We start from the raw sequence: 72,089 nt of genomic DNA on the forward strand, positions 1-72,089 counted from the left end.
TTTACTTATTTACCTTGTTATATCTATGCAATCTAATCTAATGCAGGCTCTAGGGAGGAAAGGTTGTTAGACAGTTTTGCTTACCGCTGAATTTCTGGTTCCTAGAACATGGCCTGGTACAGAAATGTTTATTGTGTGAATGAATAAAAGGATCTCATCTGGTATGCGTGGGGTCAGAGACTTTCAGACAATAAACAAGTAACAAATAAAAATGTAATTTCCAGGGACTTCCCTGGCGGTCCAGTGGCTAAGTCTCCGTGCTCCCAATGCTGGGGGCCTGGGTTCGATCCCTGGTCAGGGAACTAGATCACACATGCATGCCACAACTAAAGATCCAGCCAAATAAATAAATATTTAAAAAAAGTGTAATTTCCAGACCATGTGGAAGACAGTGACTGGGGCTACTTCAGGTTGGGGTCCAGGAAAGCCTCCTGGAGGAGGTGGCGTTTGAGCTGAGACCTGGATGAGACAGACCAGGCAACAGGCCCTGGGGGGGATGACGTGTCCAAGGCCTTGCAGGTGGTGATCCATGTGAAGCAGGTTTGGAGGCCACAGGGAAGGTGTGTGCAGGCCCCTGGGGAGCTCTCCTGACACCCAAAGTGGACAGAGCCCTGGGTCCTGCGGTGCGCTGTGCTGACCTCACGCTGGCCTTCTGCCCACGGAGTTGTGTCATTACTCCATCTGGTTCCCTTCCCCATGGGGCTGAGAGTGTCACTCAGTGGGATCAACAGGGCCTCGTGCATCCTCTATCTCCAGGGCTAACCGCAGGGCCTGGGGTACAGGGGGGGGCCTCTGCAGGTGGATTTTGAATGACTCTCAGGTGAGGGTGTTGCAGAGTGTAAGCTTCACGAACTATCAAACTGTGAGAGTTCTGGAGAAAACTGAGTTCATTTTATCAAAACGGAGGACTTGAGACACAGGGTAGGGTGTGTGCCTGAGGTCACTCTAGTGGGCGCCCTCATCCAGACTTGAACACTGGTCTCCCTCTCCCGGTCCTTCCCATGCCCCTGCCCTGAGAAACGTGGGCTCAGGAAGCCTGGCCTCAGAGACAGGAATCCAGGTGACTCAGAGAGTTAGGGCTCCTGCTTCTCTCGGGAGCATGTGAGGACGCACTGGCTGCAAATGAAATAAAAATGAGGCTTTGCAGATGAAGTCCCAAGAGACCTACAAATAGAAAAGACCCATGCCCTGGAGTCAGAGCCAACTATGGTTTCCTGGAGGTCAGAGCTGGAGGAGCCTTAGACTCTGGCCCAGGGAATTTATTAAAGAGCGGGGAGCCGAGGTCAGAAAGGGTAAGTGATTGACCTGAGGCTACACGACAGTTGGGGGCAGAGCTGGGGCACAGACTGGGCTTGTAGCCTGACCCAGATTGTCGAGGTGAGAGGCTTTCAAGGACCAAAACAGCCACACAGCCTTCTGCTGCCCTTCTGAGCTCCTGACGTCCATTTTCTCCAGTCACTTTGCAGATGCTCTTTCAAAACTACTTGCTTTTTGGGGGATTTTTTTTTTTATTTCTGGAAATATTCTTAACAAGACATAATGTGAGGAGAGAGTGGAAGTGTCCTAACTCAGCATGGGGCGCTGGTCCCCCAGCATGATAAATCCAGAGGCTGCACGGGGCAGGTGCTTAGGTCTGGATTTCGGTCACCATCACAGTGAGCGTTGGGGACAGGCTGGGAAGGGCTGGAGCAGGCTTAGGTAAGTTTAAAGTAAAGGTTAGACTCCCATCAAGAATTCTTTGACTCCTTGCCCTGTGCCAGCCCCTGTCCTGAGCATTCTGTGTGAATAATCCCATCTGACATAGGTCATTATACACATTGAAGGATGTGGAAATGGAGACTGAGCAAGGTGACATCACTAGTCAGTAGAAAAGCTGGTCCTCAAATCCAACTATATCTAACACCAGACATAACACTGTGTCTATTTCTTAGGCTTAGGAGTCCAGGAATGGCTTTTGGTTGAGACAGATTAGGATCAGCTCAAAGACCAAAAGTCAAGATCAGTTTCATGGATCAAATGGGGTTACATTTAGGTTCAATATTCTAAACTGGGGTTAATGCAAGACAGTGGTAAGGGCTCGGTCAATGCAAAGACCAAGTTTAAGGTTAGGATCAAGGTGACCTCTTGTGTGAGTATACTTCTAAAAGGCAGGGTGAATGCTCCTCCAGGGCTCTAGAGGCATAAATGGAAATGCTTCCCCCATGAATAAAACATCCTAAAGACTGATGGCTTATCTCTAAAAGCTCTGTGAATTTTGCAGTCGACTCCATAACATAGTTGTATTTATGTTAGTAAGAATGTTGCCATCCAAATCTTTGAGTAATACTTACACCCTGGGGTGATGTCCTATGCCTGGCATTCCACCAGCTGGAAAAGCAGAGATGTGGGAATGGGTGACAGTTTGGGTGCAGTTTAGAGTTATATAGTAGAGTCATCAACTGTCCTGGTTTGCCCGGGACTGAGGGATTTCTTGGGATGTGGGACCTGCTGTGCGAAAACCGAACAAGTTTCAGATAAAGTAGGCTGAGTTAGTGATGGCAGTTAGAGTAAGGGTGAAACTAGAGTTAGCAAAACAAGCCCCTTGAGAGTGGATAGAACAGAGTGGTTAAAAATGTGAGGTTTGCTGTAAGTAAGACCCAGGTGTCTTGTTCATTTTTCTTTCCAATTATCCACAAATCTCTTTGAGCGTTAGGTTCTTCATCTTTATGACGGAGCCAACAATGGTGTCCCCTTTCTGTGATTATCATGAGAATTGCATGGCAAATGGTCAGTAAATGGCAGCATCATTGCTTTGTACACTTTCAAGATTCTCAGCTCAGTGACATGACCAAAATGTTTTCAGTCAATTTCCTCACCACCCACAGAGGGAAGTGGTCATGGGGATTGGCCGGAAGCCAAGAGTCAATCTCACTTCTGGTCCCAGCTCTTCCACTAACTCATTTTGCCTCTCTGAGCCTCCGTTTCCTCAACTAGAAAATGAAGGGGGTGGATAGAACAATTACCAATGCCGTTCTAGCTGGAATATTCTCTGAATCTGGGAGCTGGGAGGTCTTATGGATGTTTCATGAAGTTCTTTACAAACAAGCTTTACAGGAAATCTCTAATTAGTTTGATGTTGGGAACATGGCTATGTTGATTAACCATCCATCAAACTACTACTGTGTAGAAGAGAAAGAATAAAATGCTTGCAAGGCAAAAACACAGTAGGTCATCAGTAGGTCTACCAGGCTATTGGGACACTTTTTCTCATACAGGGACAGAATAAGAACTGTGAACTATTACCCACCTCTTGTGTCTCCAAGCAGACATCTTAGAATGATGGATTTGGGGGTGCTGGGGTTCATGGAGGGGAAATATTTTGCTCAAAGTCACACAGCAGACCCAAGGCTTTAGCGCTCTAGTCCAGTGACGTTTTCATTAAACCACGTCACTTCTAAACAATTCTCCTAGGACTTGTTCACAAAATGTACTGTTGACCTGAGATGGTCTCTGAGGTTCTTTTCCACCGTGTTAATCTCTGGTGTTGGGTAAGAGCTTAGGGCTTTGTGGCTGCTGTCCGTGGTCCTGAAGGAGACAACAGGGCCTGCAACAGGACATCTAAGGCCAAGAAGGAGAGGAGGCACTTCCTTTACCCTAAAATCACTCTCTCTCCTGAGCCACCCTACCAGACTACTGTATCCCCCTTTCCCATAGCCTTAAGAACCGCAGATGGCAGGTGCCTTTGGAAACAGGACAGAAGCACCACAATACATTGGAGTTCCCAAATGGTGGATGAGGAGGGCTCCTGGACTGTGTTTACCTGGCTGTGTCTGTCCTCGGTTGGGGATAGTCTAGCATCGGGGACACCAAAGCCAAGGTCTCTCCCATCGGCCTCAACATCTCCATGTGAACTCTGTTTGGGGAGGGGAGTTGGCTTCCCAAAAGAGTGGAGGCAACTGGCGGTGAATGGGTGTTAGGTATATTAGGAAGAAGTAACATTCAGGGGTCATGGTCAGGCTGTCATCTAAGATCCTAGATGCACTCTCAGGACTGTGGTGGGCAGCCTGGAAGATGGGGGACCCGGGTCAGGAAGGTCAGGGAGAACCCAATGGATCAGACTCACAGTTTGGAATCAGCCCAAGTCAGAGAACAGACCAGCAGCAGGGAAGACAGATTTGAAGACGATGAAGGTAGAATGCCAGTCGTGCTTGATGATATCAAATCCTCCTCTTTTCAATCCCATTCTCCACAGTCCCTGAGCACTCACTGTGCCAGCCAGTTTATACATGTGGTTTCATTTAAACATTTTAGCAACCCAAGAAAGAAAATGCCATCACCATTTAAAATTTAGGGTATGGAACCTCAGAGGTGAAGGGACTTGCCAAGGCCTCTCAGCTGGCACATGGGGGACTTGAGATTGGAAATCAGTTGTCTCTGCCTGTAAAGCCCACACTCATTAACCACACCCCTCCCCCACCTACCAGAACAATAAAAACAGGGCTGGTCTTGTAACCAGAGTGAATTCTGGTCATTGAGAAAGCAGGGGATGGGGCGAAGAAGTGTGTGGAGCCCTTCTGTGCTGTCAGACTTTGTCCAGGTGCAGGCAAATTGTTATGACCTGGTAGCCCATTCCTGGGAGGAAGGGTGGTATGTTCTGGCTGGCAACTCGTGGCTAGCAGTAGCTCTCAGAAGCTGCAGGGAGAGAGACGTGGTGTTACCACTGGTCCAGTCAGCAAAGAAAATTGACCTTTAGGTCATCCTTGGCTTTGGGCCAAGAGTCATGAACACCGGCTCACCCGCTCTATGTATCTGAGACAGTGGGCACCTTCTCCTTCTGGAGATCATGTGATTCCTTGAATAACAGTAAGAGCCATTTGTTGAGTATCTATTTCATCCATTCAACAAATGTCTACTGAGTGTCGATTAGATGCTGGGCACAACAGTGAACCCCACAAAGCCCGCAATGACAGAGATGGGCCAGCCAGACTCCCTGCTCTGTCTGCTGTGGTTGCTGTCTCGGTTCCCATGCAAGAGCTTCCCTTTCACACTCTAGCCCCCTCTTCCTGTTCAATTTCAGGCATGCTTTCCCCATCTCCTCATACACTGGTACTATTTCTTTTTATTTCCTGAGAGCTGATAGAAAGGGAAAAAACCAGATGAATGGGGGACAGATCACAGAACCAATCAGGGAACATCTTCCTGTTTATTTGCATAAGAAATAACCAGGTGAACTCAAATGAATTCAAGGCAGTCATTGCTAAAGAATAAAAACAAGTTAGATTAGAATAAAAACAAGCCAGTTAGATTCATCTTCTTAGTCTAGGATTAATCTATTCATCAGCTTAGCTCACGGGGAGAAAAACATGCTTCTTCAATAGTTTTCAAACTGAAAATAGATGCCTCATTAAGCCAAACATTAACCTGAGAACAGTATTGATGTCGGATAGACTAATGAACGTCATTATAGGGAATATGCATTAGTCCTCAGAGGGACCTGACCAGCCATTAGAAACTCTCTGCAAATGTGCTCAGCTATCGTACAAGAGATGTGGAATCCTCACTGGAGAGAGGGACATGTGGGGAGAGGGAGGACAAAGAAGAGAGGGGGAACAAAAGATGCTTCTGGAAACTTGGCCATCCCTGTGAATGATGGTGCCTAATTCAGGCAGTTTTGGTCACTTGAGAAAGGGCATATGGGTCATGGAGGATCCTTGTGTGATGTTATTCTCTGTTATTTCCAAGAGGACAGAAGCAGACCAGACAAGAGGGAAGGCTGCGGGGGTTGTGGCCTGGGCATCCAATCCCAGTTCAGCCAGATTTTATTGAGACAAACAACATGCTTTTACAAATGTCATGGAACATGCATACATATGGAATATACAAATGGAACAACATACATTTGGAAGCTCCATGGACATCCAGTCACCTATTTTTGCCCAGTATCGAATACAAGGAAACTGAGAGGCATTAAGTGATGCACCAAAGTCACCCAGTTATAAGTGAGACAACTAGATTTTCCCCCAGGTTTATTGTGATATAATTGACATACATCACTGTATAAGTTTAAGGTGTACAGCAGAATGGCTGGACTTACATGTACTGTGAAATGATTGCCACAATAAGTTTAGTTAGCATGCACCATCTCACATAGATACGATAAAAAGAGAATGCAAAAGAAGAAAATCCTTTTTTTCTTGTGATGAGACCTCTTAGCATCTATTCTCTTAACTTTCGTGTATACCGTACAGCAGTGTTAACTATAGTCATGCTGTACGTTACATCCCTAGTGCTTATTTATCTTGTAACTGGAAGTTTATACCTTTTGACCACCTTTCTCCAATTCCCCTTCCCCACCCCCTTCCTCTTGGAACCACGAGTCTGATCTGAGCTATTTTTCTGTTTGATTTTTTTCTCTGTTTCTTTTAGATTCCACATGTAAGTGAGATCATACAGTATTTGTCTTTCTCTGTCTGACTTATTTCACTTAGCATAATGCCTTCAAGTTTCATCCATGTTGTTTCAAATGGTAAGATTTCCTCATTTTTATGGCTGAATAATATTCCATTGTATATATACACCACATTTTCTTTATCCGTTCATTCATTGATGGACACTTACATTGTTTCCGTGTCTTGGCTATTGTAAACAACGCTGCTATAAACATGGAGGTGCAGATATCTTTTCGAGTCAGTGCTTTTGTTCCCTTTGGATATACTTCCAGATATGGAATTGCTGGATCATATGGTAATTCTATTTTTAATATTTTGAGGATCCTCCACACTGACAACTGAGATTTGAACCCAGGTTGGCATCATTTGGGGTGGAGAGAACCTCTCACGTTCCCACACCGACCCATTCTCCTGGGTGGATTGTCTTTAATAAAAGCCCCCCCGTACTTCCATCTTCTGAGAATCTGCAGAACCACACTTATAACTGGGCAGTCTCTGTGTGATTACACAAGAGGCAACATTGTGACTTGGATACAGACCCAGCCCAGAGATTTACCAGCCACGAGCCTTTGGCCAAGTTACTCTCTGAATCAGTTTCTTTTTCAACAAAACAGGGTAATTCTTGCCCTCCGGCTTTTGTGGCACCTAGATGAGTTGATAAAGAAAGGCTCCTGACACACAGGGACCCCCTGCTCTACGCAGGGCCCCTGCTCCATCCAGCTGGGATCTGGTCCTTGGTGAGGAGCCCCCATTGGTGACCGGTAGAAAAGCAGAGCTGCCCTTCCTGGTCCACACCATCCCCTGAGAGCCTGCCATGAGCCAGGTACCACGTGAAACACAGAGGTGACATGCTCTCTGATCCCTGGATGTTCACAGCCTAGTGGGGAAGATGGGAAAATGGCATCAGAGGGAATCCAGGCCCAAGGGAGGAGCAGGGAAGAGAGGGAAGCCTCTGGATACAAAGGGAAAACCACTGGAAATGGCCCAGGAGACAATTTTGGAGGCAGCACGGGGAGGTGGCTTCTCTTTGTAAGCTGGGCAAGGGAGCCTGGGCCTGGGGGCAGGAGAGCGCTCAGTGTAAAGGGGACTGGACAGCGAGAAGCCTGGTCCAAGGTTGAGGTGAGAGGAAAAAAAAGGACATTTAGATTTACAGTCTCCAACTTTCCCACACCTCTTGGAGTTTCCATGCTCTGTCTTCTACAAATTTATTAGTGAGGGAGTGGACATTTGTTAAACATGTATCAGGACCTGAGTCTGCTCCTTTACATTTACGATCTTACTTGATTCTCATACAAAAAAAATTAAGCCACTGAGAATGGGTGATTACTATCTGCATGTGTCTCTCGGTGGTGGAGTAACTGGACAAGGGTCACACTACTCACTCCCTGTGTGTCTGGCTCTCACGGCCGTGATTTCCTCGCTTGCCACGGTGCCTCTCACATCGGCAGGTCCTGCTGGACAGTGTTTGTTCTCCTTGTTGACCTCTGGCTGCCGCCTCCTCTTCCTCTCCGGGTTGGCTCCCAGTTAGGATGTGTCCTGTGGGGGAGGCATGTGGACTCATGGAGCTCTTGCCTGTCTTGCTGGAGGAAGCCCCAGCGTGTGTCAGCCCGGTTCCGAGAACCTTGGCAAGGCCCACTAGCTCTTCCTGTGATTCGGAGCGGATGTTCCCACCATGCAGGGCAAGCCAGTTGTTCACTTACCGGTGTGAGGTGCCTTCCGTGAGCACCTACTCTTTCATAGAGCGTTGAGCTTGCAACTTAATGTCAGGCTGGGGCAATTCATGCAAACTCAATGAAATGCTATTTCTTTCCAATGTCATTATTTTTGCAGTGATTTCTTTAGTGCTGGTGTCCCCTGCATGTGCTGTGATGGCAGGGATCATGAACATTGCATACAATAAATGTTTGTTGAATGACTGAATGAAGGAATGCCTGAAGGGAGACATGGGTTCTAGCAACTACCTGTTTATTGTCTTTCTACACATAGGAGAAATTCCTCTGGTTTTTCAGGAGGAAAGATGGTGGTGGAGAGAGAATCTGGAAGAGGAAATGTACTAGATGCAGTGTTGAAAGATGGCTGGGCACAACTACCTCAGGATCAGAAGGGTATGGTGTATCAGTTAGCTACTGCTGCATAACAAGTGACCTCAAAACTTAGAGGCTTAAAACAACAAACATTTATTTAGTTTAGGAGTCTGTAGGTCTGCTGGGTGGTTCTGCTGCTGTGGGCTGGGCTTGGCTGGTCCTGGATGGGATCATTAGTATCTCAGGACAGCCGGGTGTGTTGGCTGGAGGCTGGGTGGTCTAGTATGACCTCCATTGGGATGGCTTATCTCTGCTCCTCATGTTCTCTCATCCTCCAGTGGCTAGTCCAGAGCTGTTCTCATAATGAAGACAGGTTACAAAAAAGAAAGCAGAAGTACATAGGGCCTCTTGAAGTTTAGGTTCAGAAATGGCACAATGTCACTTCTGCAGCATTGTATTGGCCTAAGTAAGTTATAAGGCCAGCTCAGACTAAGAAGTGGGGATATAGATTTTACCTCTTGCTGGGAAGAACTGCAAAGTCATATTGCAAAGGGCATGGACACAGGAAAGAGTTGGGAACTGTGGCCAATTTTGTAATCGCTTTACCATGAGTGTTTTCAAATCTCATCATTCAGACCTCTAATAAAAATCAGGGCAGGGAATCTAGGAGAGTTCATCCAGCTATCCATGGCCAACCCCATGTCCCCTCGTTCAGGAAGAATCACCAGGAGTGCTGAGGAGTGGGGTTGTAGAACCCAGGGGTAAAACATCTCTAGAGAATGAGAGCATTATCTTCAAATATGGAAGAAGAAGTAGATGCCCTCAGTGTGGCCTAAAAGAAAGACTTTCCAACATTTCAAGCTGTCCAGAGAGGGAATGGGCTATCTTGGGAGGTGGTGAGCTCCCCATCTTGGGAGTATGCAAACAGAGGGAGGCATAATAGTAAAGTGAAGTGTTTCTGCTTTGACATCAGACAGACCTGACTTTGATTTGCAGCTTGAGAGTTTTATGACTTTAACTCTGTGAGCCACAGTTTTCTCACATGCAAAATGGGGATAATAATATTACTTACTGCATTAGGTAATTGCAAGGTGCGAATAAGATAATACAGGGCCTGGCACATAGAAGTTCCCAGTGGCTGAGAGCTGATGGCAATACTGCAGTCCATGTTGTGTATGTATATATATATATATTTTAAGGGCATTCTGGCATCAGATGAGGCCCTGGTCCCTTGTCCACTCCCAGAAATCAGAGTCTTTGGAAACAATATCCCTATTAATGTATTAGAATTAGGACACTGTCCCCTCCCCCACCCCCAGCCCTCTCTTGGCTTCTAGAAATGGTCTCTGCTGATTCAGATCCACGCCTGGCCCCCTTTCCTGATGGACTGTGGTATTGAGGTGGCATTTCCGGTCCTCTCACTCCTCACTGCCCCTGCACTTGTGAGCACGCCCGATGCTCAAACTGTGTCTGTGTGTGTGTGTGTGTGTGTGTGTGTGTGTGTGAGAGAGAGACTGTGGGAACCAGAGGCTGTTCTGAGAGGGGCCCCTCCGTTCACCACACGGGACTGATTTGCTCTCTGATGGGTCTCTTTAATCATCCTTTCTGAACTCAGATGAAGTTTAATTTTCCCTGGAGGAGAAATAATTAAGACTTGTAAAACCCTGTTGTGAATGGCCCTCCAGGGCTCCCAGCAGAGCTGCCCAGTCTGAGTTTTTGTCACTTCCTGGTCTTAGTCAAAGGCCCCTCCATGGGTGATTGGTCACTTAGCGCTTGTTAATGCGTCTAACTTCCATAGGCTTGGGGTGTTTTCTTGGAATTGATCTTCCAGTAAAAAGTAGGCTTTGGAGACATGAAGTAACCATCAGAGAACCTTAAATAAATCACACTTTATCAAGAGGAGAAAACAATGTGCTTGAAACACGTACTCCAAGGGAAATGGGGGGCTATGGAGATTCCGGGCAGGGAGGGTGAGGAGGGGGCCGTGTGCAGCTGTTCTCCAGGGGAACATCAAGTCCTGGGTCACTTTCTTGGCCATGTGATGTGGTGTTTCCTGAGTCCCCACCCCAGCTCTGCCCCCACTGGGAGGGGGGTTTCTGAGCCACTCTCCTCCCCTCTGGGGGGTGATGGCTTTGCCTGGGAAAGGAAGGTGGGGAGGGGTCCTGCTCTCTCCTCCCCCTCCCCCCATCTGCCTCCTCCCTCCTGGGCCCCATCTGCTGAAATGAGCCCGGAGATCCTGGGAAAACGGGGTGCAGGGGCCCCAGTTCTCCAGGAACGCGGTCGTGTGGAGACATCTCATTGGGGCGGAGGACAAAGATGAGCCCCACCCGCCCCTCTTGTCCGCCCCTTCCCCACACAAGGGCCCGGGGAGGGGGCTCCGTCCCTCTGGATGATCAGTCAGCAGGCATTGGCCGAGCGCAGCCCGTGCCCGGCTCTGTGCGGGGCCGGGGATTCAGGCAGGACGAGCCCTGGTCCCCACCCGCTCTGTGCACAGTGAGGCCACATCGGCCTCTGACCCGCACGCTGTCACCTCTGTCCCCTCACCCTGCTTTGTGTTCCCTTAGTGAGTGTCACCACCTGCCTCTGGACATGGCTGTGTCTGTTCCCGTCCGTCTCTCCACCGAATGTCAGCTCCACGAGGACAGGCCTTTTCCTGGCCCGCTCAGAGCTGTGTCCCCAAGCCTGGGACAGCTCCCGGTGTGTAGTGGACACTCTGTTTTGTGAGTGAATGTTACTGGACCTGCTCTAGTGGAGGAAACAGGAGGACAGAGTTGCGGGTGTCCTCAGGGGGCCGCCTTCCTTGGTGTGTGAGGGCGAGTGCCCAGGGGACACGGGCGGGTCAGCCACAGCGTCTGCTGTGATCATAAGAGCATCCCGTGCACGGAGCGCCGGGGCTCCGAACCAGCAAACTCCACTCTCTCTTGACCAAGGCCAACCCAGCCCCTGCTGGTGACAACGGTCCTCCTGCTGCCACCAGGCCACTTGGATCTGCGCACCTCCCGCCTCAGCCCGGCCCTCCCCACGGGTGGAGGGAGGGCTCAGCTGGGGCGTCTGCGCCGTTGGTCATTGACCTCCTGCTCTGCTCAGGGTAGGTTCAGCCTGCCGGGCGGCTGCCCTGTTGGTAGAGTCTGCCATTTTGCGCCCTTTGATGAGGTGGTGGCAGAGGTGATGGGAGACTTGGCCTGGACGTCCCCAAGCCTCTCGGAGAGGCCGCTCCTTCCTGAAACCCAGCAGTGTTCCGCGGAAAGGCTGCCCCTCCCCACGGGGGAGCTTTGATGAACTAGCTGTGTGCTTTGAACCTCATGGCTGACAACCGCTGGAGCACGCGAGACACCTACTAATAAGACTTAGCAAGAGCAGCTGGTGTCCCAGGGCCGGATCCAGGAGGCACCTAGTGGAGCACAGACGTGCCTGGGCCCAGGGCCCAGGTCAGGGGCAGTCTTGGGGTTTGTCAGGAATGGAGGAGATAGGCTGGTGCAGGAGCCAAGTCCTGTGGGTTGGGGCGGAGCTCAAGGCCACAGTGACAGGGGACTCCAGAGACCCAGGGGGAGCGGCTCCCTTGCCTGGGTCCAGCCAGGGTGGGTGAAGGCAGCAGGGTCCCAGCCAGGTTCCAGGCTCAGCCGTCCAGGCTTGGGCACCGAACCACACAGACTGGGGTTCAAATCCCAGCTCTGCCACCTTTGAACCTCCAATCACTTCTGAGCCTCATTTTCTTCATCTGCAAAATAGGGATAATCAACCTTTTAAATGGAGGCAGCAACAAAGAGCTAGACTAGATTTCCTGGGATCCAGTCCTAGTTCTGCCACTTACTAACCATGTGACCTTGAAGCGGTTTATGTAACTTTTCTGAGCCTGGACTTCTCATCTGTAACTCGTGGAGATAATAGTGCCTGCCCATTCGGTTGTTGTGAGGACTCCATGAATGCATATTTGACCAGCTCAGAAGAGGGGCCTGGCCTACAGTAACCATGTATATAGGTGATGACCATTATTATTGTGATTATAATTCATAACTGTTTATGTCCATCCTCTGCTCAGGGTTCCCATCTTGCTTAGTGTAAAGCTCACAGTCTGTAAGTGGCCCCAGATGGCCTCCTGCCACCCACTGCTCCGAGCTCTCCTCCTACTCCCCTCCTCCTCTACAGTCAATGGTATATTTCTGCCTCAGGGCCTTTGTACTCACTCTTCGCCCTGCCTGGAATGCTCTCCCACCATGGCTCATTCCCTTACTTTCTTCAGGTCCCTATCAAGTGCTTTCTCATCCTCAGCCCTGGCTCAGGTCCCTTTCTCATTGCTCTCTACCCCTACCTTGCTTTGTTTCTCTTCATAGCATTAATCTGACACTAAGCTACATAGTCATTTGTTTATTCATTGCTGATTCTCACCAGAATAGGTGCCCTACAGGGCTAGGGGAATGCAGAATTTTGATTGGCCAGGACAGGGTCACACAGTCCAGCCCTGGAAACGAGGGTGGAGGCCACCCCAGCCCCACGGAAGGAGAATGCAGAGGGGCAGATACTCCCCCCGACCAAAAAAATTGAAAACTCCCTCAAATCAGGAGTCCATAAATGGCAGGAGGAGACAGATGGGGGCAGGGATGAGGAGGAAACCCCAGGTGCCTACTTTAGAGGAGATCAAGAACAAGAATCAGGAAATGAGGGGGCAGTTCCAGAGTGTCTGAGTGAGGACATGGGCTTTAGAGCAGGGTTGGTTCCCAGCTCTGTGAAAACCTCTCTGAGGCTCGGCTTCTGTGGGATTGGACTCACTGTGTTCATGACACCTTGCCCGTGGGGGCTGAGATCACCCGGAGGACGGGGCAGGGAGCACTGTGGAGGGGAGTCAGGCGGCCTTGGTTCAGGCGTTGGCCCCTCCACGTGTAGCCCTGGGGCCTCGGGGGGCGTGCCCCTCCCCCTGCTGCCCCAAGGGCTCTGTGAGGGGAAAGGGACCCTGGGAGGAGTGAGGAGAATCGTGGCATCCTGGGGGAGGCGGAGACCTGGAGGTGGTCCAGGCCCACCCTGATTTCAGAGGAGAGGAAACACACACGTTCCCCTCATCTTCGGGTCGTCCCCAGCCCCAGGGATGACTGAGGGGCTGAGTCCTGCTTGGTTCCCACTGGCCATTCAGACCCTTAACTCCTCCGTGTAACTGCCCTCGGCTCAGCCCTTTGCCTGCGGAGGCATCTGGCGCTGGGCGAGGAGGACATTCTCAAGCTCCAGAAAACTGACGAACAAGGAGGGTCTCCCAGGGACGTGCCCCACATCCAAGTGCACAAGAACTGACCCACTTGGAGGTTTGCTGAGCCCACCCCAGCTCTCACCAGCCTCCACCCCCATTAGGTGAATTTCCCTGGCTTCTGTGCCCCCTCTTGGGGTTGCCAGAATCAGACTGGCCGTGCAGATGTGGAAGGGGCCCTGCTGGGCTGCTCTGGCTGAACCCAACAGCCCTGCTCCTGGGGCTCAGAGACAGATGGGCCTTTGTCACACAGCTCCAAGGGCAGCTGGACAGGCAGGGCCCACAGAGGAGTGGCCTGAGCCCTGCTGGACACCCAACGAGCCAGGGGCTGCTGGGAGGCAAGGGAGGGCTGGATAGCAAGAGTGCAGGGGACAGGAGTGACATAGAGTCAGGTGGGCCAGGCTGGCAGTGAGGAGAGAGGAAACTTTCCCCATGGAAGGGGTTGGACAGAGGGAGGCACACAAGGGGTTCTAGAGCAGCAGGTGGGCTGCATGGTGAATTCCAGAGTCTGCCAGTGGCCGGACTCGAGCTGCTTATGTACTTCCTCATTCGTGCATAGATGTGACAAGTGTTTACTGAGGGCCTACTGTGTGCAGGACACCGGGACACGGTGGTGAGCAAGACAGGCTTGGCCCTGCGCTGTGGAGCTCACACGCTGCCGAGAACACAGACGGGGACGAGCCAGTGACATGTACCCTTTTTTTGCAGTTGATGGAGGGGAAACTGAGGTCTATAGAGGGAAAAGGATTTTACGATGAGGGAGCTGGGATTCAGAGAGGTTGGTAACTTGCCTGAATGACACAGACAGTAAGTGGCGGAGCAGGTGCACACCTAGAAGCACCCCAAGCCCATGCGTTAACCCCAGTGTTCACCCCGGGGAACCGCCTAGAGGGAGCCTGCAGGGGAGCCCAGGCTCTCCCGTCCTTGCTGTCGGGCTCTTACGGGGGGAGGGGGGTGCAGAGTTCGCATTGGGCCCAGCTCTGCGGCCAGCCATAGAGGTGGACCGCATAGGACCATGGCCAGAGGACAGTTCCCACTGGGGCAGGGCATGGGGCTGAGGCTGGCAAGACCAGGGGGACACTGAGGCCCAGGCCTGGGACACCACATCCCATGGCCAAGGCAGAGGGACTAAAGCTGGACCGTGTGGAGAACAGAGACAGGTCAGCAGCCAGCAGCTCAGGCGGCGCCAGGGGAGGAGGTCTGGAGAGATGGCCAGCACTTGGCCAGGCCCCTGCTGCTCACCTTGTGGGCCAGGTAGAGCTGAGGCCGGCCTCAGCCTGGCTGGATCTCAAGGGCTACAGGTGGCCACCCTGCCTACCCCCCACATGTCCTACATCCAGGAGCTTCCATCAGCCACCCAGTGACTCTGGAAGCTCTAGCTGTTTACCCTCAGCCTGTTTCCTCTGGATGATGCCGGCACCCCTGTGTGGGTACCAGCACCTGTGACCCAGGCGTAGGTGTGATGTTTGGGGTTTTTTTGTCCCCACCAGAGGATAATGACATACTATTACGGGGTCCATTTACATCCAAGGGAGACATGAGATCATCAATTATCAGAAGCAAGTCTTTTGTGTTTACCTCCTGGATTGAGTCCCTCCTTGAAGGTAATAAGTAGGGCAGGCACATTAGGGAAGTACCAGCTGTATGCTGTTGCGGGGAGAAGGAAGGTGTGATGTCAGGAAGGGCCTGGCGGTCAGGGCAGGACGAGCTGAGGAATAAATGGACAGGCTTCTCAGTTGCCCAGGCTGCTGCTTGCAGTGAGAAGTCCCCCACCCCAGCCGTCTCATCTCTGCACTTTCCTCTGTGAGGGCTGGGAGTGGGGGGAGCCGGGGAGGGAGCCCTAGAGGAGGAGTCAGGCACACAGAGATCCCCACTTCCCTGCTGTGCAACTTTGGGCAAGTTTTCTCCCCTCTCTGGGCCTCAGTTTCCTCATCTGTAGATGGGATCAGCCCTTCCCTCCCAGGGTGGTTGTAGAATGAGCCCTAAAAGCTGCACAAATGGACACTCAGGAGTGGAGGGGCAGTGAGGGCAGTGGTCAGGGGCTGGGGCTGGAGTCAGTCACTCCAACCTGTGAGATCGAACAAATTTATTACCGTCGCAGGGTCTCAGTTCCCTCAGCTGTAAAATGGGGATAGTATTAGTCCTTACCGTAAAAGGTGGTTGTGAGAATTAATGAGATGATGCACACAGAGCCTGGTACACAGTAAGCCCCAACCAGTGGTATTATTGGTATTATTATTACTGTTATAATGGCCATGAATAAAAGAATCTGAAACATTCATGCTTTCCATCAGCCCTGACTCCCTATGTCTGTGGAGCTTGGTCCCACTGTGCTTTGCCCTCTCTGCTGTGAGTACTGCCCCAAATACATTTTCTTCCTTGGGAATGGCTTAGGGAAGGGACGATGTGTTGCTTGTGTCTGGTGTTTGGACTACATTTTCCCAAAGAAACATTGTTATTCATAGTTATAAGTAGTAGAAGCTATTAGAGCTTTTGTTTTGACTAACCATAGTCTATAGCAGAGTTTAATGAAACAGTATGTTCTGAGTTCCAAAAAACTTTTGGAACACGGCATTTTTAAATTGTTGGAGGAAAAACTAATATCCATCAGGTACCTACTGTGTGCTAGGCATTGTGCTAAATACATTGCATATGTTAATGTACTTAATTTTTGCAGCAACCCAATGATATTGGTGGTGTTAACTCTGGTTTAGAGAAGTCATGCTCAGAGAGGCTAAGTCATTTGCCAAAATTTCCAGACTATTAAATGTTGGAGCCAGAATCAGAACCCAGATGTTTCTGATACACTGTGCCTGTACATAATATCCTTACCTTCTGGTATAGTGCCACTGACAATACAGCTTGAAAAGAAAAGAAAGGAAAAGAAAAGAACTAGTTTCACCAGTAACTGAGACTGCTGACATATACCACCTCCTGGTAGCAGTTAACATGACCTAGGTTTAAACCAATCCATTCAGACCATTCCTCTGGCTACAGTAATTGGCTCAGGGATGGGCCTGTGACCAAACAAGAGCCATTGTTTTACAATGAGACTTTTACTGGGGCTACTCTTGCTCTTCCCACTGAACTTGAACTAGATTCTTCCCACTGAACTTGAACCTGGAAGTCCATAGTCTAGAGCTATTCTTACCATCTTGAGTGTAGCCTGAGAATGAAGACAACGTGTAGAGGAGAAATAGAAAGAATTCTGATCTTATGACATCATTGGAGGCCCCATCAAGTTATTCCCGACTCAACTCTAACCCTGCAAGCTTTACATTACACCAGACATTGAGTTAATTCTCTTTTTGCATGAGCCATAAATGAGTCCTAGCTGGTTCACAAACCCATGCAAAAAAGCTCAAGTAGAAACAGGGTTTAGGGTGAGACTATGGAGGATGCCTCAGATCCCAACTGTAGAAACCCACCAGGCATCTGGGAGCTGAAAGTCACATGGCAGAGACCCTCTCTGACTCTCCATGCCTCTCTCTGCCTTTCTCCCTGACTGGGTCTGCAGGATGACTCATCTGTATTTCCCTTTGCCCATCTTCTTCATTTCCTTTGCAGACCGGCCTCTCTGCTCTCTCATGACCAAGCATGACCACACCTAAATAATGAGCAGACACTTGGGCTGATGTGATTGGCTCTCCAAAGCTGTTTGACTTTATCCCCACGTTTCAAACAGAGGAGAAGGGATCTGATTTTTCCAACCTGGACGAGTGTACCCTCCAGGCCTGTTAAACAGTAGGGGTTGGAGGAGAACCTTACCGGACTTGTGGGCTGACAAGGAGAGACGTGCAAGTAAAAAATAATTGGCCTTTCTACCCAGATGGGAGTTAACAGTGGCTGTTTTACAGTTGGGGAAACTGAGACTCTAAGAAGCAAAGTCACCTGCTAAGATCTCCTGGCTTGTGAGTTGTAGACTCAGGATTCATACCTTGTTCTGCTGAGCCCTGACCTCCATGGTCTTTCCCCAGTTCCCCCAACTCTCCTGGCCTCCCCCAAGCGCTCTTCTGTGGCTGCTTGCCCCCATCTCCTCCTCCAGCCTGCTCACTTCTGCCAGGATGACCAGAGCAGAAGACAGGAAAGCTGACTTCCCCAAGAAGAGAGGTAACTCAGGGGCCGCGGGTGAGAGGGCAGGCTCGTATTTACCCCTTGTGCACCTGTGAAGTTTTCAGTGTTCCACCAGAGCAAGCAGGCCCTGCCTTCCCTTCCAGAGTCAGGCCTGGGCAGTCAGTGCTCAGTTATTAAACACAAATAAGAATTTAATTAAAATTTCATGACGGTTGTGTTTCATCCAAACAGCTGATGGCCTTGCATTTTCACCTGAGTCCAGAGGTCCCACCACGGAGATCTTCACCCAAAGCCTTTTGACCCACACAGATCAGTTTGGATAACAAGGTCCCTTGTGATTGTGGTGAAGTCCAAAGTGAGGCTGGCTTTCTGCAGACGCAGCACCCTGGTGACTGTGGTTAAACAAGGCCCTCTTGGGAGCAAAGCTGGGCTTTCACACAGCTTCTGCTGGCCACGTAGGTCCCAGATTCTGGTTTCTGGAGATGATCTCTGACATTTACTCGGTGGGAATCAACAGGATGATTCCAGGCAAACAACAGCCGGAAGGATTTAGGAAGAGGGACTGCAGTGCGGGTTGTACCTGGGGGTTACTGAAAACCACATCCCCACAGACAGGGACAGTGGGAGGGTGGGGATGTGTGGAGGTCCCCTTGCTACTCCTGCAGGAGTCTTTTCAGGGTGTCTTAAGGACAGAAGGTGACCTTGGAACGGTGACACAACCTCTCAGGTCCTCAGTTTCCCCAGTCAGAAGGTAGAGCTGATGAACCCTCCTTCACAGGCGGTTGTGAGGGTCACAGGGAAGGGGCTGCAGGAGGCTCTCAGCATGACTCCTGGTACACAGTATGTGCTCAGATAAGTGAGCAGCCTTTATTTGGGTTGGGTGCCCAGATGACTTGCTGAGTCAGGTGGGGTTGGTGATGGGGAGCCCTGGCTTCCAGCCCTGTCCGTCCCATCGCTGATCATCTGAGGATGCTCTGGGCAGGAAGGTAGGTGGACCATGAGGTGAACCGGATGTGGAAGAACAAGGGTCTGGATGACATGCTTTCGCACAAGTTAGGCAGGAAAGGGTTTGGGGGGAAGCCCCAGGCATAGGGAATGAGAAGCTGAACTTGACATTTGCAGAATCTGGTGACAAGTAAGAGATCATTGGATTGGCCAGGCCAGGTGTCCCATCAGTGGGTAGTATGCAGGTGCGCCTTGCAGACAGGAGCTGCTCCATCCATCGTATGGGCCTGGAAACATTGAGGAGTTGATGTCCAGGACCAGCCCTCAGCCAGTGAAGGTTGGAGCTGGAGGTAAACCCTCCTGTTTCCTCACCCCTCCCCTCTGGTGGGGCAGCTCTGAGGTGTGTTCTGTATCACCTCCCAGATTGCCCCGCCCCCGGGACTGAGGCCCTGCCACCTGCAGCAGTCACCTGCTAAATACGCACCTCTTATCGGCTTCCTTCCCTTCCCTGTCTCCCTTCCCCAGTCGTCCTGATGCTTACCTGGACCCCTTCCCCAATAAACTACTCACCCTCCAATCCTTGTGGCAAGATCTGCTTTCTAGGAGAGCTGAGAAAGGGGGTGCGAGGGGAAGAGTGGGCCCCAGAGGAGCAAGGCTGTGACACAAGTTGTGGGGACCCTGGTACCAGGCAAGGGTCCAAGGTGGGGATTTGGTTTCTGGAGCAAGGCAGGAGCCCATCACCCTTCCCCAAGGATGGTGATGAAGATGGGGATAAAGGTGGGAAAAGCGGAAGGTGTCATAGGCACCTCCTTCATCAGGCACGGCTCACACGTAGATGAACTCATACCATCCTCACAACAACCCTGTGCTGTGGATTCTATGAGTGTCCCACTTTACAGAGGAGGAAACTGAGGCACCTGGAGGTGGAGTAGCCTGTGGAGCGGTGGAGGGGCGGCAGCCAGGCAGACTCAGGGCTTCACGTCCTTGGTTACCAGCTGCATTAAAAACTCTGAGAGGCCCTGTGGCAGAGAACCAGGTAGTTTGCAGCTTTCCCCAAACATGTATGACAAGGAACCCTCTGCCAGGAGCACCTCTTTGGACTCTGGAACCAGCTTCAGGACATGCTGTATAGAGCCACAAAGCCCCAACTTGTACGGGAATTTCCCGTTTGTCCCAGGCTCTCCCTGCTGATGCAGAGATAAGCCACATTCCCCAAGCCTGGGGAGGTGGCGGTGGGGCTAGGAGGCCAGAAGGATGCAAGGTGGTGGTCCCGCGAGGGCGGTCACTGGGACAGGGACACAGGGCTGGGGTGAGGGAGTGGGCGATAGGAGACGCATTGGAGAAAGAACGGGAGGACGTGATGGATCCCTGGAGGTGGTCCACGTGGTGTGGATGCAGAGTTTTCAAGGCTTCCTGGGGTGGGGTTGCTGCTTAGGACCTACTCTAGAGACAATCAAAGAATCTAAGGGGAAGGAGAAAGGCTGGGGGAGCTGGGCAGGAAGCAGATCTAATCTTTGAGGAAGGAGAACTGGATTCAGAGTTGGGAGATTGGGTTCTGGGCCAGACTCTGCCTCTAAGTCACTGGGTGGCCTTGGACTTCACATCCAAGGGGTTTTAACTAGATGATCTTCAAATCCCCTCTCAGCTCAGATCTCAGCTCCACATGGCTCCACATGGCTCTGCATTATTGATGTTCTCCTGGGTTTCCCAGTTAAAATCAGCATCCTGTCAAAGAAAAGATGTGCTCCTATGTTGGGAGACCCTGGGGGAAATCCATCATAGGTCTGGCACTCTCTGAAAGGAGCTCTCTGTGCTCCATCAAGGTCACTTGTGCACAAGGGTCCACCCCTTTCACCTGCTCAAGGACATCACTCCAGCAACACTTCCCTTCCTGGGTCATCAAAGTTCCTTTCTGCCTGGCGTCATTCCTATCAGTTTGTAGGCATGTCATTATCTCTCCATCACAACCCCATACCAACCTTCATGTTACTGTAACATTCCTCAAAAGAGGTTTTACACTTGTTCTCTTCCACTTGTCCTCCCCAAGGGAACCTGTACTTCCTGGGTGGTACCCGAGTGGCTGCACCCAGGGCCTTTTCTGCACCTGGGACCAGGTTTGGATGATCCTGGGCCTCGAGCCCGATGACATCCTTGATGAGCCTTTTCAGGGGTCTAGAGAGGCAATGAGGATGGTTGGCCTGTGTCTACTGGTTGAACAGTCACCAAAGCTCTGCCTAGATCCAGGGGGAGGGACATAGGACTCACCTCTTAATGGGAGGAGTGTCAGAGAATTTGCAGACATGTTTTAAAACTGCCAGAGACCATACAGATCATTCTCATGCCAAGTTCTGTAGAGTTCTGAGAGTCTTCCTGCTTCTTAACATTTCTATCAAGGATAGAAAAATTCAGTGTCCTGAATGAGATGAGAGATCTGAGCTACCCTGAGGCTAGAACCCCACTTTGGGGAGTGGTCCAAACTTGCTGGTAGAGGCTCAGTTGAAGATCACTGCCCACCCACCCATCCAGTTACCCATTTCTCCCACCCCAAAATCTAGTAATGTGAGCAATTCTGGGCTTCAGACCAATTAGATAGATGGTAAATCCCCACTGCGGACTGAGGGTGGGGACAGTGGAGCATAGCTACATTTTTTGGACACTATTTTTCCTATGGAATAGAGGGACAGAAAAGCTCTTTGGGCCAGATTTCCTGAATTTTCTGTCTCATGATGAACAAATTAACAAATTAACAAATTTTATCTGCTCCTGAGAGGAGGAATTATTTCTAATCTGAGCAATTCCTAAATAAAACCCCTGGAGGAGTGGGGCTGGAGAAATGATCAGAGAGAAGCTTCATTTGTCTCTGTAGACTTTAATATTTAACTATTTAATATTAATAGCTATATATCGTTATTCTATATTTAACATTAAAATTAATATCACACACATATATACATATGCATACATATATAAATTCACAGTGTCACAAGTGAGGGGTATTTACCATACAAAGGAATTCTACACTTTGCACTTTACAAAAGGATTTGCCAAAGGCTTCCTTGAAGTGCTGTGCTCTCCAGGGAGGGACAGAGAAGGATTTTGATTTTCAAACATTTTCTTGTCGTGCTCCGATGCAACCTTAAAAGTGTGTTCGATTTCTGTTTCAAGTTCTGTTTGATTCAACCAGCATTTTCTCAAGCTCTGATTAAGTCCTGGGCACTGTGCTTGGCACTGTGGAGGAGCAAAGATGAATAAGATCCGTGTTCAAAGGGAGACAGACTCTGTAAACCTGCTCACAGAGGCAGCTCTTACAGAATGTGCCTGGCCAGCTGTCATCAGAGATAACTCTGCAAATTCGTCAGCATTGTCCGAATATCCCACCAGCAGCTGAGCCTGGAGAGGTGCCTCTGGTGTCCCAGGCTGGTGGGGAGGCCAGGAAGGTCTGTGATTGGGTGAAGGGAGAAACAATACCTCCTCTGTTCTCTTCCTCCATCACTGGGCTTGTTCCACAAAAGTGCCATTTTTTAATAAAACGGGGCAATTATGTGGACATGATGGCTTTTGAAGCTACCATAAAAGAGAGAGCCTGTGATAGCAAGTCCAGGGTCATCCACCAGTTTTGCGAACCTGCTTACGCCTCTGATGCTGGGGGCTCTTGAATCCCTAGGGCAGGTTGCAGTTATTTCTTTCCTTTAATCTATTTTTTTTCCTTTTGGAGAGTGGGTTTGGGTCAATGAGCCTTGAGTGCAGCTGAGACAGGTGGAGGTGAGGATGTTGGGAACAGCCTGAAATGGAGTGGGACGTACGTTTTTCCTGATCTTAGGGGAAAACAGTCCTTTGTCCTTGAGTATAATGTTAATTGTAAGTTTTTTGTAGATGCCATTTATGTTTCAGGAAGTTCCCTTCTATTCTCTAGTTTGCATAGAATTTGTCAAATCTTTTTTTTTCCCCCTGCATCTATTGAGATGATCATATGATATTTTTTCTAATTTATCAATACAGTGTAGTACATTGATTGAGGGTGGGTTTTAAAAAAATTTTTAAAGCATTTTGGTAAAATATACTGAACATAAAATGCCAGTGGCATTGTCTCGGTTTTTGTTTGTCTGAGAGAGTCTTTATTTCTCCTTCATTTTATTTACTTAATTTTAAAATTATGGTCAAAAATGTAACATAAAATTTACTGAATTTTCAAAATTCAGTTTCAGTTTCAAAACTGAAACTCTATACATTAAACCCCATTCCTACCTCCTCCAAACTATTTTAGATTCCACATATAACTGATATCATATGGTATTTGTCTTTCTCTGACTTACTTTGCTTAGTATGATAATCTCTAGGTCCATCCATGTTGCTGTAAATGGCAAAATTTCATTCTTTTTTATGGCTCTGTAGTATTCCATTGTATATATGTACCAAGTCTTCTGTATCCATTCATCTGTTGTTGGACACTTAAGTTGCTTCCATGTCTTGGCTATTGTAAATAGTGCCACTACGAACATTGGGATGCATGTGTCTTTTCAAATTAGAGCTCTTGTCTTTTCCAGATATATGCTCAGTAGTGGGATTGCTGGATCGTATGGTAACTCAATTTTAATTTTTTGAGAAACTTCCATACTGTTTTCCATAGTGGTTGCACCAATTTACATTCCCACCAACAGTGCAGGAGGGTTCTCTTTTTTCCACACCCTCTCCAGCATTTATTATTTCTAGACTTTTTAATGATGGCCTTTCTGACCAGTGTGAGGTGATACCTCATTGTTGTTTTGATTTGCATTTCTCTAATAATTAGCAATGTGGAGCATCTTTTCATGTGCCTGTTGGCCATCTGTATGTCTTCTTTGGAGAAATGTCTATTTTGGTCTTCTGCCCATTTTTTGATTGGTTTTTTTGGTTTGTTTTTTTGTTAGTGAGTTGTGTGAGCTGTTTGTATATTTTGGAAATTAAGCCCTTGTCGGTCACATTATTTGCAAATATTTTCTCCCAGTCTGTAAGTTCTCTTTTCGTTTTATTTATGGTTTCCTTTGCTGTGCAAAAGCTTATAAGCTTTTGCTTATAACTTCTTTTCATGTGCCTATTGGTCATCTGCATTTCCTCTTTGGAAAAATGTCTATTCATAATTCAGTCTTGATAGGTTGTATGTTTCTAGAAATTTATCCATTTATTTTGGATTATCAAATTTGTTGGTGTATAATTGTTCAACTTGAAGGACTCCCTTTAGCATTTCCTATCGGGAATTTCTAGTGCTGATGCACTCGCTTAACTTTTGTTTATCTGAGAAAGTCTTAATTTCACCTTTCTTTTTGATGGATGGTTTTGCCAAATATAGTATTCCTGTTTGGTAGTTTTTTCTTCAATTCTTTGAATATATCGTCTCAGTCCCTCTGGCCTGCCAGGTTTCTGCAAAGAAATCTGATGATAATCTTATAAAATCTTCCATGTACATGACAATTCATTTTTCCCTTTCTGCTTTCAAGATTTTCTCATTATGAAGTTTAACAGTTTAATTATAATGTGTCTCTGTTTGTGTTCCTTTGGGTTTATCCTAATTGGAGTCTGTTGAGATTCTTGCATTTCTTTCTCAAGTTTGAAATGTTTTTGACCATGATTTCTTCAAATAAACTCTCTGCCCTCGTTCTCTCTCTTCTTTTGGGACTCCCATACGTATATTGATCTGCTGAACAATGTTCCATAAATCCCTTAGGCTCTCTTCACTTTTCTTCATTCTTTTGTCTTTTTGATCCTTTGACCTGAAAATGATCTGTCTTTAAGTTTGCTGATTCTTTATTCTGCTTCATCAAGTTTGCTGTTGTACCCCTTTAGTGAAATTTTCAGTTCAGTTATGGTATTCTTCAGCTCCAGAATCTATCTCTTTGTTGATAGTCTCATTTTGTTCATGCATTATTTTTCTGATTTTGTTTAGTTGTCTGTTTTTGTTCTCTTTTAGCTCACTGAACATCCCTAAAATGGTTATTTTAATTCTTTTCCGGTAATTCATAGATCTCCATTTCTTCAGAACCACTTTCAGGAGATTTATTTTGTTCCCTTGAATGGGTCATATTTCTCTGTTTCTTTGTATACTTTGTGATCCTTTGCTGGGATTTGGACATTTGAAGAAACAGCCACCTCTTAAGTCTTTATGGACTGGCTTCACACAGAGGAAGGCCTTCACCCATCAACTTGACTAGGGATTGTGAATACTTCTCAAACTTTTTCTGGGGATGTATTTTTGGGCTTGTGTCTGTAATATTCTAGTTAAATAGGCTTGCCCCGTTTCTTATTAGGAACTCGTAATATCTTGTTCCCCTCTGGTGTCTATCTATGGTACTGGAGTCTGCCTGGTGCTGTAAGTGCAGTGGCACTCACCTTTGCTCTCAGTGACCCCCAACCTGACATCTAAACTATGCCACTATTCCTGTCAGTGCTCCAAGTAGGGCAAGACATAAACCAGTCCCCTGTGCAGAGCCCTGAAAAGCCAGAATGTTGGATGCATGTTCCACTCTTTTTTTTCCTTCTTGAGGGAGCAGATGGGAGTTGAGACGTTTTATCCTGATTGTACTGTGCTGCATTGAGCATGGGGAGGGCCTAGGGCAGGCAGATGCAACAAACTTTCCTACCCACTTTGATGAAGCTTTTATTAGCTCTGGAATTCCAATTATGCATATGCCAGGTTGTTTGATATTGTCCTACAGATCTTGGTTGTTCTGTTCTACTTTTTTTTTTCTCACTATTTTTTCTTTTTGAGTTTCCATTGGGCAATTTCTACTGACCTACCTTTAAATTTACTGATTCTTTCTTTGGCCGTATTGAGTCTACTAATGATTCCTTTAAAGTCATTCTTTATCTCTGTTCTTGTGTTTTTTATTTCTAGCATTTCCATTCTTTTTCTTAGAGTTTCTATATCTCTGCTGAAATTATCCATCTGATCTTACATATTGTCAACTTTTTCTATTAGAGCCTTTAATATATTAGTAAATAATTAATAAATAATAGTAGTTATTTTGAATTTCATGTCATAAACTTCCAACATCTGTATCTTATTACTTTGTTTCTTCAGACTGTGTTTGTTTTTTCTTGATTTTTGTATGCTTCATAATTTTTGGTTGAAAGCCAGACATCTTGGTAAGACATTAGGGTCTGAGGTAAATATCTTTAATGCCTGGAAATGGGCACATCTTACCTTCTGTTAGGCCTTTGGTGAGAAGACTTGAGTTAATCTAGTTAAGAGCAAGGCTGAATTTTTGCTGTGTTTACCCTCAGTGCATAACTTTAAAATCTTGTAGCAATATCTTGTGTGGGGTTGTTTTGCCAGTACAAAGTCTGTTCAACCCTCAGCTTCAGGTTTTTCCTCTGCCCTGTGATTCAGAGTTGGCCTTTTTGCCTGCTCTTGTTCCTCTGCTGTCCCTCTCTCAATAGTACTATGCCATTATCTGTTACTGAAAGCTTATTTGCTTGGTGGTGGGGGGCAGGGGCAGGGGGAAATTTGCCTCAGTCTTAGGCACATGCCATGTCCCTGGTCTTGGGATGTGGTCTCATTTCTTCTGCTCCTTCCCTATCTGTAGCTTGTATTCCTACCCCTCCCCTCAGGAGATGTCTATGGCAGAGGGAGCAGCACATGTAAAGGCCCTGAGGTAGGAGGGAGCCTGGCCAGTAAGAGATGCCAAAAGAAGGTCAGTGTGCCTGCGGTGGAAAAGTGTCTCAGTGATGGGAGTGAAGCCCAGGCTGAGCTGGAAGTTACCCTTCATCCAGTGAAGGGGGAGAAGATACCGAAGCTCCCTGCCTCCTGTTCTTTTTCTTAGAATGAAACAAAAGCTGCTGGAGCTGATAAGAAGGAGGCAAGACATGCTGCTCATGAGTTATTGCCCTCTCCTCTACTTAGCCAACCATGGCAGGGCACACTGATATGGTTAGTTTTATAAGAGTCACCCCTTATCTGTGGTTTCGCTTTCCATAATTTCAGTTACCCCAGGACAACTGCAGTCCAGAAATATTAAATGGAAAATCTTAGAAGTAAACAATTCATAAGTTTTAAATTGTATGCTGTTCTGAGTAGCATGATGAAATCTTGAGCCACCCTGCTCTGGCCCACCCAGGATGTGAATCATCTCTTTGTCCAGCATATCCTGCAGGTTAGTCAATTAGTAGTCATCTCAGTTATCAGATAAACTGTGGCAATATTGCAGTGCTGGTGTTCAAGTAGCCCCTATTTTACTTAATAATGGCCCCAAAGCACAAGGGTAGTGATGCTGATAATTTGGATGTGCCAAAGAGAAGCCGTAAATTGCTTTCTTTAAGTGAAAAGGTAAAAGTTCTTGACTTAATAAAAAAAAAAAATTGTATGCTGAGGTTGCTAAATCCATGGCAAGAATGAATTTTCTATCCATGAAATTGTGAAGAAGAAAAAAGAAATGCTTGCTAGCTTTGCTGTTGCACCTCAAACTGCAAAAATTATGGCCACAGTGCATGATAACTGCTTAGTTAAGATGGAAAAGGCATTAAACTTGTACAATAAGATATTTTGAGAGAAAAAGAGAGAGACCACATTCACATAACTTTTATTACAGTATATTGTTATAATTGTTCTACTTTAATGTTAGTTATTGTTGTTAATCTCTTACTGTGCCTAATTTATAAATTAAACTTTATCATAGGTATGTGTGTCTAGGAAAAACATAGTATATATAGGGTTTGGTTTTATCCACAGTTTCAGGTATCCACTGGGGGTCTTGGAATGTATCCCCTGTGGTTAAGGGGGGACTACTGTATTCAATATTTTCAAAGTTTGGGTTCTTCACTCATGGCTGTTACCTCCTTTGCTCCGTTTCTTTTTTTCTCCTGGAAACAGCTTTGTTCTAAGACAGAAGGGCCTTCATGTTGACACACTTTGTCCCTTATACCTGCCTCTTCCGTACATCATCCATCCTTTTTTTTTTTTTTTTTTCCAGCAGGATGGGACAGGCCTGAACTCTGGCCCTCAAGGACACTGAGGCAGGAGATGCCCTGTCCCAGGGAAAGGCCCAGACACCAGCCATTTGCAGCTCAGAGTGTCTTCAGCTCTGGAGGCTCCAGAGAAAACAGCAGGGCTGTCTCATCAGACTGAGCACAGGAAAGTGGGGTCCACGGACAGCCTGCATCACAGTGGGTTCAGGATGCAGCAGGCCCTGGATGCAGGGCCCAGATTTAGGGATGGAATCACAAGCAGAGCCACAGACTGGGCAGGGAGGGGCTGGCCATAGAGCAGGGCAGCCGCTGAGGCACAGGCAGCTCTGGGCAGTGGTCCTTTATTTTCTTTTCTTAGTACAAAAACAAGTACAACAACATATGCTCATTTTAAAAGATTTCGAGGAATAAAGTGAGAGAGTCCTTCAGCTCATGTCTTTATTTCCATTTTACAGATGAGTAAACTGAGGCGTTTATTCCCTATGAGCACAAAACTGGGCTCTCATTTGCCTGATGTGACACTAGCAGCTCAGAGACTCATGGGGGAAACCAAGGTCCTGGGGGAGGCTCAGGCAGTTGTAAACAATTGGTTCACTTGAATGCAATGTTTTCCTCTGGGTCACTGTTGGCAAATCAATATTCAATTGTGCCACCCAGTGTGGTACCTGCTCAGGGATGACAGAGAAAAACAGACCTGATGATATCTAAATAGAGGTGTCCTGAGAAACCCAATAGAGACATGTGCAGATGGCTCCCAAGGAGTCTGTTAATCTGAGGCTGTCGAATTACCTGAGCAGCTGCCTCTGCTACCGGCATCCTCGCTCAGGACAGAGAAATTACTTCTCTTGCGGTGGTTATCTGGAGCAAGCCGATCCATTTTTCTCCTTTATTACCACTGAATTTCAGGAAAGTGTCTGCCCCCCTTTTCTTAATGTTGGACTTATTTGATGACTCCACTAGGCCTGGTGGGGGGGGCCAGAGCGAACCCTGCAGCGAGGAGGACTCGGCCCCTGAGCCCGCCTGCCCAAGGCTTCAATCGGCGGGTGTGATGGGTGTGTGGCCGGACATCCCCCCATTCAGAACTGTCATCCCCATCAGTACAGTGGGACCGTGAGTTTCCCTTCCTTCCCTTTGCCCTGCTCTGTGGATGGCTGTGCCCCAACCTGAGGCAGCCGTGAATGGGTCGAGGTGGGGAATTCTCTGGAGTGTTGTCTGGGAGGAGGCATTTCCAAAGGAGACCCCCAGTTCCCAGAGGGGTGAAGATTTCACATCTGCTCAGTGAGACTCCTGACTGGAGGAGGACATGCTGGGGCTCTGAGTCCTTCTTAACACTGATGATAACTAACAGGGATGGTGCTCCCTCCTCCTAGGCCTGGTGCCACGAGCTTCATGAAAGTTACCTCCCTCATGTCTCATTTTGCAAGTGAGGGACTGAGGCACGAAGAGGTGGAGCACTTTGCCCAAAGGCACAGCGATGGGAAGTGGCCTCCTTGGAGTTCCAGCTCAGGCAGGGGCCTCCACACACCTTAGCTGGAGAGTGGAGAACAAATGTGTGAAAGGAACTTCCTGAGCACTGGTCCACGCAGCCCATCCTCTGTATCCACAGTGGCGGAGGCGTGGCCAAGCAGCTGCAGCTCCCATTTGGTAGGTTGCTTTTCTAGATAATTCTTTCTTGGGGGGGGGGGCGGTGCCCTATGTATTATAGGCTGTTTTGTAGCATCCCTGGCCTCTGTCCCCTAGATGCCAGTAGTACCCCCTGAGTCATGACAATTGAAAATATCTCCATAAATTGCTAAATGTTCCCTGGGGGCCAAAGTACCCCCCAATTGATAACCACAGGTGCGTGGGCAAAAACAGACTTTGGATCAGAGATGTGAGTTTTTGTCTCTGCTGCACCCTTTACTTGCTGTGTGACCACAAACTTGTTTCTGAACTGCTCCAAGCCTCTGATGTTCATCAGGAACACACAGATGAACCAACCTAACAGAACTCTTTAATGGATTAAATTGATTCTCATGAGAAAAGGCCTGGTACACAGTAGGTGCTCAATAAATATTGGTGGTTGTAAGTGGCTCAAAAAAGCACTTCGCTTCCAGAAGGGCAGGCATGACCTCCAGAAAAATCTCACTTGGCAGCCTCGCTCTGGGGAAGAGAAATAGAAAATATTCTCATTCCAAAGTGTAAATATCAGAGGCTTGGTAAGGTTTCTGAAAATAAACATTTTGTATGGAAGGGAAGAAAGGAAGGTGGGAGAGAGGGGAGGGGGTGGAGGTGGAGGCCCAATGTTTAAGAATTGGGGTAGCATACATAAAAATCTGATTTCCTTTTCTCCTGAAAAATCAGGAGGTCTGACCACCCCGGGTATGGCCTGGACAGTCGCTGGAGCTGGGTGGCTTCTGCCCCCACGATGGGCCTCACTTAGTCTCTCTGCCAGGACTCCATCCCCACCACTCCTGACGGTCCCTCAGCTCTGGGCCTGAGCACCAGCATCGTGTTCCCCCTGCTGTGTTCCTGTCACCTGAACATGTTACCCCCCCGACCTCAGGAGGATGCCAGCGGGTGACCCTGAGCTGGAGGGTCAGCCCTGAGATTCTTTGTTTTTTTTAATAGGAATAGAAAAGAGTTTTATTTGAGCCAACGTGAGGACTCTAGACCAGAAGACAGTCTCTCAGATAATGCTGAGGAACTGCTCTGGAGAAGCATGGTTTCCTCTCAGAACAAAGAACATCAAACGAGTCCGGGATACATTCCTTGAAGGTTTCAAAAAAAAGCAGATCAGCACATACACAGCGAGTCAGTATGGCCTTGGCACCTGGGAAGGGAATCTTACCATGGAAGGAGTACCAGCTTCGGCTTTCCAGGAAAGAAGGCATTTAATCTTTATTTTTAATGTGGATATTCTTTACTTCTGGTCAGTGTGCTCTTTTCTTTAATAATTAAAGCAGATATACGATATATGTTTTAGGCCACAAATAGGCTATTCTAGTTAGCATAAACTTCAAGTTAACTCACGTATAAGCCAGAATGATTCCCCATACATCAATATGTGAAAATTTCTTTCATCATTTCCCCCCTTTGGTCATAAATCTTTTGATAGAAAGCATTGATAATTAAAATATTTGTCCCTTGATGCCAGGGTAGTTGTGGGCTGCCCTGCTCCATCTGTCCCTTGGTGCTATGTATTATGACTACTTCTTTCTATCTTTCTTCCTTCCTCTCTCTCTCTTCCTTCCTTTCTTCCTTTTTTTTTTTTTTAAATAGTAATAGATTTGCCTAGTTATCCTTGTTTAGGAGAAATTAATTCAAGTAGTGGACAAACACAGTGGTATACACTGTCAGGGAAGCATTCTATAGGCTATACACATTATCAATCATATCCAGTTAACACACAAACATTGTACGCGTGCTTTTAGCAGTAGACTGAAAGCAAGCTGGGCTACGTGTCATGAATAGCTTGATGGTAAGGAAAAGAATGATCATACATATTATGAAAATAATAATCATCTGTAACACAGAGCAAAGACAGTGCTTACTCATGAAGGGTGCCAACTAAATCAGTCATTTAAAGGGTCAGTTTTTCTTACGTCTTGTAACCAACTTGACTTTTGGGAAATTCTTTCTGAGTGCATCTCAGCATCTCCAGAGGTATTGATATAAGTGCAACAAGTAGTATGAGCAATAGCACAGATACCTTCTTATTTGGCCAGGAGAAAATCTAAGGCAATCCTGTTACCTAATACTACTTGGGCTAAGGAACTTAGGGATGTCTGTTAAGCTGCAACGCTCTTTGCAATCTTTTTAGCTATTTGACCAAAGATGGCTGATCGATTTCTGACATCTCGTTGTTTACATACACTCTCACATTAGGAACCAAGATTCTCAAAAGATTTTCCCACCAGGTATCTTGGTATCTTGCTAACATGACTCTCTTGACTCTGTCACAAAGAGAGAAAGGAGGTTCCTCTCCTTCCTGATGTATAGACAATGGGGCAACAGAATGTTCCAATAAACATAAACCTTCTATTTGTCAGCTATTAAGACTTTATGAGCCCATCCTTGGGAAGGTGACTCAATTCCAGTACCACCTATGAAGACAAAACCTGGGGAGCAAAGGTGATCCCTCCCAGAGTGCTCTCACTGACAGCCTCACTAATTGGAAATTTTGTCACACAGTAGTAAACTAAGTATATGGCATTCGATATAAGGGAGTTGCTGGCATAGTTTACTCACATTTTTTCTCTTTAATACATTTTTCGATTAAGTAAGGTACAGAGTGAGGGAGTCCTGGGATAAATCCTGTGCTCGGTCACTAAGAATTGAGGATAGTATCAGACAAGGGATGGACATATTAATACGTGGAAGAAAGCCCTGAGATTTTATGACCATCTCAGCTCAATGTCACCTCCTTGGAGAGGACTTCCTTGACCACCCGAGACAAAACAGTCCCCGCCCACCCCCCTCACTCTTCATCCCATTGCTCCATCAGGAAATGCCAACAGTGGATGGGCTGCTGTCCCTGGGCCAGGCTTCACAGTGGCTGGTGGAGGACTGTCCTCACGCTTGTGCCACAGAGGGAATTGTTCCCAGTCAAAGGCAGGCCAGGCTGCGCAGAAGGCAGGATGCTGCTTCCCCCCTCTCCACAGCGGTCTTGCAAAAACTCGGACACCGATATGCGATCACTAGAGCAACCTGTGCTCTCTTTTGGCCAAAAGACCCCCCAGTCACCTTCACTTGTCCTTTAAACACAACCTAGGATCCAGCACACAGTGGGTCCCTTATCATCACTCCATCATCATGGCAGCCGAGGAAGAGGGCTCAGGAGGCCCGGTTCTGGCTCTGTTCCGATGGTTCGTCCGTCTGTCTCTTCCCTTCCCCCATCTCTCTCCACAAGGTAGAGCAGCCACAGTGCTAAGCCCTTTCTACACGTTACCTCATTTGATTCTCCCCAGAATCCTATCAGGCAGTCTCTTGGATTAGCCCTGTTTCCCAGGGAGGGTATAAGCCTCCAAGACACTCAGAGACCCCTGTCAGATGACAGGGTCGGAGGTGGGGGGCTGGGAATTGAACTCAGGTGGGCTGACCCTCAAGGTCTGTGATCACACATAACACAGTCCCCTGTGTGACCTGGGGCAAGACACAGATTTAAGACAGCAAGAAAAAAGACATGGGCAGAAGGAAAAGGGTAGAGAGGAAGTGAGAGGAAGAGACATCTTGTCTCCAAATTGCGGCGGGACCTTGAGAAAACACTTCTCCATTTTGGGCCTCAGTTTCCCCTCTGAAAAATGCGGGGAGGAGGGCTGGTCTGGGTGGTCGTAAGCGGTGCGCTCTAGACCCCTCCCCAATCCCGGAAAGCCATGCCCTGCCTGAGGCCGGCCAGAGGATGTCACCTGTCTCCCAGCCCATCTCCAGCAGCAGCAGTGTTTCCACAAGCTCCTTCCTCAAGGCACTGAGGGATAAGGGAGATGGGTGTCCTCTGAGCATTCTCGGGGAGCAGAGGACCTGCTGAGCAGAGCATGGGTAGGGACATGCCTTCAAAACTCCAAAGAACCTCGGTGCCAGTGAACTTCTCCGAGTCCTCCCTGCATCCCGGCCGGTTCCAGGGGGCCACCTGGGGCAGCTCCTTGAAGTCCTTCCTCAGCACTCCTGCTTCCCACTGTTCCTCCAACTTGGCCCTTGTGACCTGGCTCCCAGGCCCCTTGACCCCCCTGTTCCCTTCTCCGGATTCCCAGTGACAGTGGGATCCCAGTTCCCTGTGCAGCCTGGGAGCAGAAGCCCTCCTTGCTCCTGGCCTGGCCCCCCTCCCTGAGGCCTACTCTTGCCTCTCCCTGGGATCTGGGTTCCGGGTGGAACAGGGGGTCCAGCCCCAACTTCTGCCCCCAGAGGCCTCGAGCGACACCTGAGTGATTGGGAGCCAGCGGAGGATCACCCGGCTGTACATCAGCCAGAGGCTCGGATCACAGCCTGGGTGGACGGGGGCTCAGGATGCTGGGGTCACTGACTGCCCACATCATCCATCCACATTTCAGTGACGTCCTGATGGTGCCCAAAGGATGCTCACCAGCTGGAACCAGTGACAGTGACCTTGGAGAGGCCAGGGAATCAGAGGGAAAACCCATTTATGGACCCTCAGGTATGTGCCGGCACCACATCAGGGCTTTGCCTGAGATAATACATTTAATTGTTTCATTAGGACAGCTCTCTCCCAGCAAGCCATTGCCCTTCTCTGGGCCTCAGTTTCTCCCTCTGTGAAATGGGTTTTGGCCAGAGCCAGGTCTCTTTGGACCCTCCCACTCTAGGATTCTGAAGTATATAACAGGTAGATCAATAACCTACCTGAGCCTTAGTTTCCCCCTCTGTGAAATGGGTGTGGGCCTGGAGGGCACTTCTCTAAGGTCCTTCCCATCCTGGGATTCCCCTGAGCCTCAATTTCTCCTTCTTTGAACTGGGGTGGTAACACCCCCCACCTTGCCAGGGCTGGCTGTGAGGACGCAGTGAGATGTGCATGAGATGCCGGGTGCAGTGCCGGCACCCTGACAGGTGGGGCAGGCAGGGCATCCGTCCACCCACCTCCACCCCAGGACATTTGCTGCCATTTCCTGAGACTCTGCTGAGACATCACTGGTCTAAACTTTTCATCAGCATTTTACCACTTTGTCCTCACAACCCACAGAGGGGCTGAGATAAAGGTCCTGGGTGATCCATTTGAAATGCAAACTCTCCTGTCCCCCAGCTGCTTAAAGCACCACAAAGGGCCCCCTACTCCTAAAGCAAAGACCCCCAACATTGAGTTTGACTTCAAGGCCCCCGTGAGGCCAACTCCTGCCCCGGCCCCTCCAGCCCCACCCACACGGACCCAAGTGTGGAAACTGAGGCTCAGAGAGATGGCAAGACTCCCCAGGGCCACCCGCCTGGAGATGGCAGAGCCGGATTCAAACCCAGGCCCGTCGGGGTCAGTCCCTGGGCTCCACCGGCCCCATAGGCCGCCCAGAAATGCCGCCTCCAGGGAGTTCGTGCCCTGCCCACCCCACCACCACCCGGGCCTTGTCACAGCTGGTAGAGATGCTTCTTCCCCAAGTCTGTTTCACAGTCACAGGCTGTCCAGCCCAGGGCGCTCAGTGACCCGTGCTCCGCTTGCCTCCTGCCCTGGCCCTCCCTGCAGGCTCAGAAGCTGATTTGCTTTCCCCAAATTCCCCACATCCACCCACATAGACAGGAGCCCTTGGGAGGCGCCGGAGGCTCTGATCTGTGTCGGCCTCATTTGCCGAGGACACGGGAGCCTTTGAAGGGGATGAGTGATTCTCAACCATGTGGTCTGGGTCCAGCCCGAGGCCTGTTTGCACACTCCTCAGGCTCCTCATTAAAGAGCTAAAAGGGTTGGTTTTAAAGGAGCTGAGGACAACGCAGCTGGTGTGTCTCCTCTGCCCTTAGTAGGGTCTTTAGAAGTGTCTAGACGCAGTCACACAGGGATCAGTTAAGAGGCATCTGTGGTGGTTCAGTTGAGAGCAGAGCAGCTGCGGTGGAGACAGCAGGCATGGGTGGACAGGAATGGCTTCGGGGGGACTGAGAGGGCTTGGTGCCAGTGAAGGGCACAGCACCGACCCTGGTCAGAGGGCACGGGAGCTGTAGAAAAGGTGATAATAAGCGCTGGTGAATTGCTCCATGGGCCACCAGCAGGAAAGACAGACATGTCCCTGAAGGGCCATTCTGCACTCACAACGATGTGGGGACCTCTTCACAGGTCTGGGGACCACAGGTGACAGTGGTGGGGATGTGAGCAGAGGTGATAGAAACACCTGCATGGTGTATGACAGGTCGGGCTTTGTCCTCGGTGCTTTTCATGGACACATGCGATAATTCTCACAACAGTGCTGTGAGGTATGTGCTGTTAGCATCCTATTTTACAGATGAGACCCAGAGAGGTTTAGTAACTTGCCCAAGGTCACACAGCAAGTTAGTGGCAAAACTGGGACTTGCACTCAGGCAATAGTTCCTAAGTCCATACTCTTAACTATTATTCTAGGAGATAACTATGCAGTGACTGCTCTCAGGGAGTTGCAAAGCCATAAAATAAAATCCATGGGCAAACTGGATGAAGGGAGAGAATTTCTGGCTGTAGGGACCAGAGAAGGCTTCCCTGGGGAGGCAGCATTTTAACCCAGTCTTAAAAGGTGGGGAATTTTTGAATAGGCAAAACTGTAACCTACCAGTCAGGACTGTTATTTCACACAGCACAAACTCACTCTGGTCAATTTCAGGGAAACTTTGTTTCCAAGGGGTGGGCTGGAGTGCATCTGATCGCAGGACACTCATCACAGGATGGCATCCAAGCTGGGACGATTAGGAAAGAAAGCCTCTGGCATGTTTAGGTTCTGTCTCTTAAAACAGGAATTCCATAAGCTGAGTAAGAGGTTTCTGTTACTGGGTGACAACCAACAATGGTAGACGCTCACTCACTCCACGTTGTCATGGAGGAATTTGAGCGGAGAAGTCACAAATGCAAGGGTGCATGGGGGAGGGGGTGGGGGGAAGCTCTAGATGCATTGGAGGAGACTGTTTGGCTAGGGCAGAAAAACAAAAACACAAGGTTCTGTCTTAACCAAAACATGCATCACGGCTCCCTGCTGTGTTGTTAGAAAAGCCTGGGCAGGTGGATTTAATGTGTTTGTTAAAAAATAGTCAAAAGAAGTTCTGAGAAAAGATCAGTCTCTGAGGGTCCTTGGTCTTGAAATGCCCTAAGTCACTTCATTGCGCTCAGCTCTTGTTTGACCATGGACTAAAGTGCACAGAGGCACCTGTGGAAAAGCAGTGGTCTCTCCAGCCTTCTGCACGTCTGCCACTACGTCTATATTGCTTTCTGCAAATGGCAAAAAGAATGGGAATTCTTTCCACTAAAGATTCAGAAAAAGGAAGTGGATTCCTGAAGAGGCAGGAAGCAGTGGCTTAGGAAAAACAACAAAAAAGTGGGTTTTAATTTTCTGGAATGTAAAGAAAATATTTTCATTCTTGGAAACACAGGACAAAGGATACTGAGTAAACTTAAGGTTTCTCTGAAAAGAGAATCCAAGCCAAAGGTTTTAAAAACTTAATTAAATGTCACATTATAGGTTATACCCCCAATTTCAAACATCAGTGAATGTATTATTTTTACCCCATTCCAGTCCTTCAAAGAGGATCAGTTCCCATTTAGACGATAAGTGGTCCGTGATTAACCATGAACTTCCTATTATTATTCTTTCTTTTTCACTGTCAACTTTCTATCTTTAATTTTTTTAAAAAGCAATTTCCACTTTGGTTTATTCCAGCTTGAATTCTACCAACCCCACTCATCAAAAACAAAAACAAAAATAGCTAGTTCAACTTCCAAAGATCTAACCAGTGTAGGAAAGTTGGAAAATACAAAAATCTTATCACCTAGAAAAACCAAGGCTATGGCATATTTTCTTTTTTTTTCCTATAAACGCAGAAGAATAAAAACAGAACAAGATGAGGATAAAACTCTACACACACAGTTTGCTGTGCGATATTTTAAAGAACAAATTACATTTCCAAAAAAAGATTTTAATGGCAGGAAAATGCTCATGATAAATGTTAAGCAAAAGTTCTGGGTCTAAAAACGTCTACTGAGTGCAAGACATGTATATGTACTATATAAAAACATACCAAACATCAATCGTGATTATCTCGGGGTATAAACCTCTTGTTATATCCTGCACTACCAACTTGGAACAGCAAACATGTATCACTTTTAAGGATCAGGAAAAAATTAATGCCACTTGGAGGAAAGGCAATAGGAACCTTATATTTCTAACTAATGGCGCTCTAAACAGCTTATAAATGTTTTGCTTCAAAAGCAAAGTATTAGGCTGGAGGATGAGGGTGCAGGTGCGGGGGGGGAGGGGCGGGCGGACGGATGGGGGAGCATGCGCGTTCGGACAGTGGGTGGGCGAGCAGAGGCGGTGCCGCGGCTCTCTGGTATAAAAGGCCCTTGGGGCGCTCTGAGATTAGAGATTGCCTTTGCTGCTTCACCTGCTTCGCCTGGAGCTCAGGGTTCTTCAGCCTGCGGAGCGCTGAGCACAGAGCAGACATGGGAAGAGGGATGTTGAACACGCTCCACTTGGGGCTGCTGCTTCTGGCACTGCTCCAGCTCCAGCAGGTTTATTCACAGGTTTCCACCCCAAGCCCATCCGGCGCTGCAACCACTTTCAGGGCAAGCACCGCCAAGGGAGGTGTCAGCGCCTTGGAGTCTACAGTCAATGTCCTCTTGCTTTCACTTGCCCTCCTTTTTCAGCTCTACTGTTGAGAGTCTCAGGCTGAGAAATAGCTTTATTTTTCCAATTCATCTGTTCAAACCCACATCAAATGGCTTCTGGATGTCCAGTGTGGGAAGGAAGACAACAGTTCCTCAACGAGTCTATTCATTCCACTCCGTATTTTACTGACAGATAATGTTGAGAACATCAAATTTGACTGGTTTGAAGATCATCTGAAGAATGTGACTCGATGTGAAATCTGCAGAATTTTGTGTACAAGACTGAAAGGAAAGCCAGTAGCCAAAATTAGTAAATGATCTGATGTCATTAATTAGGTCTTAAGGAATATGGACTCTTAAAGCTCTACCTTGAAACTAAGAATCGATTTAAACTTGATCTAGAGAAAAAGGATGGGGTGGGGAATGGAGAGGTTTCATTTTGATTCAGCAAATCTTTAGCGCCATTAAAATATTGGGTAACATCAAAAGCTTTTGTGATTCTCTTTATGTACATGGGAAGGGGCCTCTATTGTTACTGTAGAGCAGTGCTAATTTAATGCCTATATACTCTAAAGTTTTAAATTGTTAAGCTTTCGCTGTTTTCCTGGGAACTCAACGCTTTCCTCTGTGGTTTTGGATTTAACGTTGCATTTGAATTTGTATGTAGAAATTGACACATGTCAGAGCAATGATGCGTTGGAATCTGCTCTGAATCCAAGAATAATGAGTACATCTTGCTTATGCCCTTATAAAGGCTAATGGTAGGCACTTTCCCATCACACATTCCCATCCAACGAGAGGGCCAGATTCATTTAGCTACCATACTTAATCTGATTCCAAAGAATAGAAGTGCATTGACTCCAACTAACCTTAAAATGCTGCTTTTTATGGACAGATAGATGGGACCCTGCTTCCTCTGAGCCATGTCAATGAGACTTGTTCTCCATGGAGGTAGGTGCTGGTTTATTTTCATTCCTCATCCGAAATGAGACTTATTCCAAACACCGTCTTCAGTCACACGGTTTGACCTGCAGCATTTATTCTGCCGAGCAAAGGCCTGGGTGGGAGTCCAGGGGGGCACGAAACAGGCACTGGGCAGTAATTCCTTTGGCCAAGTGGGCTGCCCAGGTCTCAGCTGCAGGGGCAGCCAAGCAGCCCAGAGTTCCTCGAAACACCAAAACAAAATTGTGGGGTTTTCCCCCAGTTCATGAAGGTGTAACCTCAAATGCTGCTCACAAGCCTTCTGTGTCCACATCATCAGGTCTACTAGTCTCTTGACAAACCTTTGGTGGGGGGTTTGCTAAGTCCCAGGCATTTGGTAACATTTTCCCACTTCTTATCTTATTTCTTCTCTAAGGAATGAATGGCGGAATTTCAGCCACTAGGCTCAGGCTGATGGAGATAGCCCAGTGGAGTAGTTAAGACCATAGGCTTAACTACTACATAGACCTGGGTTCAAATTCTGGGTCCACTAAGTACCAGGAGGTGACATCGGGGAGGTCACTTTGTGTCTGTTAGTTCCGGTCCCACCTCATGGAAAATCACAATAATAGAACCTGCCTGTTGGACTGTTGTGAAGATTAGATGAGATACTACATGTCAAGTGCTTGTCACCATCCCGACACAAATTTGTGCTCAAATAAGCTGGTGAATTTGAATCGCTCCTTAACTTCTCTCATGCATTCTCTCTGAATTCATCAGCCTCATTAAAAGAACCCAGAGGCCCCCTGCCTTATCCACCCTGGGGACCGTACCACTGCCATCTGGGGAAAGGGTTGCCTATATGGTGGAGTCTGGGCCAGGGAAGGCGGGAAGGAGCGCTTATGGAGATTCGACCACCTGCCTGACCCTATGTGAAGCATTTCCAAGCAAGCTCTCTCTCTGAGTCATCTCAGTGCCGGGCAACTTTCCCTATCCCACTTTGCAGAAAAGGAAGTAGGGGCTCAGGTAGGTTTCACGACCTCCCCCCATCAAGCTCTCGTAGCTGATTAGAGCCAGTGCCAGGACTTGAGCCCTGGTCGCTCTGACACCAAAGGGCATGTGCTTTTCTGACACTTCTATGGGAGCTTGGAAACCGCTGGAAGGATCATCCAGGGACAGGGTCTATGTGCCAGGGTTGGGCACTTGCTCGACTGATGTCAAGGAAGGTAGGAAGTGGTTGGAGGAGAGGAAACCATCAGGAGCCAGCCAGGCAGCCTGGGCTAAGCATCCGGGGCTTTCTGCATGTGTGTGTAATCTGTGCCAGCCGCGAGGCCCACGGCCTGTATCTCAGCTCTGCCGCCGTGGAGACTCCAACGTGTTCCCTCTCTCTTCTGTGCCTGTTTCCTCCCCTGTAAGGTGGAGATAGCAATAATTTCTCCATCTTCGGGCTGTCGGACATATTAAATCAGAGCCACTGGCACTGTGCCTTACACAGGGTAAGTGCAGAATAGGCATTACTGATACATCACAGGCAGCAAGCTGGTGGGCGAGCATGGCTTTTCCCTGCAGTCCTGGTCCTGAGAAAGGGCCAGCTGCCCTGCAGGGACATAACTCACCACATAGAAGCCCAAACTCTTGCTTTCACATTTTATTTTTTAAGGATAAGTCTACCAGCCAGATTCCCTTATGAATAATGACCACACTTCTCTCCCTGGGAAGTTTCAGGAAGATAGTAACAGTGTAGGTTCTGCTGTGGTGCCATCAGCAGTCAAAGAGAGTGATGAGCCTATCTCTGGCTAGATGCACCGGCTTCAAATCCTGGCCCCTATAGCGTACAGGCAATAACAGCAGACATTTATGGAGCTGAGAATTTTCCTCATAACCATTCGAAGTAGTTCTCTTATGGTTATCCCCAGTCTACAGATGATGAAACAGAAGCATACAGGGGTTAAATTAGCCCCAGTCTCACCTGTAGCAAGTAGACTGAGGGTAATTTGACCCCTGCTGTTATTGTGCATTTTTGGATAATTCACTTAACCTCTCTGAACCTCAGTGCAGATAATGAAATAGAGGATAAGGACCCCCACTTCACAGGGCTGCTGTCAGGGGGTGGTGGTGAAGTCCTGCATGTGAAGCGCCCCACCCAAGGCTTGGTCCACGTGTAAAACTGGCGAGAAGATACCAAAGGTGCTACCTGCGAGAAGAGCCCTCCAGCTTTCCAGGGCCTGCGGAGCCAGCCGGATGTGAGGTGTTTATTTGCAAGAGAGGTGCTTGGTTATTCCAGACAAGATCTGAGGGGAGGAAAAGAAACCACAGGCCTTCCCGTCCTCCCCCATCCCCACACACAACATTGATTCCAGGGGCCACTAGCATTGCAGGCATATCGACTGACTGGCCTGGAGGGGACCTTCAGGGTAATCTGTGGCGCAGGTACAGTGGGTTGTGAACCTGCTCTGCTGGCACGTGGATCATAGAGATTAAAGGTGCCCATAAAGCTACAAGGGGTGTGGTTGGCCTCCAGCCAGGGTTGGGGAGGAGCTGGCCATCCAGGATAATCGGTGGAAAGACGGCGAGCAGCTTGATTGTTCACGCTCTGCTGCCCAGGTGGGAGTTGCAGCCAGAGGTGGGGGGCAAAGGTGCTGTGTGAGGTTTCTGAGCACCCAGGCAGATGAGTTATATGTTGGGGTGCAAAACAGAGGGAGTCATGGTTGGACTCACTGCTTGGATTCAAATCTTGGTTCCATCCCCTACGAGCTGTGTAACCTCATGTGTCACATTCCTACCCTCTGTGCCTCAGTTTCCTCCCCCTGTAAAATGGGGTTATGAAGAGTTCCTGCCTCATGGGATGGTTGTGAGGATCAAATGGGTTATGCCCAGAGAGTTTAAAAATGTGCCTACCTGTGGTCTGTGCCACGTGGGTGTTTGGTATCGTCGTGTTGACTGGAAAAAAAAGCCTAACCTAAAAGTTGAGAATTATGTTTTATTTGGGCCATTACTGAGAACTATAATCCAGGAACCAACCTCTTAGAGAGCTCTGAGAGACTGTTGCAAAGGTAAGGGAGGAGCTAGGATATATAGGATTTTTTGCTAAAAAAAAAAAACTCTCCAAACTGAAAAACACAAAGTCAAATATCAAAGATTACCACTAGTCACAAAAAATGGACATCTCAGGTTAATGATTTTAGTGCTTTTCTATGTATGGGAAGATGCGAGAGTCTGGGCTCATTGAAATTATTCCTTTGATATGCACCTTAGCTATCTAGGGCCAGTATCCTGTTTTTCTCCATCCTGAATCCCCTCAGGCTGCACTGCTGGGAGTGGCTGCAGTGACTAGTGGTTTTGTTTGCTTTAAAAAATTTTTGAATTTTATTTTATTTATTTTTTTATACAGCGGGTTCTCATTAGTCATCAATTTTATACACATCAGTGTATACATGTCAATCCCAATCTCCCAATTCAGCACACCCCCACCCCCACTCCCCTGCGGCTTTCCCCCCTTGGTGTCCATACGTTTGTTCTCTACATCTGTGTCTCAATTTCTGCCCTGCAAACCGGTTCATCTGTACCATTTTTCTAGGTTCCACATATATGCGTTAATATACGTTATTTGTTTTTCTCTTTCTGACTTACTTCACTCTGTATGACAGACTCTAGATCCATCCACATCTCAACAAATGACCCAATTTCGTTCCTTTTTATGGCGGAGTAATATTCCATTGCATATATGTACCACATCTTCTTCATCCATTCGTCTGTCAGTGGGCATTTAGGTTGCTTCCATGACCTGGCTATTGTAAATAGTGCTGCAATGAACATTCGGGTGCATGTGTCTTTTTGAATTATGGTTTTCTCTGGGTATACGCCCAGTAGTGGAATTGCTGGATCATATGGTAAATCTATTTTTAGTTTTTTAAGGAACCTCCATACTGTTCTCCACAGTGGCTGTATCAATTTACATTCCCACCAACAGTGCAAGAGGGTTCCCTTTTCTCCACACCCTCTCCAGCATTTGTTGTTTATAGATTTTCTAATGATGCCCATTCTAACTGGTGTGAGGTGATACCTCATTGTAGTTTTGATTTGCATTTCTCTAATAATTAGTGATGTTGAGCAGCTTTTCATGTGCTTCATGGCCATCTGTATGTCTTCTTTGGAGAAATGTCTATTTAGGTCTTCTGCCCATTTTTGGATTGGGTTGTTTGGTTTTTTAATACTGAGCTGCATGAGCTGTTTATATATTTTGGAGATTAATCCTTTGTCTATTGATTCATTTGCAAATATTTTCTCCCATTCTGAGGGTTGTCTTTTCATCTTGTTTGTGGTTTCCTTTGCTGTGCAAAAGCTTTTAAGTTTCATTAGGTCCCATTTGTTTATTTTTGTTTTTATTTCCATTACTCTAGGAGGTGGATCAAAAAAGATCTTGCTGTGATTTATGTCAAAGAGTGTTCTTCCTATGTTTTCCTCTAAGAGTTTTATAGTGTCCAGTCTTACATTTAGGTCTCTAATCCATTTTGAGTTTATTTTTGTGTATGGTGTTAGGGAGTGTTCTAATTTCATTCTTTTACATGTAGCTGTCCAGTATTCCCAGCACCACTTATTGAAGAGACTGTCTTTTCTCCATTGTATATCTTTGCCTCCTTTGTCATAGATTAGTTGACCATAGGTGCGTGGGTTTATCTCTGGGCTTTCTATCTTGTTCCATTGATCTATGTTTCTGTTTTTGTGCCAGTACCATATTGTCTTGATTACTGTAGCTTCGTAGTATAGTCTGAAGTCAGGGATTCTGATTCCTCCAGCTCCGTTTTTTTCCCTCAAAACCACTTTGGCTATTCGGGGTCTTTTGTGTCTCCATACAAATTTTAAGATTTTTTGTTCTAGTTCCGTAAAAAATGCCATTGATAATTTGATAGGGATTGCATTGAATCTGTAGATTGCTTTGGGTAGTATAGTCATTTTCACAATATTGATTCTTCCAATCCAAGAACATGGTATATCTCTCCATCTGTTGGTATCATCTTTAATTTATTTCATCAGTGTCTTATAGTTTTCTGCATACAGGTCTTTTGTCTCCCTAGGTAGGTTTATTCCTAGGTATTTTATTCTTTTTGTTGCAATGGTAAATGGGAGTGTTTCCTTAATTTCTCTTTCAGACTTTTCATCATTAGTGTATAGGAATGCAAGAGATTTCTGTGCATTAATTTTGTATCCTGCAACTTTACCAAATTCATTGATTAGCTCTAATATTTTTCTGGTGACATGTTTAGGATTCTCTATGTATAGTATCATGTCATCTGCAACAGTGACAGTTCTACTTCTTCTTTTCCAATTTGTATTCCTTTTATTTCTTTTTCTTCTCTGATTGCCGTGGCTAGGACTTCCAAGGCTATGTTGAATAATAGTGGTGAGAGTGGACATCCTTGTCTTGTTCCTGATCTTAGAGGAAATGCTTTCAGTTTTTCACCATTGAGAATGATGTTTGCTGTGGGTTTGTTGTATATGGCCTTTATTATGTTGAGGTAGTTTCCCTCTATGCCCACTTTTTGGAGAGTTTTTATCATAAATGGGTGTTGAATTTTGTCAAAAGCTTTTTCTGCATCTATTGAGATCATATGGTTTTTATTCTTCAGTTTGTTAATGTGGTGTATCACATTGATTGACTTGCGAATATTGAAGAATCCCTGCATCCCTGGGATAAATCCCACTTGATCATGGTGTATGATCCTTTTAATGTGTTGTTGGATTCTTTTTGCTAGTATTCTGTTGAGGATTTTTGCATCTATATTCATCGGTGATATTGGTCTGTAGTTTTCTTTTTTTGTAGTATCTTTGTCTGGTTTTGGTATCAGGGTGATGGTGGCCTCATAGAATGAGTTTGGGAGTGTTCCTTCCTCTTCAATTTTTTGGAAGAGTTTGAGAAGGATGGGTGTTAGCTCTTCTCTAAATGTTTGATAGAATTCACCTGTGAAGCCATCTGGTCTTGGACTTTTGTTTGTTGGAAGATTTTTAATCACAGTTTCAATTTCATTACTTGTGATTGGTCTGTTCATATTTTCTATTTCTTCCTGGTTCAGTCTTGGAAGGTTATACCTTTCTAAGAATTTGTCCATTTCTTCCAGGTTGTCCATTTTTATTGGCATAGAGTTGCTTGCAGTAGTCTCTTAGGATGCTTTGTATTTCTGTGGTGTCTGTTGTAACTTCTCCTTTTTCATTTCTAATTTTATTGATTGGAGTCCTCTCCCTCTTTTCTTGATGAGTCTGGCTAATGGTTTATCAATTTTGTTTATCTTCTCAAAGAAGCAGCTTTTAGTTTTATTGATCTTTGCTATTGTTTTCTTTGTTTCTATTTCATTTATTTCTGCTCTGATTTTTATGATTTCTTTCCTTCTGGTAACTTTGGGTTTTGTTTGTTCTTCTTTCTCTAGTTCCTTTAGGTGTAAGGTTAAATTGTTTATTTGAGATTTTTCTTGTTTCTTGAGGTAGGCTTGTATAGCTGTAAACTTCCCTCTTTGAACTGCTTTTGCTTCATCCCATAGGTTTTGGATCATCGTGTTTTCATTGTCATTTGTCTCTAGGTATGTTTTGATTTCCTCTTTGGTTTCTTCAGTGATCTCTTGGTTATTTAGTAACGTATTGTTTAGCCTCCATGTGTTTGTGTTTTTTACGTTTTTTCCCCCTGTAATTCATTTCTAATCTCATAGCATTGTGGTCAGAAAAGATGCTTGATATGATTTCAATTTTCTTAAATTTACTGAGGCTTGATTTGTGACCCAAGATGTGATCTATCCTGGAGAATGTTCTGCGCGCACTTGAGAAGAAAGTGTAATCTGCTGTTTTTGGATGGAATGTCCTATAATTATCAATCAAATCTATCTGGTCTATTGTGTCATTTAAAGCTTCTGTTTCCTTATTTATTTTCATTTTGGATGATCTGTCCATTGGTGTAAGTGAGGTGTTAAAGTCCCCCACTATTATTGTGTTACTGTCGATTTCCTCTTTTATAGCTGTTAGCAGTTGCCTTATGTATTGAGGTGCTCCTATGTTGGGTGCATATATATTTATAATTGTTTTATATTCTTCTTGGATTGATCCCTTGATCATTATGTAGTGTCCTTCCTTGTCTCTTGTAACAGTCTTTATTTTAAAGTCTATTTTATCTGATATGAGTATTGCTACTCCAGCTTTCTTTTGATTTCCATTTGCATGGAATATCTTTTTCCATCCCCTCACTTTCAGTCTGTATGTGTCCCTAGGTCTGAAGTGGGTCTCTTGTAGACAGCATATATATGGGTCTTGTTTTTGTGTCCATTCAGCAAGCCTGTGTCTTTTGGTTGGAGCCTTTAATCCATTCACGTTTAAGGTAATTATCGATATGTATGTTCCTATGACCATTTTCTTAATTGTTTTGGGTTTGTTTTTGTAGGTCCTTTTCTTCTCTTGTGTTTCCCACTTAGAGAAGTTCCTTTAGCATTTGTTGTAGAGCTGGTTTGGCGGTGCTGAATTCTCTTAGCTTTTGCTTGTCTGTAAAGCTTTTGATTTCTCCATCGAATCTGAATGAGATCCTTGCCGGGTAGAGTAATCTTGGTTGTAGGTTCTTCCCTTTCATCACTTTAAGTATATCATGAGTGGCTAGTGGTTTGACGGCCACAGCACCCTTTGTTTACTGAAATGGCAGGTGACATTCCTTGTCCACAGTTGTTAATGTCATTAGCAGGAAGGATGGAAGAAACAGCTGGATGCCAGGAGGCAGGAGTCCTAAGTTGGGGTTCTGGTCACCACTGGACTCTCTTTATGAGGCAGAGCGTTCTGAAGTCACTCGACACCCTCTCCCAGGGCCGTTTACATTTTAAAAGATCTCAAGGCTGACTTCCCGATGGAATTTCAGGCACCACAACAAAGGGAGTGAGAATCATTTTGGAGAGTAAGGGTCTTCATTTTCCTCAAACTCTTTGCCACGGGCAGAGCAAATGGACACAGGAACGTTTCAGCTCCCATCATGTGATCTCTCTATCTTGGTCTCAGCGATTGCCCTTCATTTCCAGGAGGCTCCAGGTGGCAGGCACAGCACTGGAACTGGAGGCTTGTGCTCTGGCCTGGGCTCTTCCCCCAGACACTGGGTAACCTGGGGCAAGTCATTCAGCCTCTCTCAGCCTCAGTTTCCCATCCATAAAGTGGGAGATGCATCCCAGCTACACTGGCACGCCATAAAAATTCTGCTAGATGAAAAATTATGTGGCAGGAGCTGCTAAACAGGAGTGACAGTCTTGGTTTGGCTTCCCCATGTCCACTGAAAAATGTGCAAGTTTCCAGGTGATGCCCATGCTGCTGGTCCAAGGACCATACTTTGAGTAGAAAGAAGGAGGTGCAGAGGCATCAGAGAGACCTGAGTTTGAAACCCAGACCTGCTACCTTGTCGCCCACTTCGGAATTTGCTGAAGCTCACGGGACCTCAGTCCCCTCCTCCCTGAAATGGAAATTGCCCCCTGCGAGGTGGCCTTGAGGACTGAATGAGATGAGGTATGGGAGGCACACGGTATCTTGGGGCGTGTAGTGAGTGTCCAGTAGAAAATGGTGCCTCATGATGGCCATAATCATCTCCAGACAGTGAGAGTTTCCTTTGTGCCAGACCCTGTGCCCATCGCTTTGCATGAATTAAATAACCAAATCTCTGAATATTCCTCTGATGAGGTTTCATCGTTATGCCCATTTTATAGATGGGGAAAATGGAGCCAGAGAGATTGACCTCAGAGGTCACTCAGCTGCTCAGTAGCTGGGCGAGTCCACTTTGCTTTTCCTTAGGCGCTGGAAATTTAAAGACTATTTCCAGGCCACTGAAGGGTATTCAGGCCACAGAGCTCTTGACCATCCTCCCACCCTGCTTGCTGTCAAATCCTGAGCCTGCCTTCAAATAGCTCCCTTTCCCCAGAGAGGGAACCACTTCATTACAAAAGAAGAACCACTTCATTACAGAAGGGCCCTCTTCACAAGGACAAAACAAGGAGACCAATTAAAGTCACTCGGATTTAGCATCACTTAGGAAATCGATGCGCTATGATTGCGAATCCAGCATCTGTCGACAGCTGCCTGATTTAGCTGGATCTTTGCAGGGCTGTCAGCGGGCTCATCCGCCCCCGTGGACTGGCAGAGCGGTTCCAAGAGTATCATTGATCTTTTGACTAAAGTGTCCTAATGAAATACAGATCTGCTGTCACTCAGAGAACCGTCTGCCATGGCAGCACAGAAGAAATGCTACCAGGAGAGCAATAACCATAATTTCATTGTAAAGCCACCCTCTTGCACTATGCCCACCCCTACTCCCCATCTTGATCTTGGGCTCACAGCTCAGCTCCGGAAAAATCAATGCCTTTGACTCTCTCAACTTTGTCACAGAGCGATACGGGGAAACAGCCACCCATAGGGTGTTAAAGGTATTTCCAGTTATGTGCAAGCTCCCTTTGATGAGGGCCCTTGGCCTCTTGCAGTGAGTTGGAGCCTATTTATTTGCAGGAGGGGGAGTTACTGGGAGGGTGATTCAGTGCCCTTGTCCTGGGGCACTCTGCCTGGAGTAAGTGGCTAAGAAGTTGGCAGGGGAAGGCCAGAGGTCCCAGAAATGAAATCATTGTCCTTAAATAGCAGCCTTGATACTGGGCCCACCCATGGGAGCTGAGCTTCCAGTGAGTGGTGGGCTGAACTCCATCCAAAGCCTCATCCAGGTGATACGAGTCGTGTCTCTATTGGATCTACTCTGTTCCAGAGGGTACTGGGTTCTGAAAGGGGCACCTCTCCCTCAGGACAGTATAATCCGGCTGGATGTCTTCAGCTGCCCCCGGATGGGGAGGGCGGTGAGATGCTAATCAGCAGTAAGTCAGCCCTCTAAGCCCTGGCTCCTGCCTCCTGACCTCAGGGCTCTCCATATGGGGGATGAGTCTCTGTGTGGGAGATTGGGTAAAGGACATTGGTCTCCCCAGCCTGCATCTTGTGTGCCAAGATAAGGGACATTAAATATCATTTATTAAATGGTTTTATTCACATTTTTATATTATCATTAAGGATCATCTCCCTTTGTCTCAAATGGGATCTGACACGGATCCCCCAAATCTCAAAGTCATAGCAGCAGAGCTTCTTAGGTTGAAGTGCGGGGGGGCAACTTGGCGCTGCCCTCCCCTGCCCCCACTGCTCTGGCTCCTTAAGCACCTCAAGGCCAAGGTTGGCAGGTCAGTGAACACCTCCGGCCTCTGGAATACATTCCCATCTCTTTACCCTGGAGTTTAAGGTCTGCTCTTTGCCCCTCCCTCTCCAACTCTTGCCTATACTTTGTGCTCCAGCCCCATGGAGCTCCTTACGACTTCCTTTTGTACCTGACTTTCATGCCTCTGTGCCTTAGCTGATGCTGTTCCCCTGGCCTAGACTGCCCCCCAACACCCTGCAGCCCACCCTCAGCTTTTTTCCACCTGGCAAATGCAGAGAGTAGCCTCCCACAGACGACCTGGTTCTGAAGTTGTCGCATGCAGTTGAGTTGAAGAAACACAAATTCACTCAGGATCCTTTCAGATCACATGCTCGTGCAGAAGTGTTTTGGGCATATTTGTGAGCACTACATATTCTGGTATTTTAAAAGATATTTATTTATTGCTAAACATATATAGTTGCAGGCACATACATTAAATGACATGTGATGGGACATCCCGAACCTGCTTGTCTTTCAAGGCCCAAATCGAATGTCTCCTTCTCCCAACAAGGACCTGCTCTATAGCACAGGGAACTCTACTCAATAGTCTGTGATAATCTATATGAGAAAAGAGTCTAAAAAATAATGAATATGTGTATATGTATAACTGAGTCACTTTGCTGTACACCTGAAACTAACACAACATTGTAGATCAACTCTACTCCAATAAAATGTCTTCTCTTCCGGGGCCTCCCTTGGAAGCAATGCATGACCTCCTCCTCTGTGCCCCCAGGTGAATGACTCCTCCCCCACCATTTGTTCTGACTTCTCTCCTCTTTCATGCATGTCCTTACATCCGTACCAGGCCTCTACACTGCATGACGAGGTACTCAAGGAGAGCCACGGTGTTTTATTCCGTTCTTATATCTGCTGCCTAGTATGAACCTGGCCCATTGCAGGTGCTCCACAAATACCTGTAGAGTGAACGAGAGGAAGACGGCGAGATTTCTGGAGAAGTTCATTGCTCATCAGGAGCAATAGGATGGATGTGACAACGTGTACTGGCGGTTGAGGGAACTGGTCCAAGGTTAAAGCAACCTTGCCTGTCTGAGATTAAACCCCACTTGGACATGATGTCTTCTTACATACTTCTGAATTTGATTTGCTAATGTCTTTAAAAGGATTTTTGCATCTACATTGATGGGGAATATTAGTCTAGTTGACTTTTCTTGAAATGTCTTTGGTTTTGTTATCAAGGTAACACTGCTTTCAAGGAATGAGTTGAGAAGTATGCCCTTTTCTATTTTCCAAAACAATTGGTGTAAGATTGCTATCATTTCTTATCTAAAAGAGAAAAAGTGGTTAGAATTCACCAGTGAATCAGTCTGGGTCAGGAGTTTTCTTTGTGGGAAATTTTTAATTAGAAATTCAATTTGTTCAATAGATACAGGATTGTTCAGATTTTCTATTTCTTATTGTGTTAGTTTTGGTGATTTGTGTCTTTAAAAGAATTGGACCATTTTGTTTAGATTGTCAAATTTATTGGCATATTATTATTAACAATATTTAGTAATTATTCTTTTAGTTTTGATAAGACCTGTAGTGATGTCCCTTATTTCATTCGTGATACTTGTGATTTGAGACTTTCTCCTGTTTTCTTGATTAGTCTACTTAAAGGTTTATCAATTTTATTAGTCCTCTCCAAGAACCAGTTTTTGGTTTTATTAATTTTTCCCTAGTATTGTCTATCATCAGAACATGATTTCAACTCTTGTATTTATTATTTCTCTCCTCTTTATTTTGGGTTTAACTTACTCTTTTTTCTTTTCGATTTTATTGTAATTTTATTCCTTATTCTTTTCTAAGTACTGAAAGGTGTAAATTGCCCTCTAAGTAATGCTTTATGACTTAAAAATTTACAAATTTAGATATGTAGAATTTTCATAGTCATTCACCTTAAAAAATTTAAAAAAATTTTTACTTGTGATTTCTTCTTTGACCCATGGATTATTTAGATGTAAGTTGCTTTGCTTCTGAATATTTAGGAATAACACCGATATCTGTTATTGATTTTTTGTTTAATTATGTTGTGGTCGAAGTTCATACTCTGTAGGATTTCAATCCTTTTAAAAAATGTTTTGAGACTTGTGGTGCAGAATGTGGTCTGTTTTAATGTACATTCCATGTGCACTTGAAAAGAATGTATGTTCTCCTGCTGGTGGGTAAAGTGTTCTATAAATATCAGTGAGGTTAAGATGGTGTTGTCCAAGTCTTCTATATTCTTACTGATTTAATTGTGGACTTCTCTATTTCTCCTTTTGGTTTTCTTCATTCTGGCTTCATTGTATTTTGAAGCTCTGTTATTTGGTAATTTGATGCATATACATCTAGAAATGTTATATATTATTGATGAACTGGCCCTTTTATTATGTCCTTCTTGATCTCTTGTAATATCCTTGTCCTGAAGTCTACTTTGCTGATATTGATATAACCACTCCAGCTTTCTTATGATTGGTGTTTCCATGGTATATCTTTTCTCATTCTTTTCTTTCAATGAATCTGTGTCTTTAGCATACAAAGTCAGTATTTCTTATAAACAACAGAGAGTTGTCTCTTTTTTTTATCCAATCTGACAATCTCTGCTTTTTAATTTGAATGTTTAGACTATTTGCACTTGATAAAATCTACAATATGCTTAGATTTAAGTCTATCAGTTTTATCTATTAAGTGCTATTTATTTTCTATTTGTATCACTAGTTTTTTGTTCCACTTTCCTCTTTACCTGCTATCTTTTGAACAGAATGTGCATTTTTTTTAGTATTCTGTCTTATATTCTCGTTAGTTATATTTCTTAGAGTCTTATTAGTTATATTTCTTTTTTGTTTTATTTTTTAGAGGTTTCTTTATGGTTTACAATAGGCAACTTTAACATGGCACACTGTATCTTCAAATAATATTATACCACATCACATGTAATGTAAGAACCTCACAACAGAATACTTTTATTTCTCCCATCCCATCCTTTGTGTTGTTGCTTTCATACTTTTTGCTTCTCCAAGTTATAGATCCTGCACTACATTGTTATTATTTAAATGTTTCATTTTTCTCTTCACTAGGTACACATTTTACTCTATGGTTGTGAATTTATATATATATATATATATATATATATGATATTCACAATGTACTTTATATATAACAACTTCATAGATATAAATCTACAATATATATATTATATATATAAAAACTATCTATCTATCTATAGATATAGGTAAATAGATTTTTTTCTCCTCCTTTAGTTTTTTCAGTTTTTTCCTCCCCCCCCTCAAGTGGGAGAATGAACTCTTTTCCATATAGTTATTATGTATAATATAATAACTAGGCACGTCTGGTAGCTCATGATTGTATGCTGAACATTTTGGATGTTTTGTTTTTGAGTTTCTGGATTTCATTATCTTCCTTTAAGGAGTATTGAAGTTGTTTGGGTAAAAAAAAGTCAGCTTGAAAGTCAGCTTGATCCATTTGGGCTTGTTTTGTAGTGTTGTTATGATGGGGCTAGAATAGCCTTACTTGAGGGCTAATTTAGCCTCATTTCTAAGGCATTATCCTTAAAAGGCCTCCCTTATTACCCCAAATGTTCAGTGAGGGGGTCTCTACTCCACGTGGTCAGATTTAAGTTGCACAGCCCTGTGGACTCTGAGATTTGTGCTTTTTGGACATTCTTTGTCTGGCTCCATGGACTTTCACCCTATGTCTACACAGCTTACTGTTCAGCAACAGAATCAGGGGCCCTCTATGCAGGTTTCTAGAGCTTTTTCTCTGTGTCGCTCCCTCTTCTCTGCTATTCTGTCCACAGATTCTAGTCACCTCTGTCTCCCCAATCTCAGATCTACCTCTTCCACTAAGAGAAATGGCCCCTTTCGACCTCTGTTGCTGTAGCCTGGAAAGAGCTTCCAGGTTGAAGCCGGTGTGCTTTGGGGCTCAACTCATGTGTCCTCTTCTCTCAGCGATCACCGTTCCTCACTGTCTGCTCTCCACTGTCTGGAATAGCTGTTTCATGTGTCTTATCCATTTTTTCATTTGTTTACGGTAGTGGTGGTGGGGCATGCATGCTGCTGACGCACCATCATGACCAACACAGAGGTCAAAAGTGTGGGTTTTAGCATCTAATGCACTTGAGTTGAGATTCTGACTCTGCCGTTTACTTGCTGTATCACCTTGGGCATGCCCTTCAGCTTCCCTGAACCTGTATTTTCTCATATATAAAATGGTGAACATAGTCTCTGCCTCTCAGTGTTATTGTGGAGATGAAATAGCATCATGTATGTAGAACTCATCACATAGTGCCTGGCATATAATATGTGTTCAATAAATGAGAAGTATTATTATGAATCAGTACTTAGTACAAGATGCTATGATAGCTAAAATCCTGGTAATGAAGATCCCAGAAGACCAGCATCTCTCTGCAGCCCTCACTGGTCTTTCAAGTGATGAATTGTACTTTTAAATATTTAAGCAGCCTTGGCTGCTCTGCATTAAAAGTTAATAAGTTTCTATTGAGCTCCTGTCAGCTGACTTTTACATTCTGCTGCTGACCCAGTCAAAGCATGGTGTCTTCTCAGTTGGCTCCAAGGGGCCCGTAGGTGACTTCAAGGTATTGCTACAGAGGAGCTGCCACTGGAATCTCATTCCAAGGCGGGAAGGGCCTCCACATTCTGCCCACCAGGCCCCTCCCTTCAATTTTCCAGGAAATCAGAGCCTTTCATGGTAACTTGCTTCTGATCAGGGTTAATGTGGGAACACAATTTCTGGGAGGCAGGCCCTGGAGGATGCATCAAACCTCGCCGTGCTGGGAGCTCCCAGGGCAGCCTTTGGGGAGGAAGGAAGGGGGAGCAGGAGGGCAGGAACCAAGAAGGAAGAAGTGAACTGAGGTGAAATCTCCAGGTAGGTATGTTTACTCCCATTCGCTCCCGGTTATCTTTAAGTGAGATAAAAATATCCCCTAATCATCTTTATCTCAGTTCAGTGCTTCTAGAGAAGAGATACTTGACACTTAAGGTGGTAGGAAAAGGAAAAAAATAAGGACATATATGAGAGAAATGTAATATTCAGTGGAAACCATAGAGTGGAGAAATTTTAGGGAACTCACAATAGAAGCCTCCTTAATGTCTTGAAATAAGAAACCGGCTGAGGAGAGAAGGCTCTCCTGCTGTGAAATGTTTACAGGATCCCTGATATGCATCCCTGTTCCAGGGAGAAGGAGAAGGCAGGAGTTTTGCCCCTGTGTCCTCACGCCTGGTGTCCCCCATTAAGCACCAAGACTGCCACACTTCCTTATAAGCCTTTTTGCCATTTCAGCCCTGCCAGCTCGTCTCTTTGTCATCCATCTCCTGCTTGCAAAACAGATCCGTTTAGGCTGAAGAAATGTGCCTCCTACCATCCCCCTTTCTTCTCCGTCTGTGTGTCAATTTTCCACAAATAGTGAGAGGCATGTTATGAATGAGGGATGCATGGAAGTGCCAGGCTGGGGGTGAGCAAGGTGCTCAGGGCATCACATCATCCTGAGGCTGCATGCTGGGGGGATGACAGCACTGGGGTCAGGGAGAAAGGTCTTTGGTCCTGACCCTGAGAAAGACAAGATTCTGTGTCTTGAAATGCTCTGTCTCAGAGCAAGAGGCAAACCACATCAGCAATGCCTGCATCAGCAGACCAGGAGCAGATACCTATTCATTGGTAGAGACATATCATATCTGGTCTGGGTCAGAGGAATAGGTCTGCGTTCTTAGAAATACAGTGTCATTCATTTTAAATGTGTTGTTCCCTGCATAATAATCCTTTTCTTAGCAGAATGTCCTAGAAGTGGATCTACCAAATCAAATGCTTTGGATACACCCTGCCAGACTGCTTGGGTTCAAATCTTGGCTCTACCATTTGTAACCTATTTGACCATAGGCAAAATACTTCACCTCCCTGGGACTCAGTTTCCTCATCTTTTAAAGCGGGGTTAATAATGATACCCACCTCCTAGGGTTGTCATGAGGATTAAAGCATTTCCCATTACTGGTTTTAAAATTGTTATTATTGTTGTGATTAGAATGTCTTCAAGAAAAGTTGTGTATTTATGTGCCCACAAGCAGATTTTAAGAGCACCTCCTGAGTGCTTCAGAAATAATTATGAAGGAAGCAGGAGAGCTGGCTTCTGGTCTGGATCTGTTTGTGACTCAATGCATGATCTTGCATGAGTTTTTTTTGTTTCCTCATTCTGAGTCTCAGTTTTCTCATCTGTTAAGAGACTGTAGTCCTAGGTGACCACTGAAGACCCTTTCAGGCCAATGAATTTATGAATGGAAATATCCAGAAAATAATGCACTCCTTTAAACAGGAGAAACATCTCCTTAACCACCTTAATGACTCTTTCAAATAGTTCAGCAAAATTTGTTTCATGGACAAATCAAAGATTAACTTCATACCTGATTTACAATAACTTCTGAGGTATTTGTACTGCCAACATCCATCCATTTGTCTATTTAATTAGCATTTAGTGGAAACCATCATGCGCTACGCAGTATGGTAAGATTGGGGATATATAAATTCATTCATTTATTCTTTTACTCATTTTTTCATCCAACTAATAGATATCTTGTACCTGTTCTGTGTCAAGCACTATTCTAGAGACCAAGAATACAGCCATGAAAAAATGCAGGCAAGCGTCTTACCCTGCTGAGACATTCCAGAAGGGGAGGCAGCTAATAAATGAGTCAACAATAACAGGTTGATTTCAGACAGTGACGGTGTACCTGAAGGAAACGAATGAAGGCCGTGTGCAAGAAGAGGGCCTGGTGTGGGTGGGTGGGGTGCATATAAAAGTTCAGTAGGTTGGGGCTTCCCTGGTGGCGCAGTGGTTGAGAATCTGCCTGCCAATGCAGGGGACACGGGTTCGAGCCCTGGTCTGGGAAGATCCCACATGCCGCGGAGCAACTAGGCCCGTGAGCCACAACTGCTGAGCCTGCGCGTCTGGAGCCTGTGCTCCGCAGCAAGAGAGGCCGCGATGGTGAGAGGCCCGCGCACCGCGATGAAGAGTGGCCCCCGCTCGCCGCAACTAGAGAAAGCCCTCGCACAGAAACGAAGACCCAACACAGCCAAAATAAATAAATAAATTAATTAATTAAAAAAAAAAAGTGAACGCATTTAAAAAAAAAAAAAAAAGTTCAGTAGGTTGAAGTGAAACTTGAGTAGAGACCTGAATGGTGGGAAGGACCTAGCCATGTGGATCTGTGACAGAGAACACCAGGCACAGATCAGTAAATGCACAGGCCTGGAGGTGGGTTTTAAAATGTTTTTATGCAGAAGAATGAATTGGTTAGCTCTGTAATGGGAGGTGGGACAGGAGAGTAATTAAAAGAGTGTGCTATTGAGTACAGCTTTCTGGGATAGAATCCCAGCTCAGCTGTTGACTAACTGTGTGACATTGGGCAAGTTATCAACCTCTCTGTGCCTCAGGTTCCAAATCTGTAAAATGAGGATGATAATAGAATCATAGTCTTGTAGTGAGGGTTAAAGAGGTAATCCATGTATAATGCCTAGTCCAATTCCTGGCATACAGTAGGTGCTCCATAAATGTTAGCTATTGTTACATTTCTGAGAGCTCACTTGGGTACAGATAACATGGGGCATGGCCAGAGGGTGGAGACCAGGTAGACGATTACAGAGGTCCCTTCCAGGCTGGTGAATTTCTGAATAAAATACTTGAAAACTATTTCCTCACCAAAGTAGGATAAATTTTCATACTTCCTGTCTTGTTTACATTATTAAGAGGTTTAGCAAAACACTTTTTCTAGATAATGCAGAGGTGTCCAGAATTATGACCAATTTGAATTAATGAGATTTTATTGTACTTTTAAAGACAAACCTCTCAATATTACCCATGAAAATGTAAAAATGTAATTTCAATATTTAGAAACTCTACTTGAGATTTAGAAGAATCTTACCATAGTATCATATTAGGAAAAATTGTGAATTCAGCAAAATTCCCCTTCTATACACCCAGAAACCTCTCCACTCTTGTCTCAAGATTCCTAGGAAACAAGGCTCTCAGCACTCTCCTGGCTGCCTGGGTCCCCCAGGTTGGGCCAAGACTGACCCTTTCCTGTCACTCAAGTAAGAGGACCCATGCTAAGAGTAGCCCAACACTTCCTTTTACAGATGAGGACACTTACCCAAAGATGGAAAGGGGCTTCTCCAGGAATCTTACTAGGAATATATTTGGGGGTAAGGCCAAAAGCTATAGCACCATGACCCTTAAAGCTATAGCATATGGGAAGAACCTGCCCTTCCAAAGAAAACAAAAGACCAATTCTGCCATTAACTACAGTTCTTTCATTATTCATTCCTTTTACAAACATTTATTGATGCCTACCATATTCCAGGTAATGTGCAAGGCATTGGGAATATTGAGAAGAATAATACATCATACAGTTGGTCCTTGTGTTTTTAAATGCACTCTGACAATCTCTGTCTTTTGATTCAGGGTGTTTAGACCATTTACCTTTAATGGGATCATTGAGATAGTTTGGTTAAAAAATTTTAGCTTACTCTTTGCTTTCTATTTGTCTTATCTGTTCTTTGTTCCTCTTTTTCTGCCTTTGTTTGGACTAATTGGGTACTTTTCTATGATTCCATTTTATCTCATTTTTGGCTTATAAGTTGTGCCTTTTATTTAAAAAAAAGTGATACCTTAAAATTTGTATTATACAAATTTAACTTATCACAGTTTATTTTTAGGTAATATTATATCATTTTTCATTTTGTAAAAGAACCTTAAAGCAGTACGAGTCCATTTGCTTTCTTCTAAACTTTTTGTTTTTGTATGTGTATGTATGGGTGATAAATTCCTTCAGCTTTTCTATGTCTGAAAAATATCTTCATTTCACCTCCATTCTCGAAAGATATTTTTGTTAGGTACAGAATTCTCGCTTGTCAGTTTTATTCCACACCCCCCCCCCCCCCACCCAGTATATCTGTTGCTCTTTTGACTTCTGGCCTGCAGTGTTTCTGAGGGAAAGTCTGCTGTTCTTGTCATTTTTGCTCCTCTGTGAATTGTGTCTTTTTTTTTTGGCTGCTGTTTAGATGTTCTCTTTATCACTGGTTTTAGGTAATCTGATTATGATGACTTGGGATAGTTTTCTTCACTTTTTTTGTGCTTCACTTTGTTGAGATTCTTGAGTTTGTGCATTTATAGATTTTTTATCAAGTTTGGAAAAATTTTGATCAATATTTATGCAGATATGTTTTCATCACAATCACCCCTTTTGGGGGACTCTATTGAGGCTGCTTAAACAGTCTCAGAGAACACTGATGCTCGGTTTATACTTCTCTCTAGTCTTTTCCCCTCTGTGTTTCATTTGGAATAATTTCTATTGCTATGTCTTCAAGTTTACTAGCATTTTCTTCTGCAGTTTATCCCATCCAGTGTATAATTCATGTCAGACAGTGTATATTTCTTCTCTAGTAGTTTTATTTAGGCATTGAAAAATATGTTTTCATATGGCATAAGCTTTCCTCTGACTTCTTGAATATATGGAACATAATTAGATAATTGGCCTTAATATCGCTCTCTACTAATTCTATCAATGGTGTCATTTCTAGACCTGTTCCTAATGATTGAGATTTTTCTCACTATGGTTTGTGTGATTCTACTTTTTTGCATACTTGATAATTTTTATTTGGACACTGGACATTGTAAATTTTGCCTTGTTGAGTGCTAGATATTTTCTCTATTCCTTTAAATATTTTTGATTTTTGTTCTGGGTTGCAGTCAAATTGCTTGAAAATAGTTTGATTCTTTGAGACTTGCTTTTAAGCTTTTTTTGCCAGGACCAGAGCAATGTTCATCCTAGGGCTAATTTACCTCCACTACTAGATGATACCCTCTGAATAATTAGCCTCATTCTTCTGTGTTTTATGAAGTTTTATGACACCAGTTGGCTGGGAAATGAACTATTCCAGGTGAATTGTTCTACCCCCTCCTTTCCATTGTTTTTTCCCAGTCATGGGTAGTTTACTCAAATGCATGTGCTGGTCAGCTAAAAGCTCAAGGGGACCCTCTGAAGTTTGTTTGTTTTTTTCTCTCTCTGGCTCTCTCCTCTCTGAGCAGTCTGCTCTGCTCTAGTACTCTTCCCTGTAAATTCCAGCCACCTCCACCTCTAGAATCTTCAACTGTCTCCTCTGCTCAGGGAGACTTCTGGGCTCTGCCTGAGCTCCCCTTCCTGTGCTGGGCCTGGAAACGCTCTCCAGACAGTTAGCCAGGGACTCTGTAGTCCGCACTTCCTTTGTTTTCCTTCTTTCAAGGATCACTTTGCTGTGCTGCCTATTTTCTATACCTGAAAACCGTCATATCATATGCTTTATCTGATTTATAAGTTATTTAAGATAGACAGGTAAGTTTAGTCCCTGTTACTCCATTGCAGTGGGAAGTGAAAGTCTTCTGGATTTACATTGAAAGTAACAGTGGTCATTTTGAGAGTTAGCATTTATTGAGTGTTTAACCATGGGCAGAAGTGTTTCACATCCTTTAAATCTTACCATAATGCCAGGAGGCATTCAGTGGACCTCTGCTGCACATTTCTATCTGAGGACACTCCCCCTCTTCTTCCACTATTTAGTATCACCCTCATTTCTCCTGTTTGCCTCTTTCCTAGTCTTTGTGTTCCTGGAGGGGCTTGTAACTCTGACCACAAGGGTAAGTATGTAAGCTAGAAGTGACTGCCATCCCAATGACCACAGTGATTGATACAGAAGTAGGCACATGGATCAAGTCTGGCCAATAAGAATTTATCCCTGGGGTTAGGTAAATGAATGTTGGGCAGGGAAAGGTCGCCCTTTGTCCTGGGATCACTGGCTGGGATTCCATAAGCCTGGAGCTGTCTTTGCCATACTTGTTGCCCCCTCCCCCAATATAGAACTTGGAAGAGGCCCATCTGCAGTGGGTGAGGGTGAGCTAGATTTCTGTCATTTGTAGCTGAGGATTCCTGGCTAAAATGGATAACTGTGTAATATGCCTATTTTATAGACAGGGAAACTAATGTCTAGAGACTTTAAGTAACCTGTCCAACATCACCCAGGAAATGGCAAAGCTGGGAGTCTCACCTAGGTCTATGTGACTTAAGAGCTCTGCCCTTAGCACTCATTTTACTGCTTCTCAGTTTGTGTGTGTGTCAGAGGGGGGTGTTGAGACTGGAAATGACAGGATCAAATGTCTGAGGGTGAATAGAAAAGAATCAGTCCAGAACAGGAGACCAGGATGTGGCTGGACTCTCCTCATGTGAGATGATGGGGCCAGAGGAGGAGAGAGGAGCCCTGAGGACTCTGTCCCCTGCCTGGAGCGTGGTTTCCTGGGTTGTGGGAGCCGATAGAGAGAAACCTGGAGAGAAATTCCAGGGAGTTGGCTAAGGCCAGCCAGTGTCAGAGCAGGTGAGCAGCAGAGGTGGTGTCCTTCCAAGGCCTTTGTGCCCTGGGCTGCCTGGATTTTGGGTGGCTGTGCTTGTGCGTCCCATGGTTTGTCTCTTATTTTTGCCTTGCTGCCTGTGCAACAGAATCAATTATTTGAAGCACTTATCCTGTTTTATTCCCTCAGCCTCTGTAACTGCAGAGTTTTCTAAGCTGAAGATACACCATCAACAAAGCTGTGAAGACATCTCATCACTGCTACCACCTTAGGCAATTGGTTCTCAGTTTCTCTGTCTGTATAACAGAAATTGTGGTCCTTGTCTTCTTCCTTTATGTTTTACAAACTTCTCCCTTGTTTTTATCTGTATCTGTGCCTCTCCAGCTCTTTCCCTGAGTTATAATTTATTGTGCGCATCTGAGTTGCCAGGCACTGTGCTGGGTACCGTCTTGCTTCCAGTGAGCCTCTAATCATGCCCCTCTTCCTGCCTGGCCCGCACAGGAGCTCAGTGGAAGGATCTGAGCCCAAGGCTTATGGCTAACTTGCTCAGTGGTCTTTGGTCAATTGTTTCCTCTTTCTGGGCCTCCACGTTCTCATCTGTGAAATGGTCACAGCAGGAAGTTGGTTATTCTTTAAGGGACCAACCTGGGCATTGTTTCTGATCCCAGAGTTGAGGTCATCTGAACCCTGAAGAGTACCAAAGGTCCTGTCTCTGCCCTACAGGTCACATCCATGAACGTGGCCTCCTGCTGCTGTCCCCAACTCTGCCCATAGTTTCAGTCTCTGCCTGGGCCAAGGGGCTCCTTGGAGCAGGGCCATCCTGCCTTCAGTGCTCTGCTTACTGCAGAGGCTTCTCCCTCTTGACACACATGGGCTCCCAGTGGGACAATCCGTCAGCCCCACTTAAAGGCACTTTCAGGACACAATTACCAGCAGGGGGACCACGTGTTTCTTCCCAGCCCTTACCTGACACTCTAACCATTCTCGGCATTTTTAGCCACTTGACCTGCTTCAGTGGTGAGTAACCCTGTGCTTCCTCCTCGTTCCCTCAAGTGGAGATCTCATTTCGGGGGACTTTCCTACCACGGGCCTCAGTCAGAGTAAACTGAACCTTCCTGATGTGTTTTAAGATCTTTGAGTCTCAGAGAACAGGAATTGATCTTCTTGCTTATTTCCTCCAAGGAGGCCCTGGGCTACTTAGAAAAATCACCCACTCTAAGTCCCGCCATCCTTCATGTCCATGGTTCAATAGTTTCTCTTACAGACAAAAAAACACAAAAAAAACAAAGGACCAAAACAAACAAACAAAAACAACAACAAAAAACCCCAACCAACCCAAACAAAAAAATCAAATTGCAACCCACTGGGTACATTGCAACATAAATAAATAGGTTTTCTAGTTCAAGATAAGGATTGCAAATATTTGCAGAGTGATTTCCACGAGCCTATTGCTATATACAAATTATATCGTTCTTTCCGCACTATATCACTATGAGGGAGGTACCTGTGTCAGTCTGGGTCCACTCAGGAGACAAACCACATAGTCATTTAAACAGGGGAAGTTTAATATAAAAATCATATTTACTCCGACAGCAGAGTGATGATAGACTTGAAGAGAGAACTCTAAAGAATTCACCAGGGCTGAGGGAGAGTATCCAGAGAAGGAGACTCTAGCAACGGGGCTCCCTTGGCAAAGTTGGGCTTCAGACTTCGATGGAGAATGTCTGCTTGCAGCCCCTGGATGACAGAGAAGTCCACTGGGTTGCTTACCACAGTTTCCAGGCAAGAAGGAAAAACCCTCTGGGGTTCAGTTCAGCCGAGGTTGGTGGGCAGGCACTAGAGGGTGTCCTATGCTGCTGTAAGCCTGGGGACTGGATTGCACAGTGTCTGTATCAGAGTATATAGAGGCTCATCCTCACAATAATAGATGCATGTTCTGGATCTGGATTTGTGCTTCCTGCCCATAATGCCTCTTCCAGCATCATCACCCATGAACTCCAGAAGGCCTTATCCGCCATCACGGCACTCCTCACAGCACGGCTTCTGATCAGGGAACTCATGTCACAGCAAGGGAAGCACAGCCATCGGCTCGTGTCCATGGGATTACCTGGTCTTACCACACACCCGGAAGTGGCTGGTCTAATTGAAAAGTGGAATGGCTACTGAAGGCTCAGTTGTGGAGCCAACTGGGAGACAACGCCCTGAGAAGATGGGTTCTCTTTTAAAGGATGCAGAGTATGTTTTGAATCCAAGAAATGTTTGTCACCTCCTTTCCCCAACCCCTGCCCTAAACTTGAAGACCTAAAGAAGCCCACCCTGGTGGGTGCCCCCTGCCAGAAATGCCCAGCCTCCGTCCTCATCTCCTTCAGCTCAGCCCCACCAAGGGAGGCCACGTCCGCTGCCCAGCCCAGGCCTGCCCATCCCTACGCACCTGTCCACGTGGCTCAGCTCGGATGGAGCTTGATCAAATCCTCTAAAAATGAGTTTTCTCTGTGTGTCAGCCCCTCACCTCTCACCGCACTAGTCCCTGAGCATTGAATAGGAGTGAAAAGATAGGAGAAAAAAGTCCAGGCATAGTTTAATTGAGATCCATGTTGAGAATCTGAGAGACCAAAAGGTTAAAAATGCATCTGGTGCTACCGCTGTGAACGAGGCTGCCGTGAACGCTGCCTGATGAGGAGAGTCTTCATTTTCCCCCCAAACTGTCTCCGCGCATAGAGGGGGGCTTCATCCCCCACCTCCTCTGGCCTCCTGACGTTTGGGCTACAGGACAGTCTCTGACCCTTGTCCACCCCGAGATCACAGTCATTCCACACAAACCGACATATACTACCATGTGGAGTCTGCAGCTGGGCGCAATTCCCTCCAGCCAGAGGCAATTAATTGATTTTTCCATCTTTCCTGCCTTAGGGGGACCAGTAGGGTGGCAGTGACACATGCTGAGAGTCTCCTGTTGTCTGGGCTCTTCACCTGGAATATCTCTTGGCATCATTACAGTCACCGTGCAAAGGAGGAGGTGGAGTAGAGGGGGGCCACTTACTCATGCCTGGATCTGTCCACCATCTGTTGGGCATCTCCATGCTCAGGACACATCCTGGGCATGGGGAATGTGACAGTGACCCAGATGCAGTCAGTCCCTGCATTTAGAAGCCAAAAGGAGGAGCACATGATGGCAAGAGGAAACGCAGGCTGGGGGACTTCTGGGCAGCATCTGGAGGGATTGTTGCAGATGCTTAGCCGTCAGCCAGGGAAAGAAGGGTGGGAAGAGTGTTCCAGGCAGAGGGAACAGCATTGCAGAAGCCTGGAGGCAAGAGAGGATCAAAAGAGCTCAAGGTACAGAAAGCAGGTCGCAGGGGACCTTTCCCAAGGTCACACAGATAGAAAAGGGCAAAGCCAGGATCCTAACCCAGGCTGAGCTGCTCCAAGCACGGGGCTCGCTATCACCCACCTGGGTGCATGGGTCAGCCTTTGCAGCAGCTGAGAGGAGAGGGGACTCCTGAAGCCCAGGGCCCTGGCGGTGGTCAGGAAGCCTCATCGGTTTCCTGGCCTTCCAGGTCCTTCCACCGAGTACCTTCCCTCTAACCTGTCCCAGAGCCTAACGTTGCTTCTGCAGTGTCCTTCTTTATAACTGTCTTTGTAGGCATTCTGAGGTCTCCACACTCATCACCCCACCCCCAGGGCAGGCAGGGCCCAGGAGCTCCCTGTGCCTGGGAGCCCTGATGCACCCCTTTCCTGTAGCCACATTAGTCCCTCAAGGTCCTCATCCCACCTGCCTGAACCAAGGACTCCCAAGTGTCTAAGACTTCATAGGTAGAGGGGTCAGAATTCATGGCGGAGTGAGGATGCTGACATCAGCACTGGATGTGACCACTGGATGTGATAAAGGAGGATTCTCAAGGGACCCAAAGGGCAGTTTACACCAAAGGGAATCTTTTCAAGGTTTTTGGGGTAATTGATGTTCTGCCTGATCCCAGAAGGCAGCCTTTGGGAGACGTGGGTTTGAATCCCAGCTCTACAATGAACCGGACACACAGCACCAGGCAATCCGCATCATATCCTGTGCGTGAGTATCCCCATCTGTAAAAGGGGATAATATGCTTACTTTCCCACCAGGCTGCTGAGAATATTCGATGGGATAATCCGTTTAAAGCTCTGAGGACAGCGCCTGGCATAAGACTCACCATCACTCGGTCTTCAGTGCTCCCACCATCCCATTCGACCCCTCCCCATCCCCACTCTTTATCACTGTTCATTCATTCACTCAATCACTCATTCACCAAGCGTTGGTTGACAGCTGCTCTGGGACACCTGGGCTGGACATTGGGAACAAGAAGACTCAGCTCCAAGCAGCCCCAGTCTGGTGTGGGGAGGTAGGAATTCACAGAGGTGCCATGCCCGTCCCCCGAGCCCGGGCCACTTGGGCCCCGGCTCTGCTAGTCTGCTTCCTGAAGGCCTAGTGGGTAGAAATGATGCGACAGCTGGGGGAAGAGCCAAAGCAAGTGAGTAAAGTAGCAACAACAACAAAAATAGTTACATGAAAACTGATGAGAAGGAATAAAACAATGATGAGAAACAAATGCCAGATTTGGGGAGGGGGCTGTAGGGGGACCTTGGGAGGGGTTTGGGAAGTGCCTGAGGAGGGGGGAGATGGGAGGAGCTTCCAGCAGAGAGAACAGGTTGCTGGCTAAGTGCCCCCAACGTTATGCAAATTACTTCACTCCATCCTCACTACAACCTCGGGGGTGGGGGAGGGTAGGGTTTGTCATTGCCCTGTTTTACAGGGGAAGGGACTGCAGCCCCAGAAAGGTGTGGAGTAAGGGGGCCAAGTCACACAGCCAGGAAGGTCCCAGCCAGGATCAACCCACCCTTGTGGGGCAGGGAGGGGTCAGGGCCGGGCAGGGAGAGGAGGAAGAACTTGGTGGCCTGGCTGGGCTGAGTGCCAGGGTCCTGTGAAATGGCCTGGGAGACCCCTCTGACCCCTGAGGGATATGACCCCAGGGACTGCAGAAAGCTCCTCTGCGGCCAGAAATGCAACCTGGGATCAAGGGAACAGAGCAGTGGGGATCTGACCTGGACCCTCCTAGGTAAGCTGTGTGCCCTTGGGCAATGCACGTGACCTCTCTGAGCCTTGGTTTCATTAAGTCTGCGGAGGAGCAGCACCAACTCGGGAACTAGTCTGCATTCACTCGGTGAGGAGGGGCTGCGCTCAGAGCCCCTGCTCCTCCCTGGGCCCTGGTGCTAGGATCGCTCTCTGGCTCCTGGAATCTGGGACGTGTCCAGCTCAGCATGAAACGTAAGAGATGTAAGAACTGTTCTGCACCAGAAACTCTCAGATCTACCCCGGGGGAGGAGTAATTTGTTCCTGATTGAGCCAAATGTCATACGTCGCCGTCGGACCATTTTTACTGTGGAATATTTTCCGATTTCCTCACTCCCACCACCTACTAATTTCCAGTTTCCTCCTCTGCCTCCAGTTCTACTCCATACCTCTGAAGTGAGGCCCTCAGTACCCCCTTTCTTCCTTTTCTTCAGTATTCTTGAGCGTGGGCTGCGAGTTCCTCACTGTTCCAGGCCCAGGGAAGCATCCTGGAGCTTCCTGTGTGGAGGGAAGATGAGAGAAGGAGATGAAGACGTGACCCTGCCTGCCCTCCAGAGTCTGGCTCCTTCATGGGACCCTGGGGGGTGTGGGTGGGGCAGCACAGGAATCCACCTTGACAATGCATGGAAACTCCCAGGGACTATGGAAGCAAAACGAAAAGGTGACTGGCTGGCCCTGAAGATCAGGGAGGGCTTCCTGGAGGAGAAGACGTCTGAGTAGAGTCTTAACAGACAAATGCCAGGTCAGATGGTGTCAAGGGGACTCACCTCCAAGGTCATATTCATTGAATGGATGAATGAATGAATGAGTGAGTGAATGAATCTAATCCAGACCCTCCAATTGGCACAGAATTGGGTCTTTTGCCCTCCAGGCTCTGTCACAACCTGGCTAGCCCACCCCTCGGCCCCAACAGACAGCCCCTCTGCCTTCCTGGGAGAGAAAGTCCCTTGCCTCCAGGCCGGCAGAGGTTTCAGGCCACCTGAGCCAGACAGACTGGAGCTTCCCTCTACTTTGGGGACATCCTGGGCTCTCCATCTTGAAAGCCTGAGGCCCTAGGTTTCTCTGTCTGTGGGTTTGCTCACAGCTTCCAAGAAGCAGCAGATCAGGAGAAGGGCACAGACCTGGGCTCAAACCTCACCTTTGTCCCTTAGTAGCCATGTGACCTTGAGCAAGTCACCACACCTCTCTGAGCGTCAATGTCATAGTAATACTGACTTCATGGGAGGTTGGTTGCTACAGGACCCTGAGCCTCCATTCCTCCCTGTGTCCACGTCCTTCGCAACATGGGTTTTTTCACTCTTCCCATCAAAAGGTGAAGTCTCTTCCCCACCCCTTAGATCTGGCTGGACTTACGACTTATTTTGGCCAACAGAATGTGGTGGAAGTTATGCGGCAGCCCAAAATAAGCTTCTTGGATCCCTGTGGCCTCCAGGTGGGCAAGCCTGGGCCAACCTCCTGGAGGATGAGAGACCACGTGAAGCTGAGCTGAGTCAGCCCCAAATCTGACCTGCAGCTCATCCCTGGCTGCCTGCCAGCCAACGAAACTCGGAATAAAACTGTCCAGCTGACCCCCAGGCTTGTTAGATACACGAATACTTATAGTTTTAAAGCCTTGTATTTTGTAGTTGTTTGTTATGCAGTATTATTTTGGCTGATACATCTTCATGGGGTTCTTGTGAAGAGAAAATAAGCTAGTAGGTTCAAAGTGCTTAGAATCACCACCAGACACACAGTAAGCCCTCAGTGGACCTTTCCTCAGGGAATGCTTGTCTTTGTCATCAGTGTGAAGATGTGGATGGGCAATGCCCTCTGTTCACAGTGACTCCCCCTCATGTTATCACCAGCCTGGAACCGTGGAGCTGCCTGCCACTCAGGAGCTGTGTGACCTTGGGCAAGTGCCTTCACCTCTCTGAGCTTCAGGGCGGGATGAAGATGTCTGCCTTGCAGAGTTTTTGGGAGCCTCCTTCTGCAGGCTGAGGTGTCCAGGTTCCCGGATGGTGTGGAGGTGGGACCCAGATGAAAGGGCTCCATTTGGGGGTGGCTCAGATGGGCCACATTCTAGCAGATGAGCCGAATATGAGTTGAATGACTGATGTCAAGTCGATGTTTGTTATTCTTACATCCTCCTGGGGAAGCTGTTCCTCTCCCTTTAAGCCCAGGTGCTCACTCCCTCCTTCAGGTTTTACTGTCCCCGAACTTCCCTCCATCACAATTCACCTCACTGTGCCTTCAGGATTGTTCTGGAAACACAACTATTGTCATATCAATTCTCTCTCTGACTTTTGTACTCCACTTAAAACACTTCAGTGGGATTCTGCTATTCTTGGGACAAAACCCCAGATTCCTGAGGTGACATTTGAGGCCCCCCACAGTCTGCCTCTTGCCTCCCCCATTTCTGCCCTCCAATCACACAATCCTTGGAGTTCTTCACGGTTGCCAACAGCTGTCCACCCACAGGGCATTTGCACATGCCGTTCCTTTGTCTGAATGCTCTCTCTCATCCCCGAGCTCATGTGAAACTCCTATTCTCCCTTCAGATCCCAGCTCCGCCATTCTAGTCTGCAGAGATGCTCGGTGACATGCTGACTGAGCCCTGCGTGACCTTTACTGCACGTGTGGCCTTACGCTTTACTGCATGTGTGGACTTACGCTTCTTTGTGTGATCGATTAACCTCTGTCTCCCCCTCTGGACTGTGAGCTCCGTGGGGCCGGGACCATGGAGGCTTTGCTCCCTGCATAGCAGGTGCTCAACAAATGTTCTGCATAAACTAATGAATATTGTCACTGCCGGGCCTCTCTCTGTTAGTGCACTTCTTTCCCCAAGATGGGGACGATGGTCTCAGTCGTCTCCATAGCCTGGTGCCATCTCAGGGTTTGCACCTAACCGGCATCATAAGCTGTCAAATGAAGGGAGGGAGGGAGAGGGGAGTTGAGATTTAAAAGAATCGCTGACTCACTGTCGGGGTCAAGTCTGGAAAGCTGTCTGTGTGGAGAACGGCTGCATCTCCCCCCACACGCAGGCATCTGGCTCCCCAAATAGTCCCCGCTTCTCCAGCCCCACCCGCTCACGGAGGAGAATACCCCACAGAGCAGCTGATGTGTATTTTCATGCCGTGTGGTGGTGTTTGGCTTCTGTGGACTCATTACAAGGAAATGGGTTGTCAGCACGGGCTCCGGAGGCAGAACATGAGGGAAAAGGGCTAATTTCCCCAATTGTGGACATAATGGGGAGAGTCTTACCTTCGCAGGGCACTGATCCCATGGGGGAATTTGCAAGGGAAATCACAGGGCCCGTAGACATCGCAGTTCTAGGGCTGATGAGACATTTGTGGGAATTGTGTCTGGTGGCGCTGATTGGCTGATGGAATATGGTCTAATGGCCTCATCAGAGCACTTGTGAGACCACTGTCCTCTCAGAGTAGATGGGCAAGGACTGCCATCCTCGTTCCCATTCAGGAGCCCCTGGAACAGAAACCGAGTGAACACAATGTTCCCAGGAGCTCCTGCTCCGCCATGCCCACCACCCCCTTCCTGGGGGCCGCCTCCAGCTCGGCCTGGAAGGCAGCTCCACCTGCTCTGGAGAGAGGCTCCTGGGTACCTGCTTGAGGAAGACCTTGAACCTTCTCATGGAGAATTCCAGACCCAGAGGCCTAGAGATCTGGGGGCAACAAACTGTGAGCGGCTCCTCCCTCTCTGCATGCTCTTCTTCTCCTCCAGTTTGTCCTTCAGGGCCCAGCTTGAGCTCCCCCTCCTCCAGGAAGCCCTCCCAGATGCCTCCAGCCCATGCTGGCCTCTTCCTCTCCTAACTCTTCTCTCATGCTCTGCGGGGCAGGGTGGGGTGGAGGATGGAGCATGGGCCTTAGTGGCAGAAGTCTGGGGTTTGGACTTGCTCTGCCATCTGAGCTCTGTGACCTTGGGCAAATCACTTAATTTCTCTGGAACTCCATCACTTCCATTTAAATCAGGGTCAGTAATAGCAGGAATGATTGTGTGCTGTTCCTTCTTTGTATCCAGGTCAGACTCCTTCATAGGATGATGAGATTCTCCATGGCAGGGACTGAGTCTGACTCTTCTCTGGATTTCTTGGGTCAACAGGAGGATACACAGATATAAATGTAATTGTCAATGCACAATGTCCAGTGGGAATGTGAGGGATGACATTCTGGCACCAGGCTCCCCTCCTGGGACCTGACCTCAGTGATCTCTGCAGAGCACCCAGCTTTTCTGGGCATCCTGGGGCCCACGTGAGTGACACATGTTCAGGCAGCTGCTTCCTGGAAGCATGTGGGGTCCCCCGGACCCTTGCTTGTCTGGGAGATGCCAGGCAGAACTCTATCACCCTCCACCAGGTAGCCCAGGACCCCGCGTATGGAGTGCTGTCCTGGGAATCAGAGATCCCTGGCCCCAGACCCCGCTCTTCCTAGCTTGTGGCAACTCTCTGGCCAGGTCACATCCTCTTTAGCATCCTCTATTTCCTCTGTGACATGGGGCCAATAATAATAGCAGCTGCCCAAGGTCACATGACTGGTCAGTGACAGATTTCAGCCTGGGATTTTCGGACAGGTCTGGGGAGCTCCAAAGCCCAGCCTTCTCCATTAGGCTCATTGTCCATTCACTGTGATGTGCTGGGGATGTGCATACAGTTAATGCTATTATCCTTTTACTCCAGCATCTTCTGGCCTGCGAGAGTCTAGTCCCAGACCAATTAGCCCGGAGCTAATTTCCCATTTCCCATCTCTCCTTGGGGTTCTGTTCCCACAGAGAAATGCAGGCCACTTCCTTGAACCCAGCCACTCTCCTCCAAACGTCAAGTGAGCAGACATGGTGCTGCGCAGGGGAAGAGCAGATCTCCTTTTCCTTTGTAGATCTCTGATTGATGGTCCTGGCTAGGCTATTTATAGCTCAATAGCTCCTGGGAAAGGGGAGAGATCTGAGGGAGTCAGGGGGCAGGAGGGATTTCTGGGTTCATTTGTTTTATTCTTCACAAATGTTTACCTAGCTCCTAGAGGGATCAAGCGCTGTGTTTCCCCGCGTGGTGGCTAGAGAGCAGGGTTAGGGATCACTGGGTTGTGGGTGATAGAAACACAACTCAAACTGGCTGAGACAGAAAGGGAAATGCGTTAGATCATGAAACTGGGAAGCCTGGGGGCAGGGGGGTGTGCTGGCTTCAGGTTTGCTTTGATCCAGGGGCACAAGCAGTTGCGCCTGGTTTGTACAGGCACCATTCTAGTGCCGAGGACATGGTAGAGAGCCAAACAGACAAGGATCTCTGCCTTTGTGGGGCTCATGTTCAATGTGATTAGGACACATATATTCTCACTCTCTCTGTCTCTGTTTCTCCACCTTTTCTTGCTGTGTTTGTCTGGCTTCATTCTCAGACAGGCTATCCCCAAGATGGCCACAAGCAAATCATTCTCATCCTCATCCTCACCAATTTAGCAATCCCAAAGGAAAGCAATGGCCTCTTACCCACTTTTATCAAAAATCCAAGGGCTAACTCTGAGCATCAACCTGGGTCTAAGCCCAAGACTGTGGCCAGGGGAATGGAAGTCACTGATAGGTTGGGCCTGAAACCATCAACAAAATGAAAAGGCAACCTACTGAATGAGAGAAAATATTTGCAAATCACATGTCTGATAAGCGGTCAATATCCAAAATACATAAAGAACTCCTACAACTCAATAACAAAAAAACCCAAACAATCCAACTAAACAATGGGCAGAGGATCTGAATAGACATTTTTCCAAATACATACAAAGGCCAACAGGCACATTAAGAGATGCTCAACATTACTAATCACCAGGGAAATGCAAATCAAAACCACAACGAGCTATCACCTCACACTTGTTAGAAAGTCTATGATCAAAAAGACAAGAAATAACAAGTGTTGGCAAGGATGTGGAGAAAAGGGAACTCTTGTGCACCATTGGCGGGAATGTAAATTGGTGCAGCCACTGTGGAAAACAGTATGGAGTTTTCTCAAAAAATCAAAAATAAAACTACCATATGATCCAGCAGTTCCATTTCTGGGTATTTATCTAAAGAAAAAAACTCACGAACTCGGAAAGGTATTCACACCCCCATGTTCACTGCAGCATTATTTACAATAGCCAACATATGGAAATAATCTAAATGTTCACTGATGGACGAATGGATAAAGAGAATGATATATATACACAATGGAATATTATTCAGCCATAAGAAAGAATGAAATCTTGCCTTTTGCTACAACATGGATGGACCTTGAGGGCATTATGCTAAGTGAAATAAGTCAGGTAGACAAAGACAAATACCACATGATCTAATTTATCTGTGGAACCAGAAAGAACCCCTGTGAGTCACAGATACAGAAAACAGATTGGTGGTGCCAGAGGTGGGGGGTGGGTGGGTGGGTGAAATTGGTGAAGGGGATCAAATGGTACAAACTTCCAGTTATAAAATTAATAAGATGTGAGGATGTAACGGTGTACACCATGTACAGCATGGTGACCATAGTTAATAATATTGTATTGCATGTGAAAGTTGTTAAGAGAGTAGATCTTAAAACTTCTCAACACAAGAAAAAACATTCT

Source organism: Eubalaena glacialis, chromosome 3, assembly GCF_028564815.1.
Source record: "Eubalaena glacialis isolate mEubGla1 chromosome 3, mEubGla1.1.hap2.+ XY, whole genome shotgun sequence".
Classification (NCBI taxonomy): domain Eukaryota; kingdom Metazoa; phylum Chordata; class Mammalia; order Artiodactyla; family Balaenidae; genus Eubalaena; species Eubalaena glacialis.